At 37.3% G+C, this 72089-nt stretch overlaps 1 protein-coding gene and 2 pseudogenes across 1 annotated transcript; 1 reads left to right on the top strand and 2 right to left on the bottom strand.

Moving 5' to 3' along the window:
• Positions 1-39543: 39543 nt before the first annotated feature.
• Positions 39544-41844, bottom strand: LOC149837804 (uncharacterized). Its single transcript, XM_090008128.1, has 3 exons — positions 41274-41844; positions 40648-40703; positions 39544-40263 (listed from the first exon to the last, which is right to left on the bottom strand). Exons 1-3 carry the CDS (start codon positions 41842-41844, stop codon positions 39544-39546), a joined length of 1347 nt encoding a protein of 448 aa, XP_089864254.1.
• Positions 41845-41955: 111 nt separating this feature from the next.
• Positions 41956-44031, bottom strand: LOC149837803 (uncharacterized; annotated as a pseudogene).
• A 24307-nt stretch (positions 44032-68338) lies between these two features.
• Positions 68339-70910, top strand: LOC149837802 (putative GPI-anchored protein At1g61900; annotated as a pseudogene).
• Positions 70911-72089: the final 1179 nt, after the last annotated feature.

The following is a 72089-nucleotide window of genomic DNA, read 5'->3' as shown; positions in this document are numbered from 1 at the left end:
ATTCTGAACTTTGAGCAGAATATCTTCATTCTCTCATTCTTGAAATGACTGCTATTGTCCGACACGATATTGTGCAGTATGCCAAAACAATAAAGGATATTCTTGTGAATGAATGAGACCATGTGTCAACCTTCTACTGTACACAAAGTGATAACTTCGATCTATTTAGTGAAATATTCTGTTGCGGCAAGAAAATATTTGTAGCCGTTTTGAAGTAGGAGTTATGGGGCCCACAACATTAAAGGCCCACATAAAAAATAGCCATGAAGAGATGGCAGTTTGCAAATATGTTGTTGGCGCATGAATAGATGGTGCATGTATCTGGCATAGAGCACACTTCTTCACAAAATGGTAGCAATCTTGCTGCATAGTCTTTCAATAATATCCTGCCCAGATGATTTGCTTGATAAGAGTTTGGTAGCCAACGTGACCACCGCAAATGCCTTCGAGTACCTCTCGCATGACTTCTTTGGCTTCATCTTCGTCTAGGCATCTGGAATATTCAAAATTGAATCCACGATGATAGATAACATCGACGAAAATAAAATATCGGGTCGACACACGCCAAATCAGTCGTTACTCTTACCAGTGATATTCTGAGAGAAGGAGATAGATGTCTTCTCCTTGATGGGAGCCTTTCTAAGACTGTCTTCAACTTGCTTAGACATCATCCTAATCATCATTTTCTTGAACATCTGATATGCAGCAGGATCAATGTCATCCCTATCATTCAGACTCTGTCTTCGAACAGTTCTTAAAGAATACATTTCTTCTTGCCTGCTTCTAAAATCATTGATGCACTGACATAGTGGTGTCTTCTTGCTTGACCTGATCTGAACCACTTGAGAATACTGATGCTCTCTACAGAATGAGATAGATGATTAAATTTCGATGATGAAGATTCATGATAGAAATTAATATAGGAAAAATATTTGATAAGAATTTGGTAGATAATTGAAAGAATATCCCATTACTAGGGATTGGGTCACCGCTGGAGTCACAACAATTGTGTTTTCATTCTTTGCGAGGAGAACGAACAACTGCAAATATGCCTTGTCACCTAGGCGAGGTCGTCAAACCATGATAGAATGAAAATTGAAGGATTTTTTTTTTGAAGAAAAAATATGATTGCATCAATAGTGGACTTGAGAAAGAGGGAGCATATAGACAGTCTACCACCACTCTTAATGATCAGTAGAGACACGAGGACCAGAGAAAAGAGAGAATGATGAAAGAATCCCAGTCATATCTGGCAGAATGGTATGTTCTGGACCACTGCGCTGATGCAAGGTTGAACTCTGGCATAACCTCTGATAGTAGTCGAGCTTCTATGCGCTTCTGTCTTTGAGAAAATTGTCTGACGCATTACTCTGGATAGTAGTAGGTACAGGAAAACGAGCCAAGTAGCTTGAACTGCTTGTCATACACATATGTATATCTGAGAAGAAGGCGAGCCCTTCAGTGCATACGACCATCGCATACTGAATTCTTTCTCTAGTTGTTCTGGATAATGAGCTAACTTTTGCGAATGCCCCATACTGTCAGTAGATCTCGATCAGGTTCACATATTCATTTTCATTTTCCTCAATCAGCAGTCAGGACTTACGCCCTGTCATGCGAGCTAAAGCATCTCGGGGGTCCAAACCCTTGACATTGATAAAAAATTGTTGCTCAAGTGGATCTCCAGGCTGACCAGCTGGCTTGAGCAGTCCCATAATCTTTGAAAATTCGTCCATCAACAAGGTCATCTCGCCCCATGGGAACCAAAATGTGGAAGTGCGCAGATTCCATCGCTCTGCCACTGTATGGATCAGATTGTCGTTGACTGTCAACTTTCCCACTGCAGATGCCAGTTCCAACCCACAGTCGCTCAAGTGGTCCAGAAACATACGAGATAAGTTCTTGAATCAAGTATAGTACCATCGGAGAAAGAAGGGTCCGGTACTAAGAGATCGATGCTTAGGAAGACTTTGTCGCACCTCATAGGAGATGTGACCCTCAGGAAAGACAAAGTCGAGCTGACTGAATGTCATTGGACTCAAAGATAGGAAGATTGAAATTAGACTTTGGAAAAATACACGAATTTTGAAAATTGCAGGCAGGATAAAGTGAAATGCTGAAAATTCAAAGTCCAGAGGAATGAAAGAATGAAAAATCATCTCGAGTTTTGAAGAAAAAGTGGATAATTTAGAAAAATCATCCAAGGTTTTTAGAAAAAAGAGATATTTCACAAAAGATGGAAAATGAGGTATTTTGAAAAATGGTCCAATATTTTGGAAAAATTGAGGAAAATATGGAAAAATAAGATGAAAATGAATATCATACATTCAATCACAAACAATTATGCACATACAATAATCCCTAAGAAGCCGACTCTAAATGCATCAATTTTGAAAGAGCTTTAGGATCCTAATCCTGACTCTAGGTTCAGATCAGTTGTGTCCAATCATGTTATGCCGATATACTCGAGCTGAGGCTTGATGTACGTGGCATAAAACTCATCTCTGGTTCTAGGCTTGTGTTTTCCCAACATCCTTGAGCGTCTGCCGATATACGTTGGACTATGGCCCTTGGTACGTGGCAGGGGGGTGTTAGCCCAAATAAGTGACCCAGTTGTGAGGCTCTGTCCCGAACTATGGTTTTGGAAGAGAGCCCAGCAACGTGAAGACCAGGTAGACATAGATGGGGTGGTTTTGAAAACATGAGCACATGCAGACAAACAGAGGGCTCTAAAGCTAAAGAGATAGAGATTTTGACAATTTTGAAGAAGCAAACATTGTTTTCATACAAATCCTAGATTGAGGAGTGTTGTATTTCACACCTAAGTCTAAGTGAGCATGAATAATTCTCCTCAATATGGTCCTACCAAACCATGCCTAGTCTACATGCAATCCATGTCAACTGGGTTCAAGTCTAGGTTCCTAGGTTCATATGATATCATAAATTAAAAGCCGACAGTTCATAGAGCACGATTTTGATAATTGAGCTAAGTTAGAGCACATAATTGATCAGGCGAAGACAGGTCCCATCACGGTTGCCAAACCTGTTATCATCGCCAAATTTTTCCCCTCTTTTGCGAGAGAGAAACAAATCCTGCGAGTCAAACTCGACCAAAGTTTTGAAAATTGGTTTTGAAAATTTCTCGCCTCCGTTTTGAAAATTTGTGGGAAAATTCTGTGGAATGGGATCCGCCTGTCGATATGAGGTTCAACCGTTCTTGGTGCCTTTACCAGGGGTAATTGAACCAAGGATCAAATGTGCGCTTTGACTAAGTTAAATTATCTAAATTATGCTCTATTTTCCTAGAATGCACAGAGAATCAGGCATGTGCTATGGAATTTTGAAAAGATGAAAGTTTTGAAAGGATAATATTTGCTTGAAAAGTTGAAATATGCTTGGAAAAGTACTTGAAAATTGAATTTTTGGGAAAATCATTGAAGTTCATTGGAAATCGAAAATTGAATTGGAAAACGAATACTCAGGAAAACTTGGACTGTGGAAAAATCGATTTTGAGCTTTGAATTGCTTTTCTGAGGAAATGGATTTTAGAATCTTGAGAAAATCAGGAAATTCATTGGAAAATAATTTTTGGAATGGAAAATGGATTCTAAGGAAAATCAGATCTTTGAGAAAATTGATTTCTGAAAACTTGGGATTTTGACATTTGAGAATCTTAAAACACATTGGAAAATCTTGATTTGATCTTGGGAAATGCTTTGAAATGTCATTTGAAAACTTAGGATTCTGAGAAAATCAAATCCTGAGAAAGACTTGGAAATTCTTGGGAAAACTGATTTTTCTGAAATGGAATTGGGAAATGATTTTGAAAATGATGCAAATTGAATGAATGAATGAATTTGCAAGGGAATTTCAATTAAAGAATTGGGAAATCCTTTTGAAACTTTGAGAAATGCAGTGCATTTTTTTTGAAGTTAGCCTAAGAGTGTAGGCTGAATGTGGCTAATATGAAGATCATAAATCTTGGTTTTCTTTGTATTCTGACTATGGCCATAAATACGAATCCCACCGAGTTTATAAACTCCATAAGAGCTTGTGCACGTGTCATTCGTGTCAACCATAGTGGATTTGGAAAAATGTGCATGAATGACATATTCAAATATTGAAATTTTGCTGAAATTAAACTATATGCAATGCAGTCCTATTCTAAGCAGAAAAGTAACTCTTATTTTAAAATATTACATTTGATGTTACATTGAATTGAAATGAAATAAGAAAATAAAATCTTCTTCTTGAATGTTCCTGCAAAACTAGAAAACATGTTAGCACAAAAATGTAGGTTTTTCTGAATTGATCCGAAAATATTGGAAATTATCAGATATTATTCAGATATAAACCCAGAATCATACCCCCTTTGATATAAACATGATAAATAATGAATAAATTTTGAAAATAAGCTTGGAAATTCGAAATTGGTGTCAAAATGAACAAAAAATGCTTCTGATGACTGGTTAGACTTTTATAAGCGATATTTTTAAAAGATATTTTTAGTTGGAAAATTGTCAACCAAAAGTAATAAAAACCGACTTCCCACGAATGTGGTAAGTATGGGTCGAATCCACAGGAAACGAGAACTATCCAAATTACTTCTAAAAATCTCAATTTATTAATATAAAGATCTGAATCTAAGTGAACAAGTATAATTCTAAAGAAATTACAGAATAAAATTTACAATTAAATAGAAAAACAACTATAAATTCTTCTTCAGATAGCCAAGGGCAATTTCATCCTTTTTCCAAATATAAGTTCTTCACAGTGGACAAGATTAACCTCGTAATCTTTAGAAAACTTATTAACCTAAAACACAGAAAAGAATAAGTCAGTACACAACTCTGAAAGATAAATCTAGAAATTAGGCTAGATCTAATTCTACAGTAAATTACTGAACTAAAATTTTAATTAAAACTATAAATCAACTAAAATATAAAATTTATTGCTACTAACTAATTAGGCTATGTCTAACTACATAATTGATGAAAATAAACTAACTAATATGCAGAAAAACAGTAAAACAATAAAACTACCGAAAATCAAACTTCTAATAAAATGACTGTTTTGCCCCTAACTAGTGCAAAAGTGGATTCTGACAACTTTTCACAAATAGAGAATTTGAAGGGGCAAACAAAGTCCGAATTTCACGAAATTACTCTTGTTCTGTTTCTTACAGTTTAAAAAATTTGTCAGATTTTACGGATTTGAAAATTTCATTTTGAGCTTCAGATATAAGCATTTCAAATTCGTAAAAATTCTGGAAATCGCAAGACCCGAAACTGAAAAACCCAAAAAAGCTGATTTTGAAAAACACTTAAAAGTCAGACCAAATCAACTCGAAATGAGTTGATTTTTAGTCTGCAAACAGTGAACACTTTAATGAAAAGAACAAAACAAAATTTTTTGAAAAACTCTGAAAATTTGCACATAAAATGACAAGTGCAAGATACGGCAAAAATCAAGTTTTAGAATCAATGCACTATTCACTTACCTCAATCCAATTTTGACACTATGACTGTAAATTCTTTGTAAAAACAGTCCTAACACTACTAATTGACTGTCAAAATACAGAGAATGCACACAATTAAAAAGAAATACATGAAAATGTAAATGTAACACACAAGTCATGGCTAAGTCTAATCTAAATAACACACCAAATGTAAGCTATCCTAACTAATATGTAATACTAATTAAAATGTCTAAAGGACTAAACTTAAATCAATCTAATGCACTAATATAAACTAAATGCTGGACTAGAAACACGCAATTTACATTCAAAATTAAATTAACATTAGAATTACAAATAACATAAACTCAAATGAACTAATTAACTTAACTAAAATAAATAACTATCTAGGGTTAATTGGGAACTAGGGTTAATTGGGGAACTAGGGTTAATTAGGAGGGCGGTTTAGGATTGACCTTGACTAGACTCACGTCCCACCTTAATGGGCCCACTAGGTTGACTGAGTTAGACACTTAATTAAAATAGTAATCTAAGAAGTTAAGACTATTTATTTAAAATCGAAAATAAAGAACAACTAATGAGGCTATTTACGAAAGTGCAGTAGGATCGAGTCAATGAGCACTAGAGGGGGGGTGAATAGTGTTTTTAAATATCGTCTTCGGAATTTTGACGGATTTTGTAATTCGCAAAGCAAACACACAAAGAACACAATAATTTATCCTGGTTCGGTCTTTCCCGACCTACATCTAGTCCCCAAGCAAAACCTGCTTGAGATTTTCACTATCAACCTTGTGTAACTACAAGATCATACACATACCAAATCCGGTCCCACTTTTAGTAACACACCTACTGAAAGCAAACAACTCCTTTTAACCAAGGAGTCCTTCCTTTTATAAAAAAATGAAATAAGTAAAAACTTACAAAACAACCTACGAGCCCTTCTTATGAATGCAAATGAGATGCAATTGGCTTTTGAGGTTGTTGGAATACTCTACTCACGAATTCACTGTCTCTCAAAGAAATTTGAGTGAAAAACTGAAGTGAAAAATATCAAGTGAGTGAGAAACTGAATATGAGTGAAAAACAAAGAGTAATTCAATGTAATTGCATTCAAATTCATTGCTTTTGAGTGTGGAATGCACTTATATTTATAGTTGAAAGATTCCATACGTTGAGGGTATGAAAGAGTGTCAAAACAGTCCATTTTGAATGATCAAAACATTTGAAAAATGAAAAGACACGCCTTTTAAAAGTTTCAGGAAAAATGACAAAATTAGTCGACTGGAACAGTAGTTAGTCGATTGATAATTAGCTATTAGTAGACTGACAGTTATCGTCGGTCGACTAATGTGTTTATCAAGCCGTTTGAAAATCTGAAGTTTTGAAACTTAGTCGACTAGGGAAAAAATTAGTCGACTGATAATATCATCAGTAGACTGAAAAACCTTTCAGTCGACTGCTGCTAAATTTTTCTGAAAATACATGTTCTGTCCGGTCGACTGATAAAATCATTAGTCGACTGTTGCTAAATTTTCAGAAAACAAACATTCTGTCCGGTCGACTGATAAAACCTTCGGTCGACTAATTTGACAAAAATGATATTTTGTTTAAAAAATTTGGCGCGAAAGGATTAGTCGACTGGTGAGTCTATTGGTCGACTAATAAACACGAAAAATTAAATAAAGAGTTTTCTAAAAAGATTTTCATGAAGGGTTCTTTTAGAAAAGTTTTTTAAAGACTTTTTAGGTGAAATGCAACCGAAATATGCACTCTAAGTAAGGCTCTTACAAGAATCTAAGACTTATAATGAATTTAACATTTGCACACTAGTCTTCAAAGATTGTTCATCGAATTCTTCAATGCTTGTCATCTTTCTTCATTGCCTTAGCTGAAATGCAGTTGATTCACTTGTTCATCATCAAAATCTTGTACTTGAACTATCATGTATGGCTTCATTGTCGTAACAATCTCCCCCTTTTTTATGATGACAAACTAATCAAAGATGGAGCATTTAGATGAAGATTTTACTCCCCCTATCAATATGCTGCAAAACATTAAAACTTAGTACATTCGAAGCACATATATCACATATTGATTGGTTTGCATTTCCATCATTACTTCATGCATTTTTAAAACTTTTTTCATAAATGCAATTTTCAATGCTTTCACATGATGCAATTTCCATGTCATGATGCAATATGCAATTTCTATCTTTTTCTCTTAATTTCTCATGCAAGTTTTATCTTTTTCTCATTTCCATGTGCTGCAATTTCTCATGTAATTTCCGTCTTTTTCTCTCTCTTTGTCATAATAAAAAAGAGTAAGGGCAAAAATAGCATAAGTAAAATGCAAATTCAAGTTCAAAATATTACAACCCATAAAGTATCAAAGTTCAGTAAGGACATTAATCAAAGATCAAGAGAAGTGTTGCTTGATGATCTTCTTGAGTTCAACAATATCTTTCTGAATTGAAGAAAGTTGTTGAGTCACATCTTCATGAAAAGTGTGTTGATGCAGTTCCAAAGCTTCCATTCGCTGTAAAATTTCATCATTGTCTTGACTACTAGAGAATTTCTTTCATTTTGCTTGAGATGAAGGTGTCACAGAAGATGGTGAGGGTTCAGAGATTGATGGTTTAGTTTGATCAATATACCAGTTTAAAGGAGGCAGATATTTGATTTTCGTACATTTAAAAATAGTTTGATCAAAGAACTCCTTTTGTTCAATATATTTTTCATTGGTTAAGGGTACTTTGAAATATCTGAAAATACGAGTAAGAAGACATCTATACAAAAGAAAAGTTTTTGTTTCCACAAATTAGTAAAATACACGTTGACCCAATTTACAGAAATATTTTCAAATAAGACATAAAGAGTCATAGATAGATCTGTGGAATAGTAGTCAAAAGAACCAATTTTAGGTAGAACATTGTAGGCAAGAATTCGTTCAGCAATGCGAGCACGAGTTTAAAGATTTGTATTTTTGAAAGGAGGACAATGAGGTGCACCGGGAAGAAGAATTTGTTCAAAAATTCTTTCATCATTAAGTTCAATAGTATTGAAAAGAGTTTCTGAAGCTGGAATACCTAGGATTTGTCCAAACAGTTTAGAATCAAACTCAATTTCAACATCGCGAACAAGAGAAGAAAGAAATTTAGTTTCATGATCAATTTGTAAATTTGTGTAAAACAAGTGGATCAGTAAAGGATAATGAAGGGGGTCTGCTCCGACATCAAAAAGATGGGAAATGCCTGGGAATAATTCTTTGATTTTGTAACGAGAAAATAGGTGAAACAGGACATTTCAGCCTGGTAAAATAGGGAGTGCAGAAATCGATCCAAAAGTATCATATAAAAGAGGATTTCTGAGTAGTCTGAGAGAAAATCCATGACGTGCTTGTGGTGTAGTTGGAGGAGAACCTTGTGCGGATACAGTCTTCTGACGAGGCATTGTTGATAAGAATGAAACAGATTCACCAAAAAAAAATTGCAGTTGTAGAGAGTGATTAATCAACACAGTCGTTGAGAGGAACAGTTGGAGATGGTGTTGATGTCGGCTTCCAAATGCTTTAAAAATGACGTCTGGCGGGAGGAAGATATTGTCCGGCGTCATGGCAGAGAACCAATGCAACAGAAACACTTTGTGCTATGCAGACACTATGCCTTCTACGATCAAGGTCATTGGTAGTAACAACCTACCAAAAGGGATGTCGTGTTTCCACGGATTTTAGGCAAGAGTGAAGAGGCGAGGAGGAGTTCGTCTGCTAAAAAAAATAGAAGATGACGTTGTGGATGATGGCAGGTGAGAAGAGGCTTCCACAAGCGACGTTGGGTGAAGAGGGACCCTTTCACCACAAGAAGATTCCAGCGAGGAGGGGTGCGACCGGCACTCCAAGGGATTTTCGGAAGAGACATAAGAGAGAGAGAGAGAGGGTTTTGTTTAAGAAAAGGGAAAATGAATGGGCGTAAAAATGAAACGGTGCCCTTTTTTTTTAAAAACGGGTGTTAAAAAAATCCAAGGGGTATCGAGTCCCTTCAATTGAATTTTAAAAAAAATATCAGTCGACTAGAATTTTATCGGTCGACTAATAAGGTGTGATTCCTTCAGTAACAATTTTTTTTAAAACATCAGTCAACTAGAAGTTTATCGGTGGACTAATAAGGTGTGATTTTGAGATTTTGTTCAAAAAATTAGCATTTTATAAATCTAAAAATGAGAAAATGCCTAGTTTTCTCCTAATTCTCATAAAATCTTCATTTTTAAGTGGTTTAGTGAAGATATCAACATGTTGTTCATTAGTGGATATAAAATTTAACGAAATATCTCCTTTTAATATATGATCTCTTAAGAAATGATGTCTAACTTCAATATGCTTAGTTCTTGAGTGTTGAACAAGATTTTTTGAAAGATTTATAGCACTAGTGTTATCACAATAAATAGTTGTTGTGGAGTAATTCAAACCAAAATATTTTAAGGTCCGTTTCATCCATAGTACTTGTGAAACACGCTAAACTAGCCGCTATATATTCTGCTTTAGTTGTTGAGAGTGAAACTGAATTTTGCTTTTTACTAAACCAAGAGACTAAGGAATTTTCTAAGAAATGACAAGTTCCGCTAGTACTCTTGCGATCAGATTTACTTCCTGCAAAATCTGCATCACTATATAAAACTAAATCAAAGGAAGATGATTTTGGGTAAAACAAACTAAAATCTGAAGTATCTTTCAAGTAACGAAGAATTTATTTTACTGCAGTTAAATGAGATTCCTTCAGATTAGCTTGAAATCTAGCACACATACAAATACTAAACATTATATCAGGTCGACTAGCAGTCAAGTATAATAGAGATCCGATCATACCTCTGTAGAGCTTAGTATCTACATTTTTACCATTTTCATCTTTATCAAGAGAAGTAGTTGTACTCATAGGATTTCTTCTTGATTTTGATGAGTCCATACCAAACCTCTTGAGAAGTTCTTTTGTATACTTAGTCTGGTTAATGAAGATTCCTTCTTCAGTTTACTTTATTTAAAGTCCAAGGAAGTAGTTTAATTCGCCCATCATGCTCATTTCAAACTCTTCCTGCATAGCTTTAGCAAATTCTTTACAAAGAGAATCATTAGTATTACCAAATATTATGTTATCAACATAAATTTGCATAATAAGAATATCTGAATTAAGATTTTTAATAAATAAAGTGGAGTCTACCCAACCAATGGAAAAACCAGATTGTTCTAGAAAATTTCCTAGTCTTTCATACCACGCTCTTGGTGCTTGTTTAAGTCCGTACAAAGCTCTTTTTAATTTATAGACTTTTTCTGGATATTTCTCATTTTCAAAGCCTGGAGGTTTCTCTACATAAACTTCTTCATTGATGTGTCCATTTAAGAATGCACTCTTAACATCAATTTGATATAACTTAAAATTTATGTAACTAGCAAAAGCAAGCATCATTTGAATTGACTCTAATTGAGCCACTGGTGCATAGGTTTCATCAAAATCTATGCCTTCTTCTTGATTATAGCCTTGTGCTACTAGTCTTGCTTTGTTTCGAATGACTTTGCCATTTTCGTCCAGCTTATTTCAGAAGACCCATCTTGTTCCAATTACTGGATGATCCTTTGGTCTATCAACAAGATCCCATACATCATTCCTAGTAAATTGGTTAAGTTCTTCAGATATGGCCAAAAGCCAAAATTCATCATCACAAGCCTCATTGATATTCTTTGGTTCTATTTTAGATATGAAAGCAATATTTGCAATATATTGCAATTGCCTTCTAGTTTGGACACCACTCTTTATTTCTCCAATAACTTGTTCATGTGGATGATTGGGAACTTCTTTCCAAACCGGTTGAAGAGGAATATTTTCTTGAGAAGTACTCTCTATCAAAGGTTCTTCTTGAAGTATTACTTCTTCTTCTTCGCTTAGAGGTATAACCTGCTCACAATTCTCATCAAATGCAACATGTAAAGATTCTTCAATGCAATATGTTCTTTTATTGAAAACACGATAAGCTTTACTTCTAGAAGAATATACAAGAAATATTGATTCATCTGATTTTAAATCAAACTTACCAAGATTATCTTTGGTATTTAACAAGAAGCATTTACTACCAAAAAATTTGAAATATGAGATCTTTGGTATACGATCATAATACAATTCAAAACATGTTTTATGTAAGATTGGTCGAATAAGAACACGGTTTAAAACATAACATGCTGTATTTATTGCTTCAGCCCAAAAGTATTTTGGTAAATTTTTATCTTGAAGCATGGTTCTAGCACATTCTTGCAAAGTTCTATTATTTCTTTCAACAACTCCATTTTGTGGAGCCGCTCTAGGAAAAGCAAAGTTGTAAGATATACCATGTAAATCACAATACTTTAAAAAAGATTCATTTTCAAATTCACCACCATGATCACTACGAATTTTAAAAATAGATGTAGATTTTTCATTTGTAATTCTTCTATAAAGTTTGGAAAATTCAGAAAAAACATCATTTTTTTTTTTAGAAAAATCACCCATGTAAATCAAGAATAATTATCTACTATAACAAAAGCATACTTGCTACCATTCAAACTTTGAATTCTAGATGGTTCAAATAGATCTAAATGTAAAAGTTCAAGAGGACGTTTTGTTGAAACTATATCTTTTGCTTTAAAAGAACTCTTGATTTGTTTACTGTAAACACCCCAAATTTTCCACATTCATTCTCAAACAACCCTCCTCGTGCAGTGCCAACTCTGTTAGGTCAGTGTAGGAGTCAAACCCGAGTCAGTTTCAGAAAAGCACCATTTTACCAACTTTTATTAAGAAAATTACCATTTTACCCCTAGGTCATCCCGGACCCCAGTTAGTCGGAGTCAACCAAGCTCATTGGTCAGTTCAGAACATTTAGAATGTCAATCAAGTCAAGCTCATCTGACCTCACAATGAACAAGCCATTTTCATTTCTGACCATTACTGCCAAAATGGGATCATCTCTTCAGAAATGAGCTCATTTCTCACTCAAATCCAAGCCAATTTTCTCTGAGTCAGTCATTCATAGTCAGTCATACTCCCCAGAGTCTAACTTGAGCTCACCAGAAGTTCAAGCGCTCCAGTTTTAGTTCAAAACCATTTCCAAGTGTCCAGAAGCCCATTTTAGTCCATTTTAGCTCTTTCAACTGAAATTGAGTCGAGTTCAGCCAATTGAGCTAGTGTTCAAGCTTCGATTTTAGTTCACCTCTGTATTACTGACCTTTGTTTCAGCTCAAACCCAGTTCAAGTTCGTAATTCACTTCACCCCAGTGACCATTTCGTACCATTTCTCTAAAAATGGTAGCTTTTCTTGAAAATTCAGTCGGAAAGGTCAATTGATTCAGTGCCTGGTCAGTTCATTTGAGTTCTGAAACTCTAAAACCCAGCTCAATCTAGCTCATATCAGTTCAATCCAGCTCGAACCCCAATTTTCAGTGTCACTCTGACCCAGTAGAGTCCTGAAAACCATTTCTTGAGCTATTTTGCAAATTTTATCAATTTTAATGCTTTTTAAACTGGTACAGCTGCCAATCGGGGTCTAACATCTAAAATTCTTCATTCAGGGTCTGCATTCCGCATAGCATTTCATATAATTTCTCATCATTTCTTAGCATTTCATAACATTTCATCACCTTTCATTTCATTTTCGAAGTCCAGAACTCCAGTTTTATAAATTTCAATCCAGATTGAGTTTTAAAAGTTTTCAGAAATCAATTTCAAACCTCGGGTTTTCAAAATTGACATTTTCACCCCAGGAGTCTAAATTTGGAAATATTTTCTCAAGAAAAATAATCTGGATTTCTTTTAAAATCAAATTTTTAAATTTTACACTGGATTAGCTTCGCAATAAGCTATTGAACTTCAAAATCTGAACTTGTTTCAAAAACTGCCAAAAATAGCTCGTTTCGTTTTAAAAATAAATTTGGAAGTATTTTCTCGAGAAAAACAATATGGATTTCTTCCAAAATTAAATTTTTAAATTCTACATTGGATTTGCTTCGCAACAAGGTATTGAACTTCAAAATCCGAGCTCATTTCAAAAACTGCCAAAAATAGCTCGTTTCGTCTAGAAATTTTCTGAAAAGACTATTTTACCCCTTTAATCGTCAAAATGAATTTCAAAAGTGGAATTTGGACCCGCTCTGAGATGGCCCATCCATTTGTATTTTCTATTTTAATTTATAAAAGAAAAAAGAAAAAAAATTTATTTACCTTTTTTTATTTATTTTTTTTTTGTTTGTTTTATTTTTTTTATTTTATTTTATTATTTTATTTTCCTAAGGTGGGACCCACAAGGTGGTCACCCAAACCTCCAGCCCTCTCTCCTTTCCTTCCTTTCCTTTTTCTTTTTCCCTTTCTCTTTCCCTTTCTTCTTCCTTTCTTTCCTTTTCTTTTTCTTCTTTCTTTCTTTTTTCCTTTTCCTTCTTTCCTTCTTTCCTTCCTTCCTCCCTTCCTCCCTTCTTTTCCCTCTTCTCCAGCCATTCACGTAAACTCATTCCCCTCTCTTTAATTATCCCCTCTAAAACCCTAAGTCCACTCTCATTAAAGACCTAAGTTCAAAACCAAAAAAAAGAAAGGAGCAAAAGGCTACGGCTGACCCATTTTCTCATTAAAGACCTCTCTCTCTCTCCCTTTAGCTATCTTCTTCTCTCCTTGGCTACTACAGCCACAGCAGCCTTCCAACCTCCAGCAGCACCTTAGCTTCAGCCACCACAGCAACCAAGTTTCCTCCTTCACCCCCATCTTTCCCAGCCGGTGCTTCCTTGGCAGCTCCTTCGGATTCAAGCTATCAACAGCAACCTCCATTGCTCCACCTTCACCACCTCCACAGCAGCATAGAAGCTTCAACATCTCCACCACAGCTTCAACACCCCCAGCACTTTGGAAGCCTTCTCTGCAATCGGTTCCAGCTACCTCCACAGCAGCCATCATCGAACTCCATCTTGCAACAGCCACCTCTTCCAAGGGCTCCTCTAGCCGGACTCCTATCCAACTTCAACCACCTTCACTCCCAATAGCTGGTCCAGCATATACAAGGAAGCATCCCTTTTAAGTTGGTGTCATCTTCCTTCAATTGATCCAAACTAACCCAAGGTAAGATATTCATTTTGTTTTTGTTTTTTTTATTATTGTTATTTTCATTTGTTTTCCTTGTTTCATGTTGTTGCTATTGAGGGAAAATGAGCCGTCCAATCAATGGACCAGATCCTCCCTTCTCATAGCCATAAAAGTAAATATGATTTGTGTCTCCCTGAATTTTTCATGTTTCATTCCATGTTTTAGATAAATTTTATGTTTTATGTATTGCATTTAGTCTCATTTCTCCGTTTCTTGTTATTTAGCTCAATTTAATTGATAGTTCATCATGTTTTATTTTAGATATCCACTTTAGCTATGATTTCATATAAAACTTTTCGTTCAAAAATCCTAAAATTTTTGTGATAGTTACAATTATTTGTCTGTGATATCCTGCAAAAAAAAATTGAAATCCATTTGAGCTTTACATTCCTACTAAACAAATCAAACCCTATATCGGGTTTTCTGTCTTTTTAAATTTCCAGTTTGCGCTTTAGCAGACAAGAACCTCTGACACCACCCTTGTGGGAGATCCGGATTGTTCTCAAAAAATCACATTGGATTTACAATTGAATCTACTTATGATCTGGAAATTTTGAGGATTTTTCTGACAGTTTTGACCTCTGTAAAAAATCAGATTTCTCAGACCCTTGGGAAAATATTGATTTTCTTTCGTCAGGGTATAGACAGACCCTAATTCATCAAGTCCACCCAATCTGTAGCCAGTCTGCAAAACCTTTCAATATGAAAGTTGTTTCTAACATACTTTCCTGTCATTTCCCAAAATGTGGGAATTTTTGGATCTATTTCATTATTTTTCCCGGATTTTCCCTTTCTGTCTAACAGATCCAATGTCCAGGAATTCCAGAGATTTAGGTCTCTGATAACAGTGTGGCCTTTTCCAAACCGTAACCCGAATGCTAATAGTGTCAAAAGATCAAATCTTCCTCTGTTTGTCAGGGACATTTTTCCACAATTTCAGCCATTTTCCCATCTGTCTGCCATTTTTCCCACATTTTCTACCGAAACCTGTCTGTTTCATTCATTTACTAGAGTCGCCGGATTTCGATCCGACTTGCCGGAGTGGTACAGCTCCGACCATAGGTCAAAAGCAGAAAGTGTAAAAGAAAAAAATCCTTTCCCTACTGTCCTCTGTCACCCCATAAAATTTGGGAAATTTTTATGGAAGTTTGATATCCTAAATCTCCTTTAGAATCAACATTTTAGGCAAAAATCACGAAAATTAGGATTTTTATTTGAATTTTCATATTTAAAAATATAAAAAAATTTGATTTTCGAGATCCATTATGTTTTTAGGGTTATTTTTGGTGTCCATGCCAAATTTGGCTTAATTCCAAGTTCATTTGCTCCATGTGTTAGTTTATCTTTAAATTCAGAAGCGAAAATCAGGCGAAAATCAGGTTAAATTTGATATTTATGATATTTTCGCCATTTTAGGGTTTTTATCATGTACATAAGCATGTAGAATCATATTAGGGTTAATTTTAATGTCATTTTCATTTCATATTTTTCAATTTTGCAAAATTTATTTCAAAAAACCCTGGTTTCAAGGCCATAGTCTTGTTATCGGGGGTATTTTGGACATTTTGGCCTAAATTTCGAAATTTCAATTTCTAATTCTCCAAAATTTCATGCATATCATCATATTTTATCATATTATGTTTGATTTATTTCATTTGATTTTCAAATTTCCAAAATTTACAAAAATTCTTTCAGAAAACCGTGATTTCAAGGTCATCAGGGGTATTTTGGTCATTTTGACCCCAATTTCGAATTTTCAAGTTTATTTTTGAAATTTATTCATTATTTATCATGTTTATATCAAAGGGGGTATGAATCTGGGTTTATATCTGAATAATATCCGATAATTTTTCATATTTTCGGATAAATTCAGAAAAACCTACATTTTTGTGCTAACTTTATTTTCCAGTTTTGCAGGAATACTCAAGAAGAAGACTTAGCCATTTTATTTCTTTTATTTCAATTCAATGTAAAAAATCAATGTAATATTTGGAATAAGAGTTACATTTCTGCTTAGAATAGGGTTGCATTGCATATAGTTTAATTTCTGCAAAATTTTAATATGTGATGTATGATTCATGCACATTATTTCAAATTCACTATGGTTTACACGAATGGCACGTGCACAAGCTTTTATGGAGTTTATAAACTCGGTGGGATTCGTATTTATGGCCATAGTCAGAATACAAAGAAAACCAAGATTTATGATCTTCGTATTAGCCACATTTAGCCTACACACTTAGGCTAACTTCAAAATGCACTGCATTTTTTAAAGTTTTAAAAGGATTTCCCAATTCCTCAATGAAATTCCCTTTTCAAATTCATATTCATTCATTCATATCATTCAAATTGCATTATTCTCAAATTCATTTTCCAATTTCAATTTCAGAAAATTCAGCTTTCTCAAGAATTCCCAAGTCTTTCTCAGGATCTGATTTTCTCAAAATCCTGAGTTTTCAAAAGAGATTTCAAAGCATTTCCCAAGTTCAAACCAAGATTTTCCAATGTTTTAAAATTCTCAAATTTCAAAATCCCAAGTTTTCAAAAATCGATTTTCTCATATTTCCTATTTTCCTGAGAACCCAGTTTTCCTGAGAATTCATTCTCCTTTTCAGAAATCCTTTTCCAATGAATTTCCTGATTTTCCCAGCATTTCTCAAATCCATTTTCTCATAAAATCAATTCCAAGTTTCCAATCTCAAAACCAATTTTCTCAGATTTTTAAGCTTTCTTGAGAAATCACTTTCCAATGCAAATTTCTGATTTTCAATGAACTTCAATGATTTTCCCAGGAATCCCAATTTCAAGTACTTTTCAAATCATTTTTCCAGCATATTTCAATTTTCCAAAGCAAACATCATGTTTCTCAAACTTGCATAATTTTCAAAATTTCATAGCACAAGCCTGATTCTTTGTGCATTCTAGGAAAAATAGAGCATAATTTAGATATTTGAGTCGAGTTAAAGCACATAATTGGTCCTTGGTTCAATTACCCCTGGTAAAGGCGCCAGGAACGGTTGAACCTCGTACCGACAGGCGGATCCCATTCCACAGAATTTTCCCGCAAATTTTCAAAACGGAGGCGAGTAATTTTTAAAACCATTTTCAAAACTTTGGTCGAGTTTGACTCGCGAAATTCGTTTCTCTCTCTTAAGGGAGGGGAAAAATTTTGCGATGATAACAGGTTTGGCGACCGTGATGGGACCTGTCTTTGTCTGATCAATTTTGTGCTTTGACTTAGTTCAATTATCAAAATCATGCTCTACAAAATGTCAGCTTTATTTTCTGATATCATGTGAACCTAGGAGCCTAGACTTGAACCCAGTTGACATGGATTGCATGTAGACTAGGCATGGTTTGGTAGGACCATATTGAGGAGAATTATGCACGCTCATATAGACTTAGGTCTGAAATACAACACTCCTCAATCTAGGACTTGTGTGAAAACAATGTTTGCTTCTTCAAAAAAATTCAAAATTCTATCTCTTTAGGATTTAGAGCCCTCTGTTTGTCTGCATGTGATCATATTTCAGAAACCACCCCACCTATGTCTACCCGGTCTTCACGTTGCTGGGCTCTCTTCCAGAACCATAGTTCGGGACAGAGCCTCACAACTGGGCCACTTATTTGGGCTAACGCCCCCCTGCCACGTACCAAGGGCCATAGTCCAACGTATATTGGCAGGCGCTCAAGGATGTTGGGAAAACACAAGCCTAGAACCAGAGATGAATTTTTATGCCATGTACATCGAGCCTCGGTTCGAGTATATCGGCATAGCATGGTTGGACACAGATGATCTGAGCCTAGAGTCAGGATTAGGGTCCTACAGATCTTTCAAAATTGATGCATTTAGAGTCAGCTTCTTAGGGAATGTTGTATGTGCATAATTGTTTGTGTAGGATGTGATTAAATGCATTCTTCTTTTATTTCTCAATTCTCTTTTATTTTCCTTTTACAAATTTTATCTATTTTTCTTCAACAATTTTATCAAAAACCCTGGACGATTTTCAAAACCTCATATTTTTCCTCAAAAGTCCAGGCGATTTTCCTTTTCCTACCTTTCCTCTGGACTTCGAATTTCTAACCTTATTTTGATCCTGCCTGCAATTTTTCAAATGTTCAAATCTTGTCAAACTTCTCTTCTTCATATATGTCTTCCAAATTCTATTCAGAATTTTTGTCTCTTTCCAAGTCCTTAGACATCTCATTCATCATCTCTATTTTTCCCAAAAATCCTTCAGTCTAAACTATTCCTTTATTCTGCAGAAAGTATTGGCATTTCACTATAGTTCAAACAAGGTCAGGAAAGAGAACAACACCAAGCAGTATCGAAGAGATGAGTTCTTCGAGGCCAGTCAAGAAGCAGGACAAGACAAGTGAAGATGAGATTGATCCAGTCATGTACAGAATGTTTCAAAAAATGATGACAAAGATGCTATTAGAGCTACCCGAGTCAAGCACCAGAAAGGAACCAGCCAAGCGGAATGATCAACCTCTCCAGTCCAGTACCCAGCATAAAGGGAAGGAGAAAGAAAAACCAAAACACAAAGACTGGAGCGCTGATCGAAAGTTCACCCCTCTGGATCAGAAGCTCGAGACTATTTTAGAAAATTTGCTTGCAAAAGGCATGGTCCATTTACCAAAAGTCGTTGATCCTCCGTCAATCATGGGCAGATTCAAAGAGCAATTTTGCAAGTTTCACCGTGCAATAGGACACGATACAGAAAATTGTTTTGTCTTCAAGAATATCATTCAGGATCATGTTGATAAGAATATTTTAGGGGAAAGCAAAATAGTAGACCAGCCGGTTGTCCTAGCCAAACCCCTTCAATCCCGCTCCCAGCAGAAAGCAAGCAGTCAAAAGAAGCCAAAACATGACGGTTGGGGTTACGATCGCGAATTTACCCCTCTAGATCAGCCCCTCGAAGAGGTCCTTGAATACATGCTGAGCAAAGGAATGGTTAAACTTCCAAGAATTGCTAATCCTCCGGTCGCCCTAGGGAAATGGAAAGATCGCTTCTGCAAATTCCACTGAGCTACAGGGCATGATACTGAGCGATGTTTCATCTTCAAAAATATCGTTCAAGACTGCGTTGACAAGAATTTCCCTATTAAAGAGGAAGACCAGTCGGCCGTTCTGACCGAGCCTTTCCTTGATCATTCATGAAGACGACAAATGCCAATGCTTTCTCATTTCCATCATTTCTGCTTTTTGCTTCTCTGAATAAATGTAGTCTCCAGTTGCTTTATTTAAATTTGTCATCCTTCCTCCAAGACATCAATAAAATCATCAGTTTTCCTTATATTTGGAGGTCATTTTCTTCATAATGTTATTTTCTGAACTCTCCTGCAATATGCCCTTTGGGATGAATGCTTTTCCCTGAAAAAATTCTTCCTTCTCAGATAACCTCCCAAGTTCGTAGGGAAGCTCATTACCAATTATGCATTACTTTGTTATATTCCTTTAAAAATGTCTTTTTCTTCATGGTTGACGGCCTCTCCTAGGTAACAAGACATATCTCGGTTGTTTATTTCCTCTCATGGAATAACAATGCAATTGTCGCAATCCCAGCAATAATCCCATCCCTGGTAAAGGGATATCCTTCAAACTGTCAACCCAATTTCAGATCTTCATCCATTATTTTCATTCTATTCTCCAAGTCATTGTCTTCAAGAATTTTCTCTCATTCTAATCATCCTATTTGTCTTACAGAGAGTTTCGGCATCGTGGAATGGTTCAGACCAGATCCAAGAAGAAAATAGTGTCGCTTCAGTACCCTAACAGTAGCAGCGAGCAAGAGATGGATTCTCCGCGATCTGCTAGGAACCAAAGTCAACAAGCCAATGATGATATCGATCCTCAGATGTATGCCATGTTTCGAAAGATGTTGAATAAGATGATGGCAGAGCAAACAGGGGACAGTTCCGACAAGATTCCTACCAAGAAAAAGATCAAGGGCCGAACATTAGAGAAACAACTGAAGATATCCAAGAAGTGTATCCAACATGAGGATACATCTGATGAAGCAGAATCAGGAGGTGGCACCGATGAAGAGTGTGAAGCTCAGCAAGCTTTTCAGAAGATGACACAGGGGCAGGGGTCAGACAATAAGCTAAAAGATCATTCTGCTAATAACTCTGACCAGTCACAACTCAGAGATGTGGTCAAAATGGTTAAGGATCTGCAAGCCCGCGACAAGGGCAAAAGGATTTTTACAAGCAAAGATTTCTATGATGGTTTAGATGGGGATGACAGCCTAGAAGATCTCCCCCGTAAATTTGTCAAATTTGATGGGACTGGCGATCCCAAGGCTCACCTGTCTATGTTCTTTGCCGAGTGCAATCGATTCAAGAGAGACAATCGTGCTTTGTTCAGATGTTTTCCTCACAGTCTGGAGGGCACCGCCGCCAAGTGGTACTCAGAGCATATCAATCCCATCGAATTGAAGGAATTTGATAAAGTGGTTAATCTGTTCATTGAACGATTCCTTTTAAACACCAAAGCGTCGCCAACGCTAAACCATCTCTATAATACAAAGCAAAGAGATAATGAGAAAGCCAGAAACTTCATCCGCAGATGGAGGGGCACTTGCAATAAAATGAGAAATCCCATCTTAGAGGAGCACGCACTCCAGATTATTCTAAACAATTTCTCACAACTTTTGAGAGGTCTTATCTCCACCTCACCCTCCAAATCTTTTATTGAGCTTACTGAACGGGCCGAGTGGCTCGAGATGGGAATAGAGAATGGGGTCTATGATGGCATCACCCTTGTCAAGAATAATCAAGATTCAAAGAAGAAGGAAAATTTCATCTTCACTGCCAATGTCGGCCGCAGTGGCCACAAAAATAGCAAGAGCAATCATGCAGGTCAGAAAGAAAAGTCTTTAAAGAAGAATGAAAAATTGAGTCAGCAGAAAGAAAAGATAAAACGGGATGGTTGGGGTGACGATCGTCAGTTTACTCCTCTTGAGCAACCTCTCGATGAAATCCTTGAATATATGTTGACCAAAGAAATGGTAAAGCTTCCAAGAGCCACAGAACCTCCCATGATCATGGGAAGGTTCATGGACCAATTCTGCAAATTCCATCGGGCAGTAGGACACGATACTGACCACTGTTTTGTCTTCAAGAACATTATTCAAGATTGCATTGATAAGAATATCCTCATTGAAGATAAAAAGAAGGACTAGCCATCTTTCCTCGATTACTCAAAAAGCCGACGATGCTAGCATTTTCCCATTTCTCATTTTGCCTTCAAAGGATGATGTAATCCTGTCTATCTTTCCTTGATTTGTCATTTTCCTTCAATGCATCAATAAAATTATCAATTTCTCCTTCTCTGCACCATGTCCTTCTGCGAGAAGTGATATTTTTCAGAGTCCCTCCTGAATCAATCAAAAGTCAGAAAGTATTCTTCAAATATCAATTACTTATCCTTTCATCCAACTTCTCACTCCCCAGTTATACTGGGGCATTATTTTGAAAATTGTCTTCAAAACATCTTGTATGCAGGCAGGGTTAAATAAATCTCTCATTTTGCATGCATTTGCATTCATTTATATACATTTGCATTCATTTGCATTTGCATGCATTCATTCGCATTCATTTGCATCCATATGTACCATTTTCATTTTCCCCTTCAGGTTAAGGGATAAACCTGAGTTACCCCTTCAGGATAAGGGATAAACCTGAGTTTCCCCTTCAGGTTAAGGGATAAACCTGAACTACCCATTCAGGATAATGGATAAATCCTGAGACCCCGACAGTTGTCTAAGTCATCGTGAGGATGAAGATTGAAAATCTCTCATCAGAATCAGTTGGGTAAATTTTCAAAATCCAGTGTTCGTGCTGGTAAGATTTTCAAAAACCAGTGTTCGTGCTGGTAAAATTTTCAAAAAAAAAAAAACCAATGTTCGTGCTGGTAAGATTTTCAAAAACCAGTGTTCGTGCTGGTAAAATTTTCTAAATCCAGTGTTTGTATTGGTAATCTCTCAAAATCCAGTGCTCGTACTGGTAATCTTCCAAAACCCAGTATTCGTACTGGTAATCTTTCAAAACATAATGCTTGTACTGGTACGTTTTCAAAATCCAGTGCTCGTACTGGTACCCTTTAAAAATCTAACACTCATGTTGGTGTCTTGCTCATTGGTCGCGTTATTCAATCTCTTAGGTGCAGTCTTCACGCTGACCTTTCATCAGAATTCAAGTTCAATATCAATTATGTCAATTTCGACCTTCGGGTCATCCAATTTCTAATTTCCAAATTTCTAATTTTGACCTCCGGGTCACCCAATTCTCTATTTCAACCTTCGGGACATCCAATTTGATCAATCAGGCCTCTGGGCCGCCCACTCTATCAGATTCTCAATTCAAGCCTTCAGGTTACGATCTTACCAACATCAATCATTCTCCTGCCTTCGGTTTACAACTTTGTCAATATCTATCACTTTCCAAGCCCTTGGGTTACAATTTCATTAATGTCAATCATTTTTAAATCAACAAAATCCTGCTTTCGAGCTGGTCGGTCAACAAATCCTGCTTTTGAGCTGGTCGGTCAACAAATCCTGCTTTCGAGCTGGTAAATCAAAACAAATCCTGCTTTCGAGCTGGTCGGTCAACAAATCCTGCTTTCGAGCTGGTCGGTCATCAAATCCTGCTTTCGAGCTGGTCGATCATCAAATCCTGCTTTCGAGCTGGTCGGTAAACAAATCCTGCTTTCGAGCTGGTGGGTCAACAAATCCTGCTTTCGAGCTGGTAAATCAAAACCAAACCTAACCTTTGAGTTGATCTCTTACTAAGTCTTTTCAGGATTCAATTTAGTCATGGATGTGTTGCGTTGCACCTCAAATGCTCACTTTCACAAGGGATTTCAAGAAAATTTTGCCAATTTGCCATTAAATATTTGTTGATTTCAAAATTTTTATTGCACAAAAACATTACCTCAGAATACCTTCAATATTATTTTCGAAAGGTCAAAGCTTTTGTGAAAAAGGATTCAAAATTCAAATTCTTTCTATTGGCCAACCAAAAGGATGAAGAATAAATCCTCGATATGGCCAGCAAAGGAAATTCAATGTTGTTGCAAAGCCATGAGTGATTGATATTGATCACAGTCAATGGCACATTTTTAAAGATCATTCTTGGAAAATAAAGCAGTCGAAATATCTTGGGTGATACAGAAAAATCCATTCAATCCCTATATCTCCTCAATCACCTAAAGCTGCAATTAAATATTTGCAAAAGGGATCTCTCAACTGTCGTCAAGATGAAGGCGAATTAGGCGAGTAGACCCCGGGGCCAAAGAAGATTTGGATCATCTCCAAGATGAAGGAGTTTGTGACGGATCCTTCCAGGGAAAGTTCAGAGCACCGTCAAGATGAAGGCGACTGTGATGAGCCTCCCGACAAACCCTAAAGGATATTTAATTTCTGCTATCATCAAGAGACTTCCAACCAAAGAGCCAATAACCGTCAATATAATCCCTTAGAGAAAAGAAGGATCGAAACATCTCCAAGATGAAGGAGTTTGTGATGTACCCTTCCAAAAAAAAAAAGAGAGAAAAGTCAGGACATCTCCAAAATGAAGGATGATGTAATAAAATCCCCAAAAACCTAAGAGAGCTCTAATTCTGCCAAAAAAGAAAAAAAAGTGGCCAGAAAGATCATCATGAGGAAAGAATCCCAGGATATCAGACTGCCAAATTTGCCAAAGAATCTTCTTTAATTTTGTGAAATTCTATTATCAATATTCTTTCACCAATTGCTCTCACAATATCAAGAATACTCTCTTTTCTGCTCATATCAAGGAAATTGATAGCTTCCTTGAAAAAAAAAGCCAATTGCAAGCAATTTGAATTCGAATCTTGATTCTATAGAGTTAAGCCCAGTCGGAGGTAATACTTCAGGCAGAAAAGAGGAAAGATTTTCATACCAATATACATCAATTTCAAGCATTTTGAATCAATAAACAATTTTTAACATTTTGGCAATATTTTCTTACTATCTTGACATGAAGTGAAGAGCTCGATGTCCATCTTGACACATCCTGATATCACCTTTTACCTCCTTGAGAGAGTAACTTTTATCATCTTTCGCGTTGTTGAAAGATTAGCCTTTTCTGTGAAAGGATCGCCTTTGTTATCTTTCGCGTTGTTGAAAGAATTCATCTTTTGCGTTGTCAAAAGAATCGCCTTACTCCTTTGGATCGCCTTATCATCTTTCGCGTTGTTGAAAGAATCGCCTTGTTCCTTTGGATCGCCTTTTTCCATCTTTCGCGTTGTTGAAAGAATTCATCTTTTGCGTTGTCAAAAGAATCGCCTTACTCCTTTGGATCGCCTTATCATCTTTCGCGTTGTTGAAAGAATCGCCTTGCTCCTTTGGATCGCCTTTTTCCATCTTTCGCGTTGTCGAAAGAATTCATCTTTTGCGTTGTCAAAAGAATTGCCTTGCTCCTTTGGATCGCCTTATCATCTTTCGGGTTGTTGAAAGAATCGCCTTGTTCCTTTGGATCGCCTTTTTCCATCTTTCGCGTTGTCGAAAGAATTCATCTTTTGCGTTGTCAAAAGAATCGCCTTACTCCTTTGGATCGCCTTGTCATCTTTTGCGTTGTTGAAAGAATCGCCTTGTTACTTTGGATCGCCTTTTTCCATCTTTCGCGTTGTCGAAAGAATTCATCTTTTGCATTGTCAAAAGAATCGCCTTGCTCCTTTGGATCGCCTTGTCATCTTTCGCGTTGTTGAAAGAATCGCCTTGTTCCTTTGGATCGCCTTGTTATCTTTCGCGTTGTCAAAAGAATTCATCTTTCGTGTTGTTGAAAGAGTCACCTTATTCCTCTTCAAGAAAATTGTCTTATTCACCATCCAACTTACCATTTTCATTTCCCGGTCAGGTTAAGGGTTAAACCTGAGCTTCGTTTCTATGCGAAGTATTTTCCGTCCCATCCAGGTTAAGGGCAAAACCTGAATCTCACTTCTTTTGAAGTAAATTTTTCTTCTTCATTCTCCATTTCATATCTACCATTTTCATCAGGGCTAATTTTTTCATACCCAATCAGATCCTTCTAACTGGGGCATTTTTATAGCCAAAATTTGGTGTGTTTTTCTTTGCCACTAAGCTCGTCCTCAAGACGGCTTAGTAGCAAAGAGGGGCATCTGTAAACACCCCAAATTTTCCACATTCATTCTCAAACAACCCTCCTCGTGCAGTGCCAACCCTGTTAGGTCAGTGTAGGAGTCAAACCCGAGTCAGTTTCAGAAAAGCACCATTTTACCAACTTTTATTAAGAAAATTACCATTTTACCCCTAGGTCATCCCGAACCCCAGTTAGTCGGAGTCAACCAAGCTCATTGGTCAGTTCAGAACATTTAGAATGTCAATCAAGTCAAGCTCATCTGACCTCACAATGAACAAGCCATTTTCATTTCTGACCATTACTGCCAAAATGGGATCATCTCTTCAGAAATGAGCTCATTTCTCACTCAAATCCAAGCCAATTTTCTCTGAGTCAGTCATTCATAGTCAGTCATACTCCCCAGAGTCTAACTTGAGCTCACCAGAAGTTCAAGCGCTCCAGTTTTAGTTCAAAACCATTTCCAAGTGTCCAGAAGCCCATTTTAGTCCATTTTAGCTCTTTCAACTGAAATTGAGTCGAGTTCAGCCAATTGAGCTAGTGTTCAAGCTTCGATTTTAGTTCACCTCTGTATTACTGACCTTTGTTTCAGCTCAAACCCAGTTCAAGTTCGTAATTCACTTCACCCCAGTGACCATTTCGTACCATTTCTCTAAAAATGGTAGCTTTTCTTGAAAATTCAGTCGGAAAGGTCAATTGATTCAGTGCCTGGTCAGTTCATTTGAGTTCTGAAACTCTAAAACCCAGCTCAATCTAGCTCATATCAGTTCAATCCAGCTCGAACCCCAATTTTCAGTGTCACTCTGACCCAGTAGAGTCCTGAAAACCATTTCTTGAGCTATTTTGCAAATTTTATCAATTTTAATGCTTTTTAAACTGGTACAGCTGCCAATCGGGGTCTAACATCTAAAATTCTTCATTCAGGGTCTGCATTCCGCATAGCATTTCATATAATTTCTCATCATTTCTTAGCATTTCATAACATTTCATCACCTTTCATTTCATTTTCGAAGTCCAGAACTCCAGTTTTATAAATTTCAATCCAGATTGAGTTTTAAAAGTTTTCAGAAATCAATTTCAAACCTCGGGTTTTCAAAATTGACATTTTCACCCCAGGAGTCTAAATTTGGAAATATTTTCTCAAGAAAAATAATCTGGATTTCTTTTAAAATCAAATTTTTAAATTTTACACTGGATTAGCTTCGCAATAAGCTATTGAACTTCAAAATCTGAACTTGTTTCAAAAACTGCCAAAAATAGCTCGTTTCGTTTTAAAAATAAATTTGGAAGTATTTTCTCGAGAAAAACAATATGGATTTCTTCCAAAATTAAATTTTTAAATTCTACATTGGATTTGCTTCGCAACAAGGTATTGAACTTCAAAATCCGAGCTCATTTCAAAAACTGCCAAAAATAGCTCGTTTCGTCTAGAAATTTTCTGAAAAGACTATTTTACCCCTTTAATCGTCAAAATGAATTTCAAAAGTGGAATTTGGACCCGCTCTGAGATGACCCATCCATTTGTATTTTCTATTTTAATTTATAAAAGAAAAAAGGAAAAAAATTTATTTACCTTTTTTTATTTATTTTTTTTTGTTTGTTTTATTTTTTTATTTTATTTTATTATTTTATTTTCCTAAGGTGGGACCCACAAGGTGGTCACCCAAACCTCCAGCCCTCTCTCCTTTCCTTCCTTTCCTTTTTCTTTTTCCCTTTCTCTTTCCCTTTCTTCTTCCTTTCTTTCCTTTTCTTTTTCTTCTTTCTTTCTTTTTTCCTTTTCCTTCTTTCCTTCTTCCCTTCCTTCCTCCCTTCCTCCCTTCTTTTCCCACTTCTCCAGCCATTCACGTAAACTCATTCCCCTCTCTTTCATTATCCCCTCTAAAACCCTAAGTCCACTCTCATTAAAGACCTAAGTTTAAAACCAAAAAAAAGAAAGGAGCAAAAGGCTACGGCTGGCCCATTTTCTCATTAAAGACCTCTCTCTCTCTCCCTTTAGCTATCTTCTTCTCTCCTTGGCTACTACAGCCACAGCAGCCTTCCAACCTCCAGCAGCACCTTAGCTTCAGCCACCACAGCAACCAAGTTTCCTCCTTCACCCCCATCTTTCCCAGCCGGTGCTTCCTTGGCAGCTCCTTCGGATTCAAGCTATCAACAGCAACCTCCATTGCTCCACCTTCACCACCTCCACAGCAGCATAGAAGCTTCAACATCTCCACCACAGCTTCAACACCCCCAGCACTTTGGAAGCCTTCTCTGCAATCGGTTCCAGCCACCTCCACAGCAGCCATCATCGAACTCCATCTTGCAACAGCCACCTCTTCCAAGAGCTCCTCTAGCCGGACTCCTATCCAACTTCAACCACCTTCACGCCCAATAGCTGGTCCAGCATATACAAGAAAGCATCCCTTTTAAGTTGGTGTCATCTTCCTTCAATTGATACAAACTAACCCAAGGTAAGATATTCATTTTGTTTTTGTTTTTTTTATTATTATTATTTTCATTTGTTTTCCTTGTTTCATGTTGTTGCTATTGAGGGAAAATGAGCCATCCAATCAATGGACCAGATCCTCCCTTCTCATAGCCATAAAAATAAATATGATTTGTGTCTCCCTGAATTTTTCATGTTTCATTCCATGTTTTAGATAAATTTTATGTTTTATGTATTGCATTTAGTCTCATTTCTCCGTTTCTTGTTATTTAGCTCAATTTAATTGATAGTTCATCATGTTTTATTTTAGATATCCACTTTAGCTATGATTTCATATAAAACTTTTCGTTCAAAAATCCTAAAATTTTTGTGATAGTTACAATTATCTGTCTGTGATATCCTGCAAAAAAAAATTGAAATCCATTTGAGCTTTACATTCCTACTAAACAAATCAAACCCTATATCGGGTTTTCTGTCTTTTTAAATTTCCAGTTTGCGCTTTAGCAGACAAGAACCTCCGACACGACCCTCGTGGAAGATCCGGATTGTTCTCAAAAAATCACATTGGATTTACAATTGAATCTACTTATGATCTGGAAATTTTGAGGATTTTCCTGACAGTTTTGACCTCTGTAAAAATCGGATTTCTCAGACCTATGGGAAAATATTGATTTTCTTTCGTCAGGGTATAGACAGACCCTAATTCATCAAGTCCACCCAATCTGTAGCCAGTCTGCAAAACCTTTCAATATGAAAGTTGTTTCTAACATACTTTCCTGTCATTTCCCAAAATGTGGGAATTTTTGGATCTATTTCATTATTTTTCCCGGATTTTCCCTTTCTGTCTAACAGATCCAATGTCCAGGAATTCCAGAGATTTAGGTCTCTGATAACAGTGTGGCCTTTTCCAAACCGTAACCCGAATGCTAATAGTGTCAAAAGATCAAATCTTCCTCTGTTTGTCAGGGACATTTTTCCACAATTTCAGCCATTTTCCCATCTGTCTGCCATTTTTCCCACATTTTCTACCGAAACCTGTCTGTTTCATTCATTTACTAGAGTCGCCGGATTTCGATCCGACTTGCCGGAGTGGTACAGCTCCGACCATAGGTCAAAAGCAGAAAGTGTAAAAGAAAAAAATCCTTTCCCTACTGTCCTCTGTCACCCCATAAAATTTGGGAAATTTTTATGGAAGTTTGATATCCTAAATCTCCTTTAGAATCAACATTTTAGGCAAAAATCATGAAAATTAGGATTTTTATTTGAATTTCCATATTTAAAAATATAAAAAAATTAGATTTTCGAGATCCATTATGTTTCTAGGGTTATTTTAGGTGTCCATGCCAAATTTGGCTTAATTCCAAGTTCATTTGCTCCATGTGTTAGTTTATCTTTAAATTCAGAAGCGAAAATCAGGCGAAAATCAGGTTAAATTTGATATTTATGATATTTTCGCCATTTTAGGGTTTTTATCATGTACATAAGCATGTAGAATCATATTAGGGTTAATTTTAATGTCATTTTCATTTCATATTTTTCAATTTTGCAAAATTTATTTCAGAAAACCCTGGTTTCAAGGCCATAGTCTTGTTATCGGGGGTATTTTGGACATTTTGGCCTAAATTTCAAAATTTCAATTTCTAATTTTCCAAAATTTCATGCATATCATCATATTTTATCATATTATGTTTGATTTATTTTATTTGATTTTCAAATTTCCAAAATTTACAAAAATTCTTTCAGAAAACCCTGATTTCAAGGTCATCAGGGGTATTTTGGTCATTTTGACCCCAATTTCGAATTTTCAAGTTTATTTTTGAAATTTATTCATTATTTATCATGTTTATATCAAAGGGGGTATGAATCTGGGTTTATATCTGAATAATATCCGATAATTTTTCATATTTTCGGATAAATTCAGAAAAACCTACATTTTTGTGCTAACTTTATTTTCCAGTTTTGCAGGAATACTCAAGAAGAAGACTTAGCCATTTTATTTCTTTTATTTCAATTCAATGTAAAAAATCAATGTAATATTTGGAATAAGAGTTACATTTCTGCTTAGAATAGGGTTGCATTGCATATAGTTTAATTTCTGCAAAATTTTAATATGTGATGTATGATTCATGCACATTATTTCAAATTCACTATGGTTTACACGAATGGCACGTGCACAAGCTTTTATGGAGTTTATAAACTCGGTGGGATTCGTATTTATGGCTATAGTCAGAATACGAAGAAAACCAAGATTTATGATCTTCGTATTAGCCACATTCAACCTACACACTTAGGCTAACTTCAAAATGCACTGCATTTTTTAAAGTTTTAAAAGGATTTCCCAATTCCTCAATGAAATTCCCTTTTCAAATTCATATTCATTCATTCATATCATTCAAATTGCATTATTCTCAAATTCATTTTCCAATTTCAATTTCAGAAAATTCAGCTTTCTCAAGAATTCCCAAGTCTTTCTCAAGATCTGATTTTCTCAAAATCCTGAGTTTTCAAAAGAGATTTCAAAGCATTTCCCAAGTTCAAACCAAGATTTTCCAATGTTTTAAAATTCTCAAATTTCAAAATCCCAAGTTTTCAAAAATCGATTTTCTCAGATTTCCTATTTTCCTGAGAACCCAGTTTTCCTGAGAATTCATTCTCCTTTTCAGAAATCCTTTTCCAATGAATTTCGTGATTTTCCCAGCATTTCTCAAATCCATTTTCTCATAAAATCAATTCCAAGTTTCCAATCTCAAAACCAATTTTCTCAGATTTTTAAGCTTTCTTGAGAAATCACTTTCCAATGCAAATTTCTGATTTTCAATGAACTTCAATGATTTTCCCAGGAATCCCAATTTCAAGTACTTTTCCAATCATTTTTCTAGCATATTTCAATTTTCCAAAGCAAACATCATGTTTCTCAAACTTGCATAATTTTCAAAATTTCATAGCACAAGCCTGATTCTTTGTGCATTCTAGGAAAAATAGAGCATAATTTAGATATTTGAGTCGAGTTAAAGCACATAATTGGTCCTTGGTTCAATTACCCCTGGTAAAGGCGCCAGGAACGGTTGAACCTCGTAACGACAAGCGAATCCCATTCCACAGAATTTTCCCGCAAATTTTCAAAACGGAGGCGAGTAAATTTTAAAACCATTTTCAAAACTTTGGTCGAGTTTGACTCGCGAAATTCGTTTCTCTCTCTTAAGGGAGGGGAAAAATTTTGCGATGATAACATTTACCCATTTGGCAGGCATCGCATAATTGATCCTTCTTATATGGTATTCTAGGTAGGCCTCTAACAAGATCATTCTTGGATAACTTTAAAATAATTTTAAAGTGAACATGTCCAAGTCTCTTGTGCCATAACCATTGAATTTCATTTGAAACAATAAGACATTTTTCATTAAAAGTGGGTAACTCATCTAGATAAAGTTCATACACATTGTTCCTTCTTTTACCTTTAAAAATGATCTTTTTAGATTGAAAATCAGAAATTAAGCATAAATCATGTTCAAAAGAAACAAAAAACCTTTATCACATAATTGACTAATGGATAATAAATTATGCATTAAACCATTTACTAAAAGAACATTTTCTATCAAGGGAAATTTTGGATTACCAATGTTACCAATACCGATTACTTTTCCCTTGTTATTGTCACCAAAGGTGACGATTCCTCCATCCTTACTTTGGAGGGTGGAAAATAACTCTGGCCTTCCAGTCATATGTTTGGAACAACCGCTGTCTAATATCCATTTGCTCCTTATTTTGTGTACCTACAACAAAATTAGAAGACAAAGCATTTGACCATTTTCTATTTATGGGTCCATGAGAGTTAGTCTTAGGAACCCATATCCATTTGGATTTTGGTTTCCTTTGATAATAAATATTTTTTCTATAAAAAGATTTTGCATTTCTAGAGTAATCATGTCTAGGCTTATAATCATTATAAGTTTCAATATTAGATGCATTTCTATTATAACTAGAAAATTTAGTTCTTTGAACAAATGGTTGAGAATATTGTCTTTGATTCTTCACCACATAGTTTGGTCTATTTTGAGTATCAAAGAATCTATATCCCAATCCAGTTTTATTAACCGAGCATCTTTGAGAACCAAGAAGCCTTTCTAGATTCTCTTGACCATTTGTGAATTTGGTCACTATAGAAAGAAGATCATTTGATTTTTCTTTTAGACTAGTTATTTCTTTTTGTAAGAGATTGGTTCTAATTCCAATTTCTTTTATCTCAAATGCTTGACAAGAGTTTTCCTTCTTGAGATCTTCTATCTCTTGAAGTAACACTTTGTTTTGAGAGTCAAGAGTTGAATTTTCAGTTTTTAACTCTTTGTTTTTAGAACTTAGACTCTTAAATTTAGCATATAAATCATTAAATGCTTCTAATAAATCATCATACTTAAATTGACTTACCAAGTCTTCTTGTGCTACAAAGCACATGTTGGCGACTTCTTCATTTGATTCTTCATCGGAAGAGGAGTCACTATCATCCCAACATGTTTGAAATGCCTTTTTCTTCTTGAATTGGTCCTTGGTCTTGATTTTGAGAAGCGGACAATCTTTCTTTATGTGTCCTGCCTTTTTGCAGTTAAAGCACTTGACTTCATTAGGATTGGAAGAATCCGCTTTCTTTACCTTTCTTTGAAATCTTCCCTTTTTGATGAATCTTTTGAATTGCCTTGTGATGAGAGCAATATCTTCATCTTCATCTTCTTCTAAATTTTCAGAGTCAGAAGTAGCCTTAAAAGCAAGAGATTTCTTCTTGGGTTCTTCTTCTTGTCTGTCTTGAAGTTGGACTTCATATGCCATTAAGTTACCAACCAAATCTTCAAGAGTGAGAGTGTTTAAATCATTTGCTTCCTCAATAGCTGTGGTTTTTCTCTCCCATTCAGGAGTTAAACACCTTAGGATTTTTCTGACTAAATCCACTTGTGAATATTCTTTTCCAAGGGATTTTAGAGTGTTAGTGATATCGGTCATTCTTGTTACCATGTCCGATATAGATTCATTTTGCTTCATTTTAAACAATTCAAATTTATAAACTAAAGAAGTAGTTTTAGATTCCTTTACCTTTGACGTACCTTCGTGAGTCACGAGAAGAGTATGCCAGATTTTATTTGTTGTAGAGCATTGAGAGATACGATTGAACTCTACCTTGTCAACGGCACAATACAATGTATTCACAGCTTTGGCATTAAGTGAAGCAGTCTTCTTTTCTTCATCGGTCCATTGACTGAAATCAGTTAATGGCATTTGGTACTTTTCTGAAACAACTCTCCAAATTTCGAGATCCATGGATTGTAAGAATATTGTCATTCTCACTTTTCAGTATTCATAGTTTGTTCCGTCGAAGAGAGGAGGACGAACAAAGGAGAATCCTTTTTTGTGCTGAGATGATGTTGTTGCCATGCTAGATGATGGTCAAATCAAAATAATAGCAAACCTACTCTGATACAAAATGAAAGTGCAATAGGATCGAGGCAATGAGCACTAGAGGGGGGGTGAATAGTGCTTTTAAATATCACCTTTGGAATTTTGACGGATTTTGTAATTCGCAAAGCAAACACACAAACACAATAATTTATCCTGGTTCGGTCTTTCCCGACCTACATCTAGTCCCCAAGCAAAAACCCCTTGAGATTTCCACTATCAACCTTGTGTAACTACAAGATCATACACAGACCAAATCCGGTCCCACTTTCAGTAACACACCTACTGAAAGCAAACAACTCCTTTAAACCAAGGAGTCCTTCCTTTTACAAAAAAATGAAATAAGTAACAACTTACAAAACAACCTACGAGCCCTTCTTATGAATGCAAATGAGATGCAATTGGCTTTTGAGGTTGTTGGAATACTCTACTCACGAATTCACTGTCTCTCAAAGGAATTTGAGTGAAAAACTAAAGTGAAAAAATATCAAGTGAGTGAGAAACTGAATATGAGTGAAAAGCAAAGAGTAATTCAATGTAATTGCATTCAAATTCATTGCTTTTGAGTGTGAAATGCACTTATATTTATAGTTGAAAGATTTCATACGTTGAGGGTATGAAAGGGTGTCAAAACAGTCCATTTTGAACGATCAAAACGTTTGAAAAATGAAAAGACACGCCTTTTAAAAGTTTCAGGAAAAACGGCAAAATTAGTCGACTGGAACAGTAGTTAATTGACTGATAATTAGCTATCAGTAGACTGACAGTTATCGTCAGTCAACTAATGTGTTTATCAAGCCGTTTGAAAATCTTAAGTTTTGAAACTTAGTCGACTAGAGAAAAAATTAGTCGACTGATAATATCATCAGTAGACTGAAAAACCTTTCAGTCGACTGCTGCTAAATTTTTCCGAAAATACATGTTCTGTCCGGTCGACTGATAAAATCATTAGTCGACTGCTGCTAAATTTTCAGAAAACAGACATTCTGTCCGATCGACTGATAAAACCTTTGGTTGACTAATTTGACAAAAATGACATTTTGTTTAGAAAATTTGGAGCGAAAGGATTAGTCGACTGGTGAGTCTATTGGTCGACTAATAAACACGAAAAATTAAATAAAGAGTTTTCTAAAAAGATTTTCATGAAGGGTTCTTTTAGAAAAGTTTTTCTAAAGACTTTTTAGGTGAAATGCAACTGAAATATGCACTCTAAGTAAGGCTCTTACACGAATCTAAGACTTTTAATGAATTTAACATTTGCACACTAGTCTTCAAAGATTCTTCATCGAATTCTTCAATGCTTGTCATCTTTCTTCATTGCCTTAGCTGAAATGCAGTTAATTCATTTGTTCATCATCAAAACCTTGTACTTGAAGTATCATGTATGACTTCATTGTTGTAACAATCTACACTACACGCTTATATGAAAGTCAATAAATACTAATTAAGACCTACCTAAATAATAATTTACTTATTAAAACCTAAGGCTAATTCAAACTTTCTAAAATGATTAATCCTAAACCTATGCTAGGTCAAGATAGAAAGTTAGCAAAGAGGGGTAATAAATGAGAATTAACTAAATTGAAAGGGAGACTATTCTCCATAATTGCCTTAGTGATTCAATTAGGAAGATTAACCATGTAAAACCGTCCAACAAGAGGGCCCACACGTTTTTGGATTTGGCATTAAAAGAAAGGACCACAATTAAAGCTCTTTCCCAAAACCGTTGATAGAAATTTTAGAAAGTGACTTAAAATTCAAACTTTGTTTCCAAAATTTAAAATCTAAATCTTCTCTCTTGGCTGGATACAAAATTTTCAAATCTTTCCTTAAATGAATCCCACAAATTTGGAGGAGTCCAAATTTACCAAAATCGTTTTTCAATAAAAGTTACCTATTTACCCTCCTAAAATTCGACACTACTTAATTAATTAACTTAACCTAACTACTCTAACCCCTACACAACTAATTTAAAGGGTCAGGATGACATATAAAATATGAATTACAGAAAATCTAATTTAGCCAACACACACAAATCAAAAACTACCTAAACAAACATGCAAAAAATATTTTCTACACTAACACTCAATTCAATGAATCTAGACACTCTAGCTAACCTACCTAATCCTATCAAACTTACCAAATGAAACCTAAACTCAAGCTGGACTGTAATGGCAGACGTCTCCTTGGAGAAGAAAGCAATTCTAACACCTCAAGAAAATCGACTTTATCTACACTAAAAAAACAATAATATTTTTTTTCTTTTTCTTTTTGACACAATTTTCAATTTCAATGACAAACAAAATTCAACCTAACTACAGCTAAAATCAGATTAGCCTAAGACACAACTAACTGAAATTATAACAAAATTAAACTAAAATGAAAACTACGGAAATCGCTAGACACACACCAATCGATTGATGTACTTTGACACCACTATTCAACAACGATAAACCCAACATAAAATTAAACAAAATGGGATCTTAAACTAATGGACTAATGCATTTTGATATAGATTACTGCTAAAAAATTCAGAAAACAAAAATGACAAAATGTTGAAATCGGCTAGAATAGATCTAGCCAATTTTAATTTTTGACTAAAATGATTTTTGCAAAACAATACTTAACGACACCTAGGACTAGACCCAACTTGAAATTTAAGACAAGTTAAACGGGAAATGACTGGAACAATATAGGATTGACACACTATACTGCCACAAAAGTTCAGAAAACAGAAAATAAAAATGCCAAGATCGCCTAGAATAGATCTAGCCGATTTTCAGTTTTGACTAAAACTACTTATAAAAACAAAAACTAACCCCTAATCTAGGACCAAACACGACATTCAAAACCAGGAAATCATAGAAAAATGATAGTGGTTTGCTGTCAAATAACGAGAAAATCAGCAAGTGGGCTGAGGTTTAAGGAATCACGAAATGGGTAGGCACGATTTATCTAAAAGGAGAATGGAAAGACCTACCTCAAGGGCAATCCGACGACTGTGGGGGTGGAATGAGCGGAATCAACCTATGAAGATGCGTTTCTTCTTCTTCAAGGATGCTGGAACGTCATAATGGAGCTCATTCTTGCAGCTGTACCACGTTTGAAGTACAAGGAGGGTGGGAAGTGAACCGATTCACGATCGGGTGGAGTAGAGGATCGGATGGAGGTAGAGCCGATCTTTCTTGTTGGAGTAGACGACACTCTACGCAAGAAGAATGTCTTCAACCTCTACTACACCTACAAAATAAAACACTTATGATCAATAACCAGCAAGGATGAAAAGAAATGAACAAGATATGTGAGAATGAATCGAAATAACACAAGAAAAATGCTTGAATCTCAAGCAAAACCCAAGACTTCAATGGAGATGGCGTGGAATGATTGGGGAAAAAGGTGGCTGGAGCAAGAGTTAGAGGAAGAGGCGCAAATCTCAAGGCAAAAACATTTAGGGCTTTTAGAAAACATGTATTTATACTTTGGGCTTTTTTCAGAAAGAGGTTTATAATAAAATTTATTGCTCTGCGCCCCTTTTGGAGAGGGTTTTCTGAAAACCTTTTCTAAATGGTTCTTGGGTCACGTTTGGGTTGGATTGTGATATTTTAAACATTGATCCACGGCCCAAGAAAGTCTATTTGGGTCGGATCTTGATCTGATCCACCTTGAAATCCATGCCCGAACTCTAAAATAGTCATATCTCACTCAATTTAACTCCGATTTTCCTGAAATTCGAACCATAACTCCATTATGCCAAAATACATCCAATCATAGGTTTTAAACCTTAAAACTATCTAAAAATGCATGAATATATTAATAACATGATGTGCATTTCATGCATCATCAAATACCCCCATGCATGAATGTTTGTTAGTCCCTTAACAAACAACTAACTATGTTATGAAATTGGAAAATAACTAAATAAATATGCACTAAACAATTAAAATCCTAACTAACTTTCGTAGGAATCACGGTTGCATTTAGCTCATGCAACGAGCCCTTTACACCCTTGGGTTACCCCAGTGGATGAGTAAAGTCTCGTGAGGGTTTGCAGAGATGCTATCCACAAACATCAATGTCATGCAAGAATGATTTTTTTTTTTTCAGAAATATTAGGCAATTAAGAAATCAGTTTGAGCAAATATTTCATGTAATGTACACTCTCATAACAAATTTAGAATTTTTATGCCACCATAGTAAAAACCTTTTTCTTTCACTTTTCTAAAACTGTAATTATCTATGAGTTTTCTCAGAAAGTCAAGTATTATCATGTTATCACTCATTTATCCTCACCTGTATATTTTCTGCACAGTACTTCAGAATTATTCCTAAGCAATGAACTTTTCTCATTAAGCTCACTCTTTTTTTCTTTTGATTTTCAATTTTTCACCGTTTTCACCATTTTTCTCTCTTGAGCATTCTTCTCACTTGAGCACTATTTCAAATATCCAGTTTTTTGACCCGTGTAGTGAGCTTTGGGTCAGTGACTCCCAGGCCAGACGACCTTAGGGCACCAGATACAGAGTATCCCTCAGACTTAATTGCTCGAGTCACTAGACTTTTTATTTTAATAGTTTACATATAGTCTTCTTCTCATCATGTGTGATGTCTCTATCTCTTAGGCTTTCTATGAAGTTCATGTAACAAGCTTTTGAATCGGTGACTCCCAAACCTGATGGCTTTAGGGCACCAGGTGTAAAACACCCTTCAGACTCTACTTACTCGAACCACATAGGCCACAGATATCGACTAGACAAGAAGATGATCTTCTTCGTTATCCTTTTCATAAAGAGACTCAAACACTTCAACTTGTGTCTGAGTTCCACTACTAGGAATCGCGAAGACATCAACAACTAAACGTAGCTCTATTCCTTTAAGCTCATATTTCAAAACATCTTTCCATTGCTTAGTTTTTCCACAAAACATATTATGCATACTTATACTAAAGTGATTCAAAACTTTCTAACATTCAACTACTATCTTTTCTTTGAATTTTCTCATAAATAACTACTCTTTTTGGATCAGATTAGAGAAAAAATTTTACATGGGGCTTAAAAATTTCTAAATTGTTAGATTATGCCAAAAACAATCATATATGCTACAAACTTGTTCTCAATGACCTAATTTTTATGAGTTTTTAGCTACCTGTCATAGAAAAAAAATTTAGTGTGCATCTAAACCACCCCCCATGCTTGAATGACACTGTCCCTAGTGACATACAAAATATGTACATGCAATACAAATGCACACTAAAGAACAATAAAATAAATACGGGAGAAAGGATAGATACAACCTGATATGTGTTGGGCTTCTGAAGTTGATTGACTTGACTTTGCATCATCCTATGGCAACATAGTTTTCTGCTAATCTGGCCAATGGTCTGCTCTGAAAGTTGTGCCCTGTACCTGGTAACTAATCCTCACACATTGAATATTAAATAAAACCTGCATGAATCAAAACAAATGTCAGTTCATATGAAATAAAATAACTGAACAAAAGTAAATGCTGAACTGAAAAACAAAACTACTCTACTATCTACATATGATACATTCCTCTGCTCAAATCCTATGCCTTTGTGAGATCCCAGATCTCACACTCACCAGCCTGTAAGGAATTTGAAATGTAGGGCTTCAGTCTTTGCCCATTCACCTTGAATGTGCCTCCGGTCTGTGGATCAAATACTGTCACTTCCTCGTGTGAAAATACTTCTTTCACAATGTAAGGTCCATCCCATCTTGACCTTAACTTTCCTGGGAATAAATGCAAACGATAATTGAACAATCAAACTTTTTGATCCAGCTCAAACACTTTTCTGATAATGTGCTTATCATGAAAGGCCTTAGTGCAAGCTTTATATAACTTGGCATTCTCATATGCATCATTTCTGAGTTCTTCTAACTCGGTGAGTTGCAATGTTCTCTCTTTGTCAGCCTAGGTGAGGTCGAAATTGAACTTCTTGATTGCCCAATATACTCTATGTTCCAGCTCGACAGGGAGGTGGCATGCTTTCCCAAAAACAAGACGATACGGGGACATGCCAATGGGAGTCTTAAATACAGTCCTATATGCCCAAAGTGCATCATCTAAGCGATGGGACCAATCCTTGTGATCCGAACGAACTGTCTTTTCTAAAATCCGCTTTATTTCCTTATTAGAAACCTCGACCTGTCCACTGGTCTGCAGATGATAAGGAGTGTTGAACCTATGATTGACAGAATACCTTCTTAGAAGAGAAGCTATCTGTACATTTCTGAAATGCTTGCCACCATCACTTATCATCGCACGTGACACACCAAAACGACTGAAAATATTATGCTTAATGAATTTAAACACCACTCTATGATCATTGGTCTTGGTTGCCACAGCCTCAAACCATTTGGACACATAATCAACCGCCACTAAGATATACAAATTACCGAATGATGGCGGAAATGGGGCTATAAAATATATGCCCCAAACATCGAAAATCTCAATAATCAGAATCGGGAGCAAGGGCATCATGTCCCTCTTGGACATGTTCCCAGTCTGCTGACATTGAATGCATTTCCTATAGAACTCATGTGCATCTCTGTGGAGTGTGGACCAAAAAAATCCAGACTGCAAAACCTTTGCAGTTGTCTTCCTATTACTAAAATGCCCTCCACAGGCCAAAGAATGATAAAAACTGAGGATGGACTCATACTCCTCCTCCGGGATGCATCTTCTAATGATCTGGTCTGCACAATATTTGAACAATTCTCGCTCATCCCAATAGTACTATCTCACTTGTGATAAGAATCGCTCTCGCTCATTCTTATTTCAATGCTCAGGGATCTGCCTCAAAACCAGATAATTCACAATATCCGCAAACCAGGGTAACTGTGATGCTCTAACTGCCATGATCTGCTCATCGGGGAAAGAATCACTGATCGGTCTCTGATCCTGAGTGATCTCCATGATCAGTCTAGAGAGATGGTCTGCTACTACATTCTCGCTTCCCTTCTTATATCGAATCTCAAGATCAAACTCTTGTAGTAACAGGACCCATCGAATGAGTCTCGGTTTGGTGTCTTTCTTGCTAAGAAGATACTTCAATACAGCATGATCAGAATAGAAAACCACCTTCGAACCGAAAAAATAGGACCTAAACTTATCTAATGTGAATACTACTACGAGGAGTTCCTTCTCTGTCATGGTATAATTCATTTGAGCATCAGACAGAGTTCTACTTGCATAGTATATCACATAGGGCTTCCTTTCAATCCTTTGTCCTAAAATGGCCTCCATAGCATAGTCAGAAGCATCACACATAATCTTGAATGGAAGCGTCCAATCCGGAGGTCTCAAAATGGGCGCAGTAGTCAAGGCCTCTTTGAGTATCTCAAAGGCCTTCATACAATCATCACCAAAATCAAAGGGTTGATCCTTTTCCAACAATGAGCAAAGCGGTTGAGAGATTTTGCTGAAATCCCTAATGAACCGCCTATAAAATCTGACATGCCCTAAAAATGACCGAACCTGCCTCACAGTGGTGGGTGGAGTCAATCGTGAAATGGATTCCACCTTCGCTCTATCAACCTCAATCGCTCTTTTGGACACAATATGTCCGAGTACAATCCTTTCCTGGACCATAAAATGACTCTTTTCTCAACTTAGAACCAGGTTTGTCTCCGTACACCTACTCAGTACTCGAGTAAGTTTCTGGAAGCAATCCTCAAATGAAGAGCCATACATAGAAAAATCGTCCATGAAAACTTCCATGACATCATCCACCATGTCAGAGAAGATAGCTAACATGCACCTCTGAAAAGTTGTCGGGGCATTACAGAGCCCGAACGACATACGTCTGAACGCGAAAGTGCCATATGGACAAGTAAATGTGGTCTTCTCCTGATCATCAGAATGGACAGCTACTTGATTATATCTCGAATATCCGTCCAAGAAACAGTAGTAGCTCTGTCCTTCGAGTCTTTCTAAAATCTGATCAATGAATGGCAACGGGAAGTGATCCTTCCGTGTTGCTACATTCATCTTCCTATAATCAATACAGACTCGCCACCCTGTGGTGGTCCGCATCGGAATGCTTTCCCTTTTTTCATTCTCCACTACAGTGAGTCCAGATTTCTTCGGTACCACCTGAATCAGACTGACGCACTGGCTATCAGAAATGTGGTAAATGATCTCGGCATCTAACCACTTTACCACCTCATTCTTCACCACCTCTTTCATGTTAGGATTTAATCTTCTCTGCATGTCTCGCACTAGCTTGACTTTTTCATCAAAATGAATCCTGTGCATGCAGAATGAAGGATCAATCCCTTTCAAATCAGCAACCCCCTAGCCAATCGCTGCCTTGTGCTCTCGTTAAATATCTAACAGTCTCTGCTCCTGCTCCTCTGTGAGCAGTGACGAGATGATCATAGGCAGATTCTCACCAACTTTGAGATATGCATACTTGAGTGAATCCGGTAAGGATTTCAGCTCAAGTTTTGGGGGAGACTCAATCGATGATTTGGCGGGGGTCTCAGCAAGTGGTGGAAGAAGCTCAATGCTTCCTCTCCAAGGAGGTAATCCTGACAAAACTATAGACACATCTACACTAACTCTACAACTATCCTCTACTGTATGATACAAATCTAAGGAATCACTTGCCATGTACAACTCCGACTGTGCTTCCACTAAATCCTGTGCTATATCAATATGAAAGCACTCCATATCTCCCACTGGACCCGTCGCGGCATTGAAAATATTCAACTTGACTTTTCTATTGCCGAATGACAAGTCCATAGCTCCGGTTCTACAATTGATACATGCATTGGTAGTTGCCAAAAATGGTTTGCCCAGAATGATCGAAGTCTGGTGCTGGCTATCCACTCCTTCCATATCAAGGATAATGAAATCAACTGGAAAGTAAAACTCATCCACTTTAACTAGCACGTCCTCTAAGACACCTCTCGGTACCTTGACAGAACGATCTACTAGCTGAAGTGTAATCGAAGTCGATCTCATTTCTCCTAGCCCAAATGAATCATAGAAATATCCGAGCAGAATGTTCACGCTTGCTCCAAGATCGAGTAAAACGCGTTCTATCCGAATGTTTCCTATGGTACATGCAATGATCGGGGCTCCAGGGTCCTTGAGCTTTGGTGGAGTCTAATGTTGAATCACTGAACTCACCTGCTCAGTCAAATGGACCTTGGTAGGAACTTTTCCTCTAGATTTCCTCTTCTGGGTACATAGTTCCTTCAAGAACTTGGCATAAGCCGACACCTGCTGAATGGCATCGAGCAAAGGCAGGTTAATCTGCACATGCTTGAAGATCTCAAGCATGTCTTGGACCTTTGTGCCTTGCTTTCCTCTAACACCAGGAGATTCTAATGCTTTGGGATAGGGTGGTTTGGGGATGTACATCTGAGGGTCCTCCTCTTTGTGAGAAGGCTCACTCCTATCCTGCTCATGAACTGGGGTGGGGGATGATTGAGCCACAGAAGATGGTATACTTGAATCTGGCTCATCAGTCTTCTCTCTACTCTCGACGTGATACTCACGTCCTCTCCTAAGGGCCATAACAGATTTAGCCTATTGCTGTGATTCTGTAATGTACAGGCCTCCCGTCATTTGTTCTTTGCTCTTCGGGTTTATCACTGCCTGACTCAACAAACTACCCTGTGAACACCCCAAATTTTTCAAAGTTTTGTAAAAATGACCCTTTTGGCCCTAACCTCGTTTTCTGAGAAAATCAAGTCATTTCTTTAGATTCTCTCAATTAAAATTCATATTGATATATTCAAAATCAATTCCGGATCCGAATCCAGTACTTTAAATCCATACTTCTTCAAAATCTGGATCAAAACCCATTTCTGAAGAAATTTTTTCAAAATAGTTTTTTCTCAGAAAAACTCCCTTTTGTAAATATTTTATAAAAACACAAAAAGATTAGTTTTAATTTTCGTTTTCTCGTAAAACTTTAGGATTTTATTCTAAAAATGCAAAGAAATAGAAAAATAGCATAAAAAAAAACAAAAAAAAAAAAATTGAGAAAAGCTACAAGAAAAACGAATGATCTTCAAGCTTTTGAAGTTATTTTACCAAAAACCTCATCTTAAACCACTTTTCAAAAATCTTTCTAAAAGAGGACCACCTTTTTGAAATAGGGAAAATCTCCAACGGACTCCCCCTATCGCAGTCCCTCTCCTTCTCGAAGCATCCGGAGGTCGCCTCTCTTCCCCCATCATCCGCTCGATCCACCCTCCATCGAATGCCTCCTTCACGCCTCGTCCACCGATCTTCAACCGTTCCCGCTCTCCCTCTAGAAGCCTTCACCGCCTTCCACCCCCACGATCGGCCCCCGACCATCTTCAATCCTCTTCGCCCGATCGTCTCCCTTTCATTTCTCTTCCGTTGATCTTCAACAGACGCCTCTTCTTCCCCCTCAACCATTGATGCATAACAACCCTTCTCGATGCTTCCTCATTCATATATAAAAAGAGACACAGGAGGACCCCAGGACAGAGTTTTTTTCACCTCCCCATTGCGGCTGATCCATCCTCAAACTCTGTTTCCTAATCCTCTTTCCCTTCAGAAAAAGAGGATCTCCACGGTAGGAAGAGAAGGTTTCCCTCTCTCTCCTTCTTCAGAGCATCGACAGAATTATTGGAGCCCAAATCAATTCAATCGACTGCAGTCACTCGAATTCGGCAAATCGGATAAGGGCTTTTCTCTCCTTTCCTTTTCGGGTTTTTCTTCTGAAAGCGTTTAGTTACGAAGCCTCATATATAGCACCGATCTGTATGTAGCAGCATTGGTCTATATCCGGCAATATCAATGGAACACGAAGATTCCAACATCTATTCCTCTTTCTTATAATTGTCTCTAAATTCCTTTTGGTTTTCCATTTGTTCTTGCCCTAGTAAAGTTACATTTCTGTTGATTTTCGTTCATTTTCATTTGGAATCATCCTGTCTAATTCATTTTGATTCTGATCTCTTGATTGTCATCACTTCCTCTGTGTTATTTTCCTCATACTAGTCCAAGCTTTGCCATAGCATAGATGCAAGCTCATACTCCTTGGGTTTCATTAGGCCACCTGCTCTGCTGTAGTATAAAAGAGGATTTTTCATTGCATTCGTTCTAATATTGAAGCTACGATGCATCGTATACTTCATACCACCATTCCCCATCTCTTTGCAGCCGATCCCTGGTTTGTTTATTCATTTTTTTTTATCTATTCCTTTTTTTTTCTTTTCTTTTTAGATCGACTGTACTATTGTCTCTGGGTGTGTTTCCTTCATGCTTTACTAATTCATGTTTTATTTAAATCTCTCCTTCATTCATCATTTGCAATAAAGGTTCATGCTTAGATATAGTGAAAATGTGGGTTCTCGTCTCCAGCGCCTCTGCATAAACTTGTGCCTAAAATTTTGTCATAGCTTAAACCCTGGGTTGCACCCTAACATATGTTTATGCTGTCGCATAAATATGCATTTTCGTTTCCCTAAAAACATATGTTTATACTACCACATGGTATGGGGATATGTTTTCCCTCCTGAAGATATCGTGTTTGCTCTTTATCTGATCTACATATATGCCATTCTTTAAACTCCATTATAGCATACAGGTCTCTTCTCCCTCCATTTTACAGTATGTGCACATATACGGCTCTTTCCCCTTCCTCTTACTTAAAGATTATAGAAGATTTTATATCACCGTTATGTCCTATACCATCTGATTATCACCTCTGTATTCTGGCATGGTAATTGGTTGCACTATCTTTTTTTTTCTGTCTTTTTTTTTTTTCTTTCTTTTTTTTTTGTTTCTTTTCTTCTCCTCTCTTTTCTTTATACATGTCTGTACATATATCCAAAATTGCTTATAGTCTTGCTCGTCTACTAGATTGATGGTCCTGCTTTCAATATGTAAAAAAAAAAAAAAAAGAAAGGCTAGTCATATATGAACTCGTTGGTACCTGTGAAAATGTGGAGTCAATTGCAGTTCATGGCGGTGAGGAAAATGAGTTGCAACTTCTGTTGCATCTCTTTCGAAGAGTTTTTGAAAACCTGAGTCAATTATTGGTCGTTTCTTGAAATTTGGGGCTCTTCACAAATAAATATCGATACCTAATCCAGTTTCTTCCTACTGCTATCATTACTACCATGTGCTTTAAAAAGGAAGATTGAATCCAGAGGCTATCCGTGCCTTCTTAGATGTCATAGATTGGTTAGGTAAGTTTGGTGGTGTTCTGAACAGCTACATCATTTCAGGCCCATCTGGCATCAACAAGGCTGCTGTCATGATATGGCAGCCCATTTTATCTCCATCACGTCATATCCCTTACCCCATTCAGCCACATCGCTGCATTTTTTTCTTTTTACCATTGCATCCCTTACAACCACCAATTAGTTTAGAATTAAATTGCTCATTGAGATACTATTATCAAACATAGGTTATTTACTTATCCACTGATTGAAGGTTCATTATATTAAATTTTGTATAAGTGGATCTTGGTAGGTATTCTATGATACTAGCACATGAACATCAGCATCAATTGCAGTACATCATCATCATTTATGTATGGTGACATAAGGTACACCATCCACCACATCTATATTCCCAGCCTCAGGCCTTTCAGGGATTACAAGAATTTTTTTTTTTAGCAGGGTGTTACTGTTATGATTTGGGTTATGGATGGCACCGAACTTGATTCCAGAATTTTCAGGTCGTGTCATTGTTATCCTGTGTGGCAGCCTGCCTTGTCAAAACCTTTTGTCTTAAATTTTTTTTTTTTTTCTGGATGTTATTGCTAAACTTTGAAATCAGTTTTCATCTCCTATTGCTTTACATCAAGTGTTCTGACGTTAGTCCATCAAATTTACAGTAATGATACATGTTTAGATATTGATTTTTCTGGTAAATACAGCTGTAAGGTTGGGGTCACTCAAAATTTTGTGAATTGCTGGAAGACTCTCTATATCTGCTAGGATTCACTCTGAAGCATTTGCGAAATAGGAATCACGCGTTTGCTTAGCTGAATTTCAAGACTCGGCCCAACAACAGCAGCTTCATCAATACTTCAAGCGTGATTCCTCTGGAACCTGTGGAAATAGCAAGGAGAGTTCACAGTTGTTAGCAGAAGTCCTAGTATGGCCATAGTTCTAAATCACAACGTTCATTGTTGCATAACTAGTTAGAATGACCACTTAAGCTCGGTTTTTGATCCAGCACTCCACTATACCCATGCACAGTATCATGTTACCCCCACTCTCTTTTAGCTCCCAATGCACAGCACTTTCTGCTTGTTCCATCCATCTACTGTTGTTGCCTGTTAAGATAACAACAATACATCGGCTGCCATACCATTTTTCACTCGGTATTCACACTACACAGTCCACTTACTATTTAGTTTTATTTTTTTATTTTTTTATTTTTTTTGCAAAATGTACCATATTAATCACAAAACCCATCACCTTCTACAATCCCCTGTTATGTCTACCACAGCCCCTTTTCGCATTTACTACCCATCATCATTCATGTAACACTGTATTTATAGTTTATTTGCCATACTCTGCATTTCACACCCATGGTATTTGCTTACTGCTAGGTCTGCATTTATTTCTTGCACTCATATCATTCCCATCGCAATCCCCTCTATCAGCTCATATTACCCTCTAATGGCTGTGCTGACTGTCTTCATATCAGCCTTACCCGCATAGTCCACATTTAGCTGACTTCTTGCATTTTTCAGTACTTTCCCTGTACCTGCATCTCTATCCCCTCTTCAACATCTCCCAGCACCCCATCCTGCACTTCAGTCATATACATCTTCACTCCTCATACTTTAGTTTTGACCCCATCATTAGTGGTACATTCACAACAGCATTTAGTATTGCATTTTATCATGTTTCCTGCAAAACCTGCATGTCATCTATGGATCATGTTGACACTCACCTAAATATACTTAATGAGTCATTCAATATATGCTATTATATGCCTGCGTTTTATCATATTAGCATTTGTCCTTCATAGTCCTCCCCAAAAGTATTGACTATTAAAAAAAACCATTTCATTTCCAACACTTTTTTTTGGCTTCACTCATCTACCTTGAACACATGTTATACTCGGACATATGTGTATGTGTATAAACTCTCATATCTATACATAGATGTATATATCTCTTCCTATCCTTTTTATCTTAACATATGGGCCTTTTCACTATTGATTCTCATATAATATATGTGATTTTCCTTCTACTTTCATTACTAACCCGTTTGTTTTGCAGGAAATCTGTGGGAAAAGTTATCATTTAGGGTTGTAAACTTGATTTTATATGTTGTAATAGCTAGATTGGAATAAAAAAATTTACATTTTCCTGCTTTAGGTAGAATGAATGAGCATTATAAAAATGCCATGAATTGCTTATTTCATGCAATTTTCCTTTATTTCTCAAAATTCTCACAATGGTGAAACATGAATGGCACGTGCACCATTTCGTAAGAGGTAAGTTAATTCTAAGTTGACGATTTACATCAACGGCCATAGTCGGGGTGTGAACAAGACTTAGAATTCTCATCTTATACGAAATAACACTGGATCCACTTTCAAAATTCATCATATTTTCTCAAAATATTTTTCTTTCTTTTATCAGAATCTAACTTAGGATTAACTCAAAACATATACCAATGGCCATAGTCAGGGTATATTGAGAGTTAATTTCATTTTAAATTCTATAAAAGCACTAAAATGTATTTTATTCTTCTTTTGAATTTAAATATAGATTATCATATAATACATTCAATGACCATAGTCAAGGATGTATTATATTTTTAATCTTATTTTAATTCATTCAAAGAATGAAATAGCTTTTCAAATTCCATTTTCAAATTCTTTAAATTCATTCATCATTTAGGATAGAATTGCATCATATTTTCAAAATTCCTTTTTCAAAAACTCCAAGTGATGTAAATATCATCCTCAATCTATCTTCAGCTCTTATAAAATCCAATTCATCCTTTCATTTTCAAATTCAATTTCATTTTCAAAATCTCAAGGTTTAATTTAACTTCGAGATTTCAAAGTCATTTTTTTTCAAATTCAAAATCAGATTTCAAAGTTCAATTTGACTTTGAAATTCCAAATTCATTTTTCAAAACTCCAATCAAACTCAAAGTTCCAATCAAAAACTTTGAAATTCTTGATTCCTCTTCTGAATTCCAAATTCAAAGCCCCGAAATTCAAAATCCAATTTGATTTTGAAATTCATTTGTATATTCAAAATTCTAAGTTTCATTTTCCAAGTTCAATTTAAACTTGGAAGTTCTAAATCCATCTTCTGAATTCAACAAATCCAAATCCATTTTATGATCTAGGATTCAGCATTCATATTGGATCTCAGATTTCAGATCTAATTCCATCTTAGGATCCAGAACCCAATTCTACATTGGATCTTAGACTTCAGATCCAAATCCATTCTAGGATCCAGAACCCAATTCTACATTAGATCTCAGACTTCAGATCCAATTCCATCTTGGGATCCAGAGCCCAACCCTATCTTGGATCTCAGATTTCGGATCCAAATATCATCTTGGATTCCAAATCTTGAATCCGATTCCATTCAAAATTCCAAATCCAAATTCTACTTTAAATTCCAATTCTTAAAGCCAATTCCATTTCATTCCAGATTTCAAACCAAGTTTCCATTTCAGATCCTAAATTCAAAATTCAACTTTGAACTCTATTCAGAATCTAGATATTGGATTCGGATTTCATCTTGAAGACCCAACTTTTAAATCAATTCCATTTCTCAATTTTGTTCAAATTTCCCAATTCTATCTTTCCTTCTGATTCAATCCCAGTTTCATTTCTATTCTGATTCAAAGTCCATTTATGACTTTGAAAATTCTTTTTATCTCAAAACTTCAAAATCATCTCTCAAATCCAGATTCATATTCCCAAGCTCTTGATTATTCTAAAACTTAGAACTCTAATTTTAAGTTCTAAAGTTAAAATCATTTCTTCATTTTATCAGATTCATATCAGAAACACTTGGAAAATTTCAGAACATTTTCAAAAAGAGCATACATCTTTACATTTGCACAAGCATGATTCTTTGTGCATCTAGACTTAGGATAAATACTTAGATAAATTCTTTGCAAAACAAAAGGCATAAATTCGACCCTTGGTTCGATTACCCCTGGTAAAGGTGCCAGGAACGGTCGAACCTCGTACCGACGAGCGGATCCCGTCTCCCAGTTTTCCCGCAAATATTTTAAAATGGAGGCGAGTTATTTCAAAAATTTTCAAAATTAAGGTCAAGTGAGACCCGCAAAAGAATTTCCCTTTCTCTTTCTTTCTTTTCTCTTCTCTTTCTCTTTTCTATCTTTTTATTCTTCTCCCTTCAAAAAGGAGGAAAATAGAGGTTAGAAAAGGAAAAGAGAAGGAAGAGAGAGAAACAACGACAAAGAATTTTTTTTTACGATGATCACAGGTTTGGCGACCGTGATGGGACCCGTCTCCGTCCGGTCGAATTATGCCTTTTTCTTTTGCTTTGATATTATCTAAGTCTTTATTCTTCAAATGTCAGCTTCATTTCCATGCAAACCTTAGGAGCCTAGACTCTGTCCTAAGCTGACATCATTGCATATAGGATTTAAGTATGGTTTGGTAGGACCATATTGAGGAGATTATATCCATGTTCATATTAGACTTAGGTCTGAAAAACAACTCTCCTCAATTTTTAGGGATTGAATGCAAAATAATGTGTGCAAGTGTATGCTTCTCTTCATTTTTAATCTATCTCTTTAGGACTTGCATTAGAGCCATCTGATTTCTTGCATATTGCACATATTTTGAAAACCTCCTTACCCATATTGTCCCGGTCTTCACGTTGCTGGGCTGTCTCACTGAACCATAGTTCGGGAGAGAGCCTCACAACTGGACCACTTATTTGGGTTCGCGCCCCCCTACCACGTACCTAAGGGCCATAGTCCGAGGTATATCGGTAGGTGCTCAAGGATGTTGGGAAGCCATTACCTTAGAACCGGAGAAATATTTTTATGCCACGTACTTCGAGCTTCGGCTTGAGTATATCGGCGTATCTTGATTGGAATCAGATGATCTGAACCCTAGAGTTAGGATTAAGGTCCTACAAGCCATTTCAACTATTGCATTTAGAGTCAGCCTTTAGGGAGTGCTGTATGCGCATCCTTGTTTGTGCAGCATTGGTTGAGTGATATTTCTCTTATTCTCTCATATATATGTATCAGACCCTTTTCAAAAGCCCTGGGTGTATTATTCAAAACTTATCCTTATTTTCAAAAACCCCAGGTGTATATTTCTATCTACCTACGTTTCTTTTTTTTCTTTTAGATCAAATTTTCTTCAAAACCCTAAAAAATTCCTTTAAAATTTTATCAACCTTTTCAAAATTTCCAAGTTGATTCTTTAAAGAATCTATCCATAAGTCCTGCATTCTATCTAATTCTCCTCATTTCTTCTTTTACCCAGTATCCTCTCAATGGCGTCAAATTCCCTCGATGCTGTCTTTCCCCGAGATCATGTCTTCTATCAGATTCAGGATGGACCTCCGGATCTGCGGGTCATCCAGTCTCGTCCTTTCTTCCCTCGGTGGTATTATTCTTGGTTCGTCACCTTCTCACGTATGTTCCCAGACCACTTGGATGAGTGTGGGTTGGAGATGGCATCAGCGGCAGGTAAGCGAACCATCAATGGAGCCCTGATTCAGGCTATGGCAGAATGGTGGAATCCACGTACCTGCACATTCTGGTTTCCTTGGGGGGAAATGACTCTACTGATGGATGAGTTCAATGATATTATGGGATTGCCCGAACCAGCTGGTCAGCCAGATGATCCTGTCGAGCAGCAGTTTTTGATCAACATCAAAGGGGTGGATGTTCGAGAAGCCTTAGCAAGAGCAACAGGGAGCAGATCCTGGCCCCTCACTGAGATTGGTGGAAATCAGTTCATCGACCTATTTGAACTATATCAAAAGTATGGAGCCCACAAAGAGGTTGACACTCTGTCTCGAGCAGCGAAGGACAAAATTCAGCATGCCATGATCCTGTGTACAATGGGGTTAGCCTTCTTCCAAGATGGTCAGAATTTCATAGATATCAGAGTGGCCCAGCTCTTCCAAAGATGGGGAAGCAAGCAGACTTGTCAACTCTCAGTCTCCATGGCCGCATTAGCCTTTCTTTACAGAGGCTTGGCTCGATTTGCCCTCGGAGAGACCATTCTAGTAGAAGGATGCACTTACGCCCTTCAGTCATGGTTCCTGCGACACGTTCCCTCGAAGGCCAGTTCTTTCAGGTTCAACAGTAAGCAGCCAAAGACAGTCATCCAATGCCGAGCTCTGATCGAGAAGCTACATCCGGAGGAGATTACCTGGGATTTCTTTGACAGAAGAGAGACTATTCCTCGATACACCTATGCTCGAGACAAGCGCTACAAGTTGATGGGCCCTTTCTTTTGTATTGATTATCAGCCGGAACGATGTCTGAGGCAGTTTTCGCAGCGGCAGGTTCGTGCCAACACCCGTTTCCCGACAGGCAACGTGCCAGAATTCAACCTGCAGTCGGATCAGTGGTGTGGGGCATATCATGTCGCCAAATATACCTGGGATTCCTTTATTTTCCTGTCTATATTTCCTGGGCCAAATGTATCATCTGAATATCAAGAGTGGTGGCAAACTGTCTGCCCACCCTCTCTTTGTCTTTGAAAGTTAAAGATATCAATAAAAATTTACTTTTTGGCCAAAAATGTTGTTTTCTGTATTTTGTTTGCAGCGCAAATAGAAGTCACAAATCTTGAGTGATGACCTCATCCCGGGTAGATGCGACATTCCTTCCACATTTTCTTCAAATATATTTTTCTCATGGTTGACAACCTCGCCTAGGTAACAAGGCACATTTCTCTGTTATCGTCAAATGGTAACACAATTATCACAAATCGTGTGATGACCCAATCCCGGTTAATGGGATAATCTCTTGAAATTGTCTACCAAATCCCTTCATTTCTTGCTTTCTCTCAAAGAAATTATGATTTTCAAAAAGCTTCTCCATACTCTAACCATTCCCATATTCTGCAGAAAAGCTTAGGCATCTGAAAATGGTTCAGACAAGGGCTGATAAAGGGCTGCTCAACAGCACAGTGACAACGAGCCAGAAGAGATGACTTCTCCTAGACATTCCAAAAAGCATGACTCCGGAGATGAAAGTGATGTTGATCCGGCCATGTAATGGGTTTTTCAGAAAATGATGACTAAAATGATGGTCGAGCAGGCTAAGGCGGCTCCAAAGAAGGCAGCTTCTAAGGCCAAGGCCAAGAAGAAGCCCATAAAAAAGCCAGTCAAGATCAGCAAGCAAAAGGTACAGCATGACAGTACTTCTGAAAGCTCCGAATCAGCAGAAGAGAACTCCGAAGAAGAGCAGTTGATCTACATCCCGAAACATCTGCGGCAGTCCAAGAGGCCGGTAGAGGAGCCAGTGTTAGTGAACAAGCCCAAGCATGGGGCCCCCGCAGAGGACTCAATCCAGACACTGACCAAAATTGTCAAATACCTGCAAGTCCGGGATAAAGGGAAAATGTCATACACTAGGCAGGATTTCTACCTTGGTTTGGAAGGAGACATCAATTTGGAGAGCCTCCCCCGAAAATTCATTAAATTCGATGGATCCGGAGACCCCAAGGCTCACCTTGCCATGTTCTTCACAGAATGCGCCCGATTCAGCGAAGACAATCGTGCCCTCTTCCTCTGTTTCCCCCGCAGTTTGGAGGGAATAGCCGCCAAATGGTATGCCGAGCATGTCAATCCCATCGAGTTAAGGGATTTTGACAAAGTCGTTAATATGTTTGTTGAACGCTTCCTATTCAACACGGAAGCTCTGCCGACCCTGAACCACCTGTGCAACCTGAAACATGAGCCCAATAAAAAGGCTAGGGATTTCATTCACAAATGGAGAAGCCTGTGCAGCAAAATGAGGAACCCTATCTCTGAGGAACATGCCCTCCAAGTCATCCTCAACAACTTCTCCCAGCCTCTAAAAAGCCTCCTCTTTCCGTACCCCTCCAAATCCTTTATCGAACTGACAGAGCGAGCAGAATGGCTCGAGATGGGTGTGGAAAACGGGATGTATGAGGGGGTTGCCTTGGCCAAAAATATCCCAGACCCAAAGAAGAAGGCACACTTCACCTACTCTGCCAAGGCTCCAGGGGATGATCAGGGCAGTACCAGTAAACAGGGCAGTGGCAGTGGCACGAAGCTTGAGCAAAACAGAGGAAGGAAAGGGAAATTCTTCAAGAACAATGATAAACCTCTCCCGACCGGCCCTCAACAAAAAGGGGACCTTCAAGAAAAGCCCAAACATATAAACTGGAGCAGGGATCGGAAATTCACTCCCCTCGACCAGCCTTTAGAGAAAATTCTAGAATACTTGTTGTCTCACGGGATGGTGAAACTTCCCAAGGTTGCAGATCCGCCAGTGCTCATGGGAAGATTTAAGGAACAGTACTGCAAGTTCCACAGAGCGATGGGCCATGACACCGAATACTGCTTCGTTCTAAAGCATCTGATCCAGGATTGCATCGATAAAAGCATCCTCATCGAGGATGAAGAAGAGGGCAAAATGGACATCCTGTCCGCCCCATTTCCAAAGCATTCCACATCAATCGTTTCTGAACATTTCTTCCTACCACAGAGTCACATACATCCTTGTTCCAAAGAGGATATAAGTCTGCAACATCAGGTAATGGTTCTGCGTCAGGATCAGCCTGCATCTCAGAGAGGGGATATCCTCTCATTTTTGAACATCAGGAACACGCCAGTAGAGAATGGGAAAATCCAAGTTTTTCCAAAGAGATTCGTAAAAAAGGAGATCTGCACAGAGGAAGCAGAAACCTCAGAAGCAGCAGAAGAGTGGGCCAAAAGCCTTCAGAAGCCTATTACAGCGCTCTCCAATATCTCCATTTTTGAGTTGACTCACGATTCTCCCCAGCATCAGGAAAAGCTCAATGATCTACTAAGAAAGATCAAAGTGAAGTCGGGCACCACGCCCGAAGACATGGCATATATTGTAAATCAAGCAATGACAAACGCGCCTATTACCTTTTCAGATGAGGACTTGCCTAAGCCTCATTCATTCCACAACAATGCATTGTATATAGTGGTCAGAACCAGGGGCATGACTGTCCCCCATGTTCTTGTTGATGGGGGCAGCAGTTTGAACATTTGCCCAGAAATGACAGCAAAGGCCCTGGGATTAAAAGAAGAAGAGTATGTGCCCGATCCCATTACCATCTATGGCTTCGATAATCACGGGCAGACGGCCAAGGGCAAGATCTTCTTAGAGATTTTTATCAACTACTCAGTACACATGGTGCTATTCCATGTTGTCAATGTGCCGCCAACTTACAATCTGTTGTTGGGACGAACATGGATCCACAACGCCAATGCAGTTCCGTCGACTCTCCACCAGTGCATCAAGTGGTCTAAGGGTGGAATGATTACTACTGTTTTGGGCGAAGACCCTGAAGAAAGGCTGCCACAACCTATGATTCCTCGTCCCACATTTACAGCAGATATCCCCAGCATCCAAGAGGCAGATGAGATCAATCTTAGTGATAGCCTGGAGATGCTAAAGTTAAAAGATGTCATGGAAGAGGAAAACGTCACAGCCACGGTCCAATGGCAGGGACCTTGTTTCTTCAAGCTAGGAGGATGCATCAATTACACGTCCTTCAAAGATCATCCCTTATTTCCTCAGTTTTCTAAAGCAAGAAAGGGATTCGATCTGTTGATCAAACACGGATACCAGCCATTCCGAGGCATGGGAAAAGATGAAGACGGCATGATAGAGCCCATCATTCTAGTTCGGCATACAGACAGTTCAGGGTTGGGATTTACTGGCCAGGATTCCAGCAAGAAAACAGTATTTGTTAGAGGAAACAAATGAAGATGATGCCCTAGTTTTCCTGCTTTCTTTTCTTCTCTTTTTGTAGGGACAATACAGTCCCATCTTTTGTTAAAATCTTGTAAATACTTTACTTCAATCAATGAAAGATCAAATATTCTCTTCAAGTATCCATCATTTCCTTCTCATACTTTGTCTATGTCATTGCTCTTGCTTTATACAAAAATTTTGATTTTGCTTATACTTTCTCTTAAAAACAACCTCTTTTGGCGTTTTCAGGACCATTAACTCCTGAATCAATGACAAGATTTGTTATCAATCCCAAGTATCTAAAATTGGCAAGGTTTCCTGAGATGAAAGACAGAGCAAAAGTCAGTCAGGCAGCAGAACAGACTGAAGAGCCAGCCGAATTTGATTCCACCATTCAGGAATTACCAGAATTTGCTCACATTCAGAAGCAGGATGAACCATCATCTTTGGTTCAAGATCCAACTGAGGATATTAACATTGGGTCGGAAGATGATCCAAAAATTCTCAAAATCAGGTCGAGTCTAAGCGAAATTGAAAAGGCAAGACTTATCCAATTCCTCAAAAAGCATCAGGAAGTATTTGCCTGGACTTATGAAGATATGCCAGGATTGGATATCAAGCTGGTTGAGCATCGACTCAAGTTGAAACCAGAAGCCAGACCAATCAAGCAGAAATTGAGGAAATTAGACCCTCGAATTGAACAACAAGTCAAGGAAGGACTTGAAGATTTATTGAAAGCAGGCTTCATCTGAGCCATTGATTATCCAGATTGGTTGGCAAATATCGTAGCAGTCCCTAAAAAGAACGGAAAAGTTCGGATTTGCATTGATTTCAGGGATCTCAATAAGGTCACCCCGAAAGATGATTATCCACTTCCTAATATTGACCTCTTGATCGATAGCACAACAGGTCATGCCATGTTTTCTTTCATGGACGGATATTCAGGTTATAATCAGATTAAGTTGGCCGTTCGTGATCAGTCAAAGATGTCATTTACTACCCCATGGGGAACCTTTTACTATACAGTCATGCCATTCGGACTCAAAAATGCCGGGGCAATCTATCAAAGGGCGATGGCCGTTATTTTCCATGATCAAATGCACAAGAATATGGATGCATATGTGGATGACATTTTGGTTAAGTCTAAAGAAGAAGAGGATCACCTCGATGCTCTTAGTCAAGTTTTTGAAAGACTTATTCTTTACAAATTAAGACTTAACCCTCAAAAATGTGTTTTTGGAGTCGAGTCTGGCAAATTACTCGGCTTCATTATCAGCAAGAAAGGGATCGAGGTGGATCCGGCCAAGGCAAAAGCCATTATTGACATGCCACCTCCAACTAATCTCAGGGAGTTGCGAAGCCTTCAAGGGCGCATTCAATCTATTCGCAGGTTCATCTCCAATTTGGCCATGAGATGTGAGCCTTTCAACCATTTGCTAAGAAAAGGAGTTAAATTTGAATGGGATCAGAATGTCAGCTCTCGTTTGAACGCATCAAGCAGTATCTCCTCAATCCACTAGTTTTGAAGCCGCCTAAGCTGGGAAAACCTCTCTTACTATATATTTCAGTCAATCAGAATGCTTGTAGTGGATTCCTCGCGCAGTATGAAGAAGGCAGTCTGATAGAGCACGCCATCTACTACGTGAGCAAAACATTCATTGATTATGAAAAGAAGTATTCTCAGATGGAGAAGACTTGTCTAGCTCAGGTTTGGATGTGCCAGAAATTAAGACATTACCTATTAGCTTCTGAAATCAAGTTCCTATCGAAGCTTAATCCTCTCAGATACATCTTAGAACAACCCTTTCTCACTGGACGGATTGCGAAGTGGCAGGTCCTCCTAATGCAATATGACTTAGAGTATGTCTCTCAAAAGTCGATTAAAGGCCAAGCGATTGCAGATCAGTTGGCGGATTTTCCTTTGACGGAAGAAATTAAAGTAGAAGATGATTTTCCTGATGAGCACATCTGTAATATCCAACAACCCCCAGTTTGGAACTTGTTCTTTGATGGCTCTAAAAACATGTCTGGCATCGGGATTGGAGTCTTGCTGATCACTCCAGAAAAAGAAATGATCCCCTATTCCCTCAAGCTTGGTTTCCAAAGCACTCATAACATGGCCGAATATGAAGCTCTAATACAAGGCCTCAAAATTCTGCAAAATTTCAATGTCAAGAGAGTACATGCCTTTGGTGATTCATTACTTGTTGTCAGTCAAGTTAACACTGAATGGCAAGTAAAAGATCCAAAATTGATTCTGTATCAAAAGATCGTCTTAGCTCTTGTGGACAGCTTCGAAGAATTTCAGCTCAGTCATATCAGAAGAGAGCATAATCAAATAGCCGATGGTTTAGCCAGTTTGGGCTCCATTCTGTCCTTCAAAGGTGGTGAATCATGTCGTTCTTTTGAAGTTGGCAGACTTGAACAACCTGCTTTCGATTCAATTATGCAAGTAAACCAGGTCAATCAGAAGGAGAAGCCTTGGTACCAAAACATCAAAAATTTTATTGAGACTGGTAAATTTCTGCCAGAAATGCCAAAAAGGGAGCAACGCGCGATTCAGCGTATGTCTACCCGTTATTTCATTCTTGCCAATATCCTTTACCACCGTGGGTTCAGTTCTGAATATGCTAGATGTTTAGACAAAGAAGAAGCTATGGAAGTTATCCAAGAGGCACATGAAGGGATTTGTGGTGGCCACGTCGGCTATCAAACGTTCGTCAAGCAGATCATCCGAGCAGGGTATTACTGGAATACCATGCAGCAGGACTGTCATAGATTTGTGAAGAAGTGCGTCAAGTGCCAATTACACGCGCCTTACATTCATGCTCCAGCCGCATATCTATAATCAGTTGTTTCTCCTTGGCCATTTTCTATGTGGGCTTTTGACGTTGTAGGCCCAATTACCCCTTCTGCTTCTAACGGCCACAAATACTTTCTGGCTGCGACAAAGTATTTCACAAAATGGGTTGAAGTTGTTACTCTACGCACTGTAGAAGGCCGCCATGTGGTTTCTTTCATTCACAAGAACATCCTTTGCCGCTTCGGCATACCACATGATATTGTCTCAGACAATGGAACCCATTTCAAAAATGAGAGAATGAAAACCTTCTGTTCTAAATTCAGAATTTCCCATCATTTCTCAGCTCCCTATTATCCTCAAGGGAACGGCCAAGCAGAGGCTACCAATAAGATCTTGATTTGTATTTTGGAAAGGACTGTGAAGACAGGTCGAGATTGGCATGAGAAAATTCATGACGTGCTTTGGGCATATCGGACCACCATTCGGACTCCGACTAATGCCACTCCTTCAGAACTTGTTTACGGGACTGAAGTGGTGTTACCTCTCCATATCCAAAAGCCCGCTCTCAAATTTGCTTCACTTATAGAATTGCCACTTGATCAGTATCAGCAGCAGAGATTGGTGCAGCTGGATCTGCTAGATGAAAAAAGGCTCAAGGCAGCAGAGCATGCTCAAGCTTATCGGCAGAGGATAGCTCGACACTATGCCAAGTCCGTCATTGAGAGAAAATTTCGAGTTAACGATTTGGTGCTCAGATCGACAACTCATCTCAAGCATCGACCACGGGGCAAATGGTCACCCAATTGGGAAGGCCCTTATGTGGTTAAGGAAGCTTTGCCTCGCAATTCGTATCGTCTAATCAACGCAGATGGAGTGGAGATGCCAGATCCCATCAATGCTCTGCATTTGAAGAAATTTTATACTTAAAATTTTCATTCAAAAATCTTTTGTACTATTCAAAGAGCCATTTCAATAAAAACAATGATCTTCTATCAATTCTTACATTCTTCTCCATGATACTGGGGCATTTTATTTTAATTCATGAAAATCTTTCTCATCATATGCAGGCAGGATTAGACGAAAGTTCTTTTCCTCAAAATTTTGTTAATTCTTAATTGATCTCGTGATCTTTATTTTCATTTGATTCATTTTGCTTTGATCAGATTTACATCAAGCTAATGCTCGTTTATGTCAAGTTTTAACAAATTTTCCAATCTTATTAAAATTTCCTCTACTTTTACAAAATACCCTTTCAGGTTAAGGGATAAACCTGATGCCTCCTTCCAATGAGGTATTCCTTTTATTATTTCCCCGGTTCAGGATAAGGGGATAAATCCTGAATTATCTTCTAAAAACTCACTTTGAAAATCTAAGCTCATCTTCAAAACCCAGTTCTCGCACTGGTTATTTTTCAAACTTTTCAATCATATATAGAGCGCATTTGAAAAACCCGGTTCTCGCACCAGTAACCTTTTAAAATCAGTCTTCTGACCAAAGACCTTTCTCCTTCTAAAATTCAAGTTCTGACTTAAATCTCTCAAAACTTCATATATTTCCAAAAGATCCAGCATCTCGCTGGTCATGTATTTCCAAAGGATGCAACATCTCGCTGGTCATGTATTTCCAAAAGATCCAGCATCTCGCTGGTCATGTAATTCCAAAAGATCCAGCTCCAGCTGGTCATGTATTCCATAAGATCAAACCCTTAGGGTGCGACTTCTGAATCCTATCATTTCCAAAACCTTCAAGTTTTCCAATCTCACAATTTTATCAGTCCCCCAACCTCTGGTTGCAATATCTTCAAAATCTCATCAACCCTCGGGTTATAATTTCTCAAGTTCAATCATTTTCAAACCATCAGGTTAAATCCTTCATATTTAAAATCCAGTTTTCATAACTGGTCGGGATTTGAAATCCAGTATTTTTCACTTGTCGGGATTTGAAATCCAGTATTTTTCACTGGTCGGGATTTGAAATCCAGTTTTCATAAACTGGTCGGAATTTGAAATCCAGTATTTTTCACTGGTCGGGATTTAAAATCCAGTTTTCATAACTGGTCGGGATTTGAAATCCAGTATTTTTCACTGGTCGGGATTTGAAATCCAGTATTTTTCACTAGTTGGGATTTGAAATCCAGTTTTCATAAACTAGTCGGGATTTGAAATCCAGTATTTTCACTGGTCGGGATTTAAAATCCAGTTTTCATAACTGGTCGGGATTTGAAATCCAGTATTTTTCACTGGTCGGGATTTGAAATCCAGTGTTTTCACTGGTCGGGATTATCAAAAATCCAGTTTCTCATAAACTGGTCGGGATTTCTAAAACCTAATGTATTTCATCAGTCTGATTCTTACACCATTTCTTTAAATTACAGCTAAGTGTCTCATCAAAATCTATATTGAGTGATTATTTCACAAGAAATTCGTGAAAACTTTGCCAATTTGCTAAAAGCATTAGTTGATTCTAAAAAGTCTGACTACACAAAAAGAATTTTCTCAGATTACCTCCAATATTTCCTCCCAAAAGGTGAAACTTTTTGCGAAAAGAGGTAAAATTCAAATCTCTCCCTGTTGATCAGCCAAAAGGATGTAAGAAATGTCCTCGATATGATCAATAAAAGAAATCTTCAATGATGTTGAAAAGCCACAAGAGAATTGATATTGATCTTGGCTATGGTGTGTATTTTAAAATGACTTTCTGACAATCAGGCAATGGAAATATCTTGAGCTATAAAAAGAATCCACTCAACTCATATCTTCTCATTTCATTTAAAAAGTTGCAATCAAATATCCGCAAAAGGGATCTCTCAATTGTCGTCAAGATGAAGGCGAATTAAGCGAGTAGACCCCCGGGGCCAAAGAAGATTTGAAACATCTCCAAGATGACGGAGTTTGTGACGGATCCTTCCAGGGAAAGTTCAGATCACCGTCGAGATGAAGGCGAGTGTGATGAACCTACCTACAAACCCTAAAAGATATTTGATTTCTGCTATCGTCTAAAAACCTTTTGAGCCAGTCAGATCAATAGAACCCCTGAGATAAAAGAAGGATCGGAGCATCTCCAAGATGGAGTTTGTGACGTGCCCTTCCCTGAAAAAAGAGAAAAAGTCAGGACATCCAAATGAAGGATGATGAGAAAAACCGAGAAAGCCCAATGACTCAAAAAGAGTGCAAAAAGATCATCGTGGGAAAACACCCAGATATCAAACTGCCAAAGTTGCCAGAAGTCATCTTTTCTCATGCAAAATTCTTTTATCAATATCTCTTCGCTTCCTGCTTTTACGAAATTAAGAATATTTCTTTTATTCTCATATCAGGGAAATGGATAGCTTCCTTGAAGAAAATCATCAGTGCTAAATTTTTGAATTTGACTCTTAAAACCGAGGAGCTAACCTCATTAGAGGAAATACTCTAGGTAAAAGAGGGAATATCTTTGCACATACATGCACATTTAGAAACATCTGAATCTGCTATGATTTTATCTTATTGGCAAAATTTTTTAGCTATTCCAAGAATTAAATAAATATTCAATATTCATTTTGATGCAACCTAGCGTTGTTTGTATTTCCCAAAAAGAGTTGCCTCTAAAAGAAGTATCTTTTCCTGTCCCATCACGGTTTTCTCATTAACGAATTCCGTATGGATGACCCACTCAGGATAAGGGGCAAACCTGAACCATTTGCGAAAGATCATTAATTTCAAAAGCTATTTCAGTCTCAGCAATGAGACGCCCAATTTCTTCCCCTTTTTTAAGCTTTAGGGACTCTATATTTCCTCCTTTCGCGAAAACCCCTCTCGGATTTGTTCGTCCAAATTTTGAAGGTCCCATTATGGTTTTCTCCATTTTTGAGAGACCTGTATGGTAGATTTTTCCCCACTCAGGATAAGGGTCAAACCTGAACCCCCTACGAGAGGTCATAGATTTCAAAAGCTATTTCAGTCTCAACAATGAGACGCCCAATTTCTTCCCCTTTTCAAAGCTTTAGGGAACCCCATGTTTTCCTACTCTCGTATAACCCCTTTCGGATTTGTTCGTCCAAGTTCTAAAGGTCCCATTATGGTTTCTCCATTTGAGAAATCCGTATGGTAGATTTCCTATCCAGATTAAGAGTTAACCCGGAACCTCGCTTCGCGAGGTATCTTCCTTACAGGTTTGGGTAAAACCTGAGTCACATTCCAATGAGATTCCTCATTTTGACGAGATGTTTTCTTCCAGTCCCATCATGGCTCTTCCCATCAAGGAACCCATGCTTTGTATATCCATCCAGGATAAGGATTCCACTCGAGCTTCAATTCATGAGGCATTTCTCAAAATGTCCCATCAAGGTACTCATGTATTCCTTTCCTCATTTACAAATTCATTTTTTGATATATCTTCGTCCCATCCAGGTTAAGGGCTAAACCTGAATCATTTCAAAAAGAGTATCTTGTCTCACCCATGAGACCTGATCAAAATTTTCATTTCCCACCATTTCAGAATTTCCATCTAAAGTCCCATCACGATTTCCTCATTTTCTACTCAATCATATCATCTTCGAGGATTTCGTCTTCCCAAAACCATTCAGGATAAGGTTTCAAAGCCTGAAAAACCATATTTTCAAAATAATTCTTCCACACCCAGTTCAGATCTGCTGACTGGGGCATTTTCAAAATTTGGAGTGTTGTCTTTGCCACTAAGCTTGGCTCCCAACCGGCTTAGTAGCAAAGAGGGGCATCCTACTGATCGCGTCAACTAATTGTCCCATCTGTGACTCTAACTTCGCGATGGACTGAGTATGCGAGCTCAAAATCTGACTACACTTCTCGAAAGCATTCTGATTAAAGGTTTTTACCTCTTGGAACACTTGGAGAAGTCTCTCCTCAAAAAAGGTCTGTGGGGCAGACTCTTGTGAGATCTGAGGAGGAAATGAAGAAGTGTTCTGAGGATAGCTCGACCTCTGAAATGTCTGAGTGAATGGTGGTGGCCGAGCCGGCTGAGAAGATGGAGGAAGTTGAGTGGAAGGCTGAGGATTCTTCCATGAAAAATCAGGATGGTTACGCCATCCCAGATTATATATAGGTGAATATGGATTGTTCGGGGGTCTGGCATAACCCTGAGCAACCTGAACTTGCTCTTGCACAAATTCAGGGTACTAAGCTGCCGAAGGGCACTCAGTGATCGAATGTGCAGGATTGGCACATAGAGTACACACCTGTTGACTGGAAGATGGTCCCGCGAGAAGTTGATCCAACTTCTGAGCAATCATATCCACCTTGCATTGTAGTGCAGTAGATGGACCAATCTCGAGGACACCACCCTTCTTCAGAATGCTAGGTGTGGTTCTATTAGAATGAGAGCTATAAGCATGATGGAGGGAATTCTCTGCTAATGTATCAAACAATCTCCATGCTTCATCTAAGCTCTTCAACATGAAGGTCCCTCCGCATGAAGAATCAATCATTTGACGATTCCTGTCAGACAATCCATCGTAAAAACTCTGCACCAGTTGTCATCTCGGCACCTGATGATGGGGACACTTCCTAAGAAGATCCTTCATCCTCTCCCAGGTTTCATGAAGCTAGTGATGGCTCACCTATACTGATTCATCCTACCGATGGGAAAGTATTTCCTCAGGAACTCCCGTTGTAACTAATCCCATGACCCTATTTCTATACAATCTAAAGACTTTAGCCAATACTTGGCCTTGTCCTTCAATGAGAATGGGAACAGGGTCAATCTCAATGCATCATCGAAATTCTGTATTTTCACTGTAGAACAAGTTTCAAGAAATTCATCTAAATGCCTGTAGGGATCCTCGTGACTAAGGCCATAGAAAGATGAGAGCATCTGAATGATACTGGCCTTAATCTCATAATGAGGCGCTCCTATATCTTTTAAAAATATCGCTTACAAAAGTCCAACCAAATTTTGGCACCGTTGCCGGGGAACGGGAACTATCCAAATTACTTCTAAAAATCTTAATTTATTAATATCAATATCTGAATCTAAGTGAACAAGTACAATTCTAAAGAAATTACAGAATAAAATTTACAATTAAATAGAAAAACAACTATAAATTCTTCTTCAGATCGCCAAGGGAAATTTCATCTTTTTTCCAAATATAACTTCTTCACACTGGACAAGATTAACCTCGTAATCTTTAGAAAGCTTATCAACCTAAACTCAAATGAACTAATTAACTTAACTAAAATAAATAACTATCTAGGGTTAATTGGGAACTAGGGTTAATTAGTGCGGCGGTTTAGGATTGACCTTGACTAGACTCACGTCCCATCTTAATGGACCTAGCCGAGCCTGCCTGAATGGGTCTAAGCTTGCCTGATCTGGTTCAAACCCAATTGACTTGACTTGAACCTAGTTGGTTTTTAAGTCAAAGTCAAAGTCCTTTTTTTGTCCCAAACCTTGGTTTGATTTTTTGAACCCAGACCCAGCCAGCTTGGGCTAAGTCTGAACCTGCTGAACCCAGTTGACTTGGTCCGAACTCAGTTTAGTTCAAAACACCTAGGCTTAGCAACTTGACCTGCTCTTCCTCTTTCTCAACTAGGTTGACCTCATCTGACCTAGTCTGACCTCTCGAATGAAAGATCAAACCTCGTTCCAAGCAGCCAAAGTTGTTTCTTCTGCGATTTGAAGTAACTTCGCTTTGTTAATCCATCTCTCTCAAGTATTTGTTTGTTTGTATATAGCATATACTTTCTGAAGTAGTATCTCACCCTAGTTATTGGTTGAGCATTCTAGGACACTTCAGTGTTCACGCGTTTGCCTTGCGACTACCGTCGGATATATATGTTTGAATGCACAGTATATACATTCTTAAAAATGGTATCTCGCCCTAGTTCTTGGTTGATCCCTCTAGGATACTTTGGTATTCACACACTCGTCTTGTAACTATCGTTGGATGTCGATTCTCATATATATTTTTTTGAGATTACTGTCGCGTTATATATTGCCAAGGCTCCTGCTTAAATGTAATTTACAATTTGCCATTGCGTCGTATGATGCCAAGGCTCCCTGCTTAAATGTAATTTACAATTTGCCGTTGCGTCGTATGATGCCAAGGCTTCCTGCTTTCTACAATTTTTGAATATGCATTTAGATTACGCATTTTGTCTTGCCATCACATCGTATGATGCCAAGGCTTCTCTGCTTTCTGCAAGTATATACGTAAAATATTTTGTTCGGTTTCACCATCCGAACAATATGTATATGCATTCCTTTATGCCGTCGCCATATAAAGCACATGCTTCTACTTATATTATATATATGACACATAAATACGCGTTCAAATGGAGACCAACTCCAAATCGCCGATGTGATTCCATTACCGCTTTTCGATCAAGATTTTGCTTGACGAATGAAGCTCTTATTGGAAAGGCTTTGCTTTTGCGCAAAATTGTTTTTTCGTAAAGAATAAATTATTTGTCTATGACCTAGCTATGTCCCAAGGTTCCAATCATCCTTGATGGATGCAAAGTACGCACAATTGTGAGCATTCATTCCCAAGTTAAAGCGTAGAATTTTTTTTGTCAAAGAGAGAAAGTGCTGTTGGAAATTCTGAAAAGATGCTCACCGAGCTTAAAAGAAACACACACTTCCTCAGTAAAGAGAGGGAGTACTGCAGAATTTTCTGAAGAAGCTGAACCAAGCTTAGAAAGAGCGAAGCATATTACTCTATCATGCAACGGAGGTGTTGTCTATATACCCCCAGTACTTTCTACAATGTAGAAAGGTTAGACTCACTCATGTCGTTAAAGCAGAGGAAGTGTTGTCGAAATGGTTGGCAGAAGAACTGCTAGAACCAGTTGAATGATATAGGATGCTAGTTGTTGGAACAATGTGTGAACACCCCAAATTTTTCAAAATCTTTTAAATATTCCCCTCTTGCCCCTAAATTCATTTTTTTGAGTAAATGAGTCATTTTAAATCTAAATTCTAGTTCATTTCTCAAGTTTTATTGAAATTAAAATCATTTCATATGTTTAAATTGATTTTGGATCTGGATCCATTGCCCAGATCCAAATCTAAATCTCCTTGTTCAAATTTTAAATTAAAATTATAGAAAATACCAAAAATAGCCTTTAAATAGCTCGGATAGTCCATTTGACATCCGTTTGGATCCATCATATTGTATTTCTCGATTCAAGTGTCAAAACTCGAACATTTTCTCAAAGCCTGGGTTCAAACCCATTCTTCTGAAGAAATTTCCCCAAAATGGTCTGAAATTCTCAGAAAAATACTCTTGTATATATTTCTCAGAAAAATACAAAAAAATAGTATTTAATCTTTGTTTTCATGTAAAAAACATAGATTCTGTTCCAAAAAAAAATACAAATTTTTTTTTTTTAAAATATTAAAAAAAGAACAAAAAAATTCAACAATAAATGAAGAAAATTGCAAAATGGTTTTTAGAAACCCTTTTTAGAGAAAACTTTTTGGAGAGGTCCTTCCGTGGAAAAACCATATTTTCATTTTAAGAGTCGAGTTAGGGTTTTGAAAAAACCCTAACTCTCGCCATCTTCCTTGCTTCACCTCAGCCGCCCCTCTCTTTCACTCTCAAAACCCTCAGCCGCCCGATCACCATCGAGCTTCTTCCTCTCCTTCTCAACCTGTTGAACCCTCCATCTTCAACCCTCCATCACAAACTCGCTCTCCTCCACCCATCCTCAACCAACATCTTCCCCAACACTCCTCCCTCTCTTTAAAAGAACCTTTCCATCTCCTCTCAAAGGACCGCGTTTCACCCCACCATCTTCTGATCTCTCTTTGCACGACCCGTGATCACCCCTCCACTTTCTTCTCCTTCACGAACGCTTCTTCACCTCCCCATTTCTTCTTCTCGGATCGTCTTCACCGCTTCCCTTTTCCTGTATATAGCATCCTCTCCTTTTGCCTTCACTAAATCCGCCATTCACCTCTTCATGGTGTTCTTCATATCGAGCAAAGAAAATCACGCCTCACCAATCTATCAGCCTCTTTCACGATGACCTTCCTCTTCGCCTTCCTATCTCCTCCGTTTCTCCTCAAGTAATAGGTCAACTACCTCTCCATTACAGGTAAATACGTTTTCTTCTCCTCTGTAAAGTTTTCTTTCCTCTGTGATTTCTTGCTTCTTAAACCCATTAACGCACCTTGGGTAATGTTGAGTTGCTTGTGCAACATCGACACACCCATATGCAACAGCGATGGAACGTTTGTTCCAACATTTCCCTCTTACGTTTATTAAAATTTCTCTGATTTTTGTTAAATATCTGTCTTCCAATTTGTCATTTTCATTATCCGATCTACCTACTGCCACAATGGAGGAATACAATGTTCCAACCTATTTCATTTTTTTTTTTTAAGTTTGCATCTAACCTTAGATCTCGTTTTAGATAAGTAATAGGTATTCTTAATGTCCATTTCTCTGCCTTCTGTTGGTTGTGATTGCCTATTGTGTTTGATTTTCTATTTTCCACCTTTCATTTATTGGATTCAATATCGGTGATGCCATCATTGCCATCTTTAGAATATAGCAACGATTTACATGACATCGGTTTATTTACATCACCCTGTGCATTGGGATCCCATTTCCTCAGTGTAATCCCGTGGTTGCTTCATACATTGTTTTAAAGATGTTCTGATTCACCATACACCTGGATCCTCTATATTTTACTTTATCATTAGGCATGCTGTGTTTGCAAAACATTAGTTTCTGCACACCGGACTTCATCTGCAAACAGGAAGATGGCAAGTTTTTTTTCAAAAAAACCTGTGACAGCGTTCATAACATGGTAATTTTAAGTGTACACGAGTTGTCATGGTTCGTCATCAAGTACCTCCACAGTGATCTGCATGTTAAAGCCTGAAAACTTTGGTGACGAATTCTCCAGTACAGAATCTGCTGAAATCGTGGCATACAAGACACTTTGAGTTCTCTGGATAAGATGACTCCCCCTTTTTTATTCTCATTTTGTTATTAGCATTTTATTCTTGCGCGAAAGATAAAGGAGAGATCATGGATATTGATGAAATGGGTTACAAAATCAAGTTTGATGGGTCAGCGCCTACAGATAACCAGGTGGAATCAGGTAAGAAAGCCTCACTGTTACTTTTTTTTTTTTTTTGCATCAATCCTTTTTTTTATATATATATATATATTCTATGTTCCTGAAATTATAACTCTGTGTTTTTCCTCTTAATGATAAAATGATAATCCAATTTGTTTGTTAATAAGCAATTGTCGGGTTATAAAACTTGGATATTTTGGAACAAATATCTTGTAACCAGTTTATATTGGGCCTAATCGGATGGGACCCTCAAGAGGTAAGGCCTGATCATCTCTCTGATTTATTTGGGAATTACCAACTGCTCTAATTGCCAGCATGAAGTTGAAATGTTGTAAATTCCAATACAAAGGTCCCACAACATTTGTTAGTAACTGTGCACGTCACCTGCCCAAGACACCTGAGTAATTCAAACAACATTTATGAGAGGTTGTTGGAGAAATTTGAAACTGAGAAAACAGTTAATTCTCTTGCGATGACAGTTTGCAGAACCATGCTGATGTTCCCATATGTGGATGATTCTGTAGCAAAGGTGACACTCCCTTTTATCATAAATCTAACAATTCAGTAAGCTGGCAAAGGCAGAAGGTAACTTTGTTGATAATATTGCAAATTTTCCTCTTCAATTGGAAGGAATCAATCTTACAATACCCAGGAGAAGTGTTTTCTTTCCCCTCAATTTGAGCTGAATTGCGAAAACTATGGCTGAAGTGAATTATCATTGTGATCGCAGGTTCCATTCACTAAAGTTTAAATATGATGAGCTAATATCCTACTATGGCGTCCACGCAGTTGGGGTACAACCAGTCATTTAAGATTAAGCAAAGACCAGCTCATTTCAGTTCGTATTTCTTAAAGACATGAGGGGCTCAAGTGAATCTACAGAGTCAAGGGAATCAACTTCTAAAAGATTGGGATCCATATAGCTACATCCACCAAAGCTGCCCGTAAACAAGGACAAAATCTGCAGGGAACTGTCAGGCTTCCATGTATCACTACCAAATCAAAAATTTCCTCTCAGATGAGTCATCTTTTCATCATATTTTATAGCACTTACAGCATTTGGTTGATGTTTGACATGCTTTACTGTGGGATTACCTAAAAATCTGTAGCACCAACATTGTCATCGATGCATGTAATGTTGTTTTGTGGCCCTACGAATTTGTAGTAAATTCATCTGGGTTAGATGCTTTTATCCGAAATTGCAACACCTGAACCACAATATTTTCAGTTTGCTGTAATATGTTTACTCTGTTCTTATGCTGCATGTTTATACCTGTGCTTAGTGTATTAGCGATGTAAGTTTGTGCAAACTTTCGATGCTGAATTCTTTTACTTGCTTTTCTGACTGAAAGTCACCAACACACCATCGTCCACCTCCATAGCAGTCACTCAGCACTGCTGTAGCCTTTATTTGTCATGTTTATAGCAATACCAAGATATTGCTGTGTTCATCTTATTACATCACTTATGGCAATACCGAGTATTGTTGTAGTTTCCTTATGCACATAAACATACCAATTTCCATTCCACTGTACACTCCCAGCAATCCAAGAGTTTGCCCTTGCCCACGGCTCCATGGCCATCCCTTGTGGCACCCTCTCCATTAGCACCATTTGGAAACAGCAGCCTGCCAATATTGTCAGGAATATGCACCTTGAAATTTTCTGCTACTGAGAGTATGTTAGGGATGAGTGCAGTTGATTGGTGGGGATCATTTACCCCCTTTCTTGCCAATGTTATCTGTTGTCCTCAGTTGCAAGCCACTCTTACAGTTCTTATAGGGGAATCTAGCAAAACATCTGGTTTACTTGCTTTAGACATGAATCATGCAAATTACTGCCTGTCAGATGTTCAGAAAATCTTGACAAACCAGGGTGCAAATGAAAACCTTCAACACATATGTTCGTTACAGCCTTCCAATCTTACTTAAAGTTCTTGTCCAATTAAAGATGTAAATGAGTTTGAGACCCCTGCAGATGTGTCTAAACTTTTGGCTGCATGTGGGAAGGTTGATGCAGTAAAGGAGTGTTTACAGCCAGGTGTGTCAAAGTGCTGTATCTGAGTCTGCAAAGAGAATTGTCTTGATGGATTCTTCTCTTTCGACTCCCATGAGGGAGTCCAAATGTTCCTGAGCTCTCAACCGCAATTGATGATTGCATGAGGGTTGTCTACAGATGGTTAACTAGTCGCCTGGATCCAGATGGTGCAAAGGAAGTTCTCAGGCGTATGTCCAATTGCAATGAAGAATCAGGTTATCTGTTACCAAGCTTGCCTTCAGATGCAGCACTTGACCACACTTCAAGAATCAGTTTCACGTGCGATTTGAATGACAATATTGATGCTCCATGGCCATCAGCTTCTTTAGTATCAACATCTTCATGCAATAAATCAATTTCATTCACAGCCATTTCCAGCTTCACAGGCCCATTTAGCTTTGTAATAGACACCCTTCACAGCCCTATTTCATTGATGTCACCACCTGTATGCCCCTTTTGTACATATACTTCCCCATTGATTTAGTACTATATTATATATACATTTTCACATTCAATCTTTCACAAAAACTTATGTTGCCACTCTTGTATTATAGATATGCATACTATCATTTAGCTTTCATATATATATGCATGACATTTTCTTGTATTGCTAACTCTGTTTTGCAGGAATATATGAGGGATTTAGATCTTTTTTTCTTAGATATTTCCCATCTTTTCAGAATTCAATCTCATAATGTAATAATCAGATGTAATGAAAATATTTCACATTTCCTGCTCTAGATTAGAATGAATGAGCATTTGTAAATATCATAAATTGCTTATTCTCATACCTTTTACCTTCACTTTTCAAAATCTCACAATGGTGAAACACGAATGGCACGTGCACCATTTCGTAAGAGGTAAATTAATACTAAGTTGATGATCCATATCAATGGCCATAGTCAGGGTGTGGACAAAACTTAGTATTTTTATCTTTTACGAAATAATATTAGATCCACACTGGATCCGTTTTCAAAATGCATCATATTTTCGTTAAATATTTTTTTTTTCCTTTTATCAGAATTTAACTTAAAATTAACTCAAAATATATACCAATGGCCATAGTCAGGGTATATTGAGAGTTAATTTCATTTTAAATTCTATAAAAGCACCAAATGTGTTTCATTCTTCACCTGAATTTAAATATAGATTATTATATAATACATTCAATGACCATAGTCAAAGATGTATTATATTTTCAATCTTGTTTTAATTCATCCAAAGAATGAAATAGCTTTTCAAAATCCAATTTCAAATTTTTTAAATTCATTCATCATTTAGGATTGAACTGCATCATATTTTCAAAATTACTTTTTCAAAACTCCAAGTGATGTAAATATCTTCTTCAATCAATCTTCAATCCTATTCATTTTTTTCAATTCTATTTCATTTTCCATCTCACAGTCCAATTTAACTTTGAGATTTCAATTTCATTTCATATTCAAAATTTCCAATTCAAATTCATTTTCAAAGTTCAATTTTACTTTGAAATTTCAAATTCATTTTCAAAAGCTCCAATCAAACTCAAAGTTCAATTTAACTTCGAGATTCTTGATTCATTTCAAGCTTCAAATCTAAGGTCTAAATTGACTTTGGGATTCATCTGTATATTCAAAATTCAATTTCTAAAATTCCTTTTCCCAAATTCAAATCAGACTTAGAA

The sequence above is a fragment of the Nuphar pumila genome, chromosome 5 (assembly GCF_984573655.1).
Source record: "Nuphar pumila chromosome 5, dmNupPumi1.hap1.1, whole genome shotgun sequence".
In the NCBI taxonomy this organism is placed as follows: Eukaryota; Viridiplantae; Streptophyta; class Magnoliopsida; order Nymphaeales; family Nymphaeaceae; genus Nuphar; species Nuphar pumila.
Note: the sequence above shows the minus strand (reverse complement) of the source record. Positions and strands in the feature narration are given on the sequence as shown.

What these genes read in the sequence shown, in the direction of transcription:
- LOC149837804 (XM_090008128.1), bottom strand. Translation starts at nt 41,844, where the DNA reads ATGCAGAGAAGATTAAATCCTAACATGAAAGAGGTGGTGAAGAATGAG. An exon ending in GAAACTTACTCGAGTACTGA is followed by an intron (nt 40,704 to 41,273) that starts GTAGGTGTACGG and finishes AGGTGGTTTTCT; the next exon opens with ATTCTGATCATGCTGTATTG. An exon ending in AGAAAGACACCAAACCGAGA is followed by an intron (nt 40,264 to 40,647) that starts CTCATTCGATGG and finishes TTTTATCATTCT; the next exon opens with TTGGCCTGTGGAGGGCATTT.